Consider the following 72,089-nt stretch of genomic DNA (forward strand, 5'->3'; position numbering starts at 1 on the left):
CTCCAATATCTTGCTCCCCCATCGATTGCCCCTTTTCAAAGATTCTAACAACAAGAAAATCCTTCCTCCCAATATGTAGGAAGCTCTTCTCACCCTTCTGAACTGTGATGTCAGAATATTGGCTAAACTGTAGGCTTTATATCAGTCTGCTTCATATCCCTCAACTTGTTTATCCTAATTGCCGTACCATATTAGAGACATCCTGAGCTCCATGCAGTGTCTTTTTTAGGAAAGCTAAGAAGTGCAGACACCACACAGGCCTTCAATTCAATAACGTTGACCTTTCCTGTTTACTATTTTAGTAAGCATGGGTCTTCCAACTAATTCTGAGTGGGTTCTTCCAATGGTAACATTAACAGGTATCCTTCCAGATTCATGGAATGGAGCCATAGTGAAAGCCATTCATAAAAAGGGCAAAATGGACAAGCCTGCTAGCTATCATCTGATTTCCCTCCTCAATATTCACTCTATTCTTTTTTGTTCAAACATTCTTAAAATACCTAGCTGCCTGGACTTTTGACACTGGACTGATCCCTGTAGAGCAAGGAGGTTTCAAACCAAATCATTCAAATGATGGATCACTGTCTCACCCTATGGGGAGTCGCAAGAAAATCAATGGAGTCGGAAGGTTACCTTTGCTACTTCCAATCGGTATTTAATAGGGTCGAAAGAGGTACACTATAGTGAAAACTCCAGCAGTAGAATGTATCTGGAGCCCTACTAAGTCTTGTGATGAAGCTTCATAGTGACAATTTGGTCCACTTCGACCTGGATGGGCTTGGTAGACTGTCAAGTAAAATGCCAGCACCCATGCTGTTTAGTCTGTTCATTGCACACCTCCCTCAGAGTCTAAGCAGCATGCATTGTTACTCACCAAAGCTTGGGGGTAAGCATATCAGCTGCCTTATGTACACAAACAATTTGGTGGTGATGACTATAAGGCTCCAACGAAAAGCCTTACTTTTTTAAAAAGTCAATAAGGTCGATTAAGAGAGCCCCATGTGGATGATTTCCTGCTGAGGTTTTGCACTTTAAATCATTACCAAGCAGTATAGGTGCTGGAGTCTACGTTTCGACCCCGCTTGGTACAAGGGTTATTCTACACCTCATTCTAGGGTCTTCATCGGGACATTTGAAGTGTGAGAGCACTTCATTAGTGGCTGTCAAGTGACCGTCTGAGATGGACCATCAATGGTTCCACTGTTACTGCTCAACTGTGGTGATTTCAAGATACAACCGGGTATAAATCTCCAGGTTAGTATATGTAAAATACGATTCTTGGTGTGCAATTCGCGAAGTTGTGGTTCCTCCACGGCGTGTTGCTGAGACTGTCAGATCCCGCGGGTGGTTCTTAGATCCTTCACCCTGGCTGCTCGTGTCAGGACGGTCACTTGACGGCCACTAATGAAGTGCTCTCACACTTCAAATGTCCTGAAGAAGACCCTAGAATGAGGTGTAGAACAACCCTTGTACCAAGCGGGGTCGAAACGTAGACTACACGACCCTCTCACAACATAGGAGCAAATCAAATTGAGTAATTCTAGCCTATGTGGGTAGAGATCTAGGGAACTATGGATCTCACTAGACTGTAAAGGTCTTTACAAATTGCGTTGTGATTGTGCTATTGTCACACCACCTTTACCCAGTCCCCCGCTTCCCTCATCACTCCCATCTTACCCTAATACCCTTTTCCTACTCACTGAGAGTACGCTCACTTTTAATGTAATACAGATGACTTTGATTGATAAAAGTTATTGATTTATTTTGGTTTTTTCGAATTAAATGTTTTGAGCCATACGTCTGGGAACTACAAGATTTGTATTCAGTCTACCTCAACTTTATGATAATTAAATATGAACAGTGAATTATGTTGATGGTGAACACTCGAGTTTTTTTTAACCAAGCATTTGCATTTTGAAATAAGTAAACACTGACCCATATTTCACGTACCTAATCATTGACCCAGGTCAGATAGTTTTCAGGGTATACCCCGTTGAAACTCAACACGCTATGCATACAGCACTTTATAATGAGGTGCATGCTGCTGGTTCATTTAGCATTTCCTTTTTATATATATGTATATCTTGGATTTTGGCTGTTGACCTTCTATTGAGTTTTAGTGCTGTGTGGTAAATAAATAAATAATACCTCTATTTTTGACTGGATATATAATAACAGATAGCTCAATAAATAAGAGTCAAGATTCGAGGTAGTAGGAGTATGCAGGTTTAATACAGCATAAAGGACAGGAACAGGACAACCTGCACGGGAATAGGATGGCAGCGCTGCACGGGGCAGGGACAAAGGAATGGGGTGGCATGGCAACTTTTAATAACAGTGCACAAGTATATATACTTAAACAAAATACATGGTATTCAATACAATAGGCGTAACAGTAGGCAGGGCCTATAGCAGTCGCGAGAGATAAGGCAGAAAGTAGGTGTAACAAGAGGCGTGAACAGGGCGTATACATAGACATGTGATGTAAACGTAACGGAATATGTCACAAATGGGGCGGAAACATGGAGGGGGCTACCTAAGGAGCCGGGACCTCTAACCTAGTGGTGCGCGCAAGCTGGCAATGACGTGTTACTAGGGAGAAGCTGGGGGCTATGACTTCTGAGCTAGAAGGAGAGACGAAAGTCTGGAGAGTCAGAGCGACATGTACCTAAACACTATCTAGTATCTGATGTTTAGAGAACATGTTGATAGAATCCAAAAGTTATCAGGGCAAAGGCTAACAGACACTAAGACTGGTGCATGCATTATTCTACATGTAGTGTGTGTTGAGGAATATTAAATGACCATAAATACAGTATTTCTCTTACATGGAGACGTAAAGGCTAGACGATGACTGAAACTATTGATGCGATTCAGTAGCTTAGGAATGCAGAGAAGGAAAGCTGGACTGATAACTGGAATCATAACATACTCTTGGCAGACTGGCAGGCAGAGCCAGGCCGAGCCGGGCACTGTGAGGCAGGAAGTGAGTGAAGGGTCAGGGATACAGGTGGGGGCTGTATCGCTCCTCAACGAGGGTTCTGGAGACAGGAGCTGAATCTGAGTCCGGGCCCTTTTGAGGCCTAGAAACGGGGACTTTCAATGAAATAACGTGCACACTGAGAAACGTGGCAATGTAATTTTACATAGGCCTAATACTCGTAGCTTTCACGAGAACTGGAAACTGGCATACTAGAGATGGACACAACTGTAATGGCGTCTTTAATCGATCATGGGGAATACATATGCATATTAATCATGCACATATAGCATAAGATGGGGAACACGTAGGGACACAGAACATGGCAAAATTTACTTTTCCACATTCCCTCCTTGTCACTACGTTTCCATCAGGAAACATCAATATTCATGATACCATCTATCATTTCATACAGTATCATTTGCTCGTCTCGAAATTTCTTGGAACGGGATCTCGGACGGGACTTGGGACTAGGAATACAAGAGGTAGCACAAATGCCGCAAATCGCAGGGCCACATTGTATACAGAGGCAGCAACTGAATATGATCGCTACTGCAATACCTAGAAAGGACAATACTTTCCATCCCCAGGCAGAAATTATACTCCAGAACCAACCGGACCATGTCCAGGTGCCTGGATTCTGGTGTAACTGATGGGCAATTTTATGAAGTCTGGTTATAGCTGAATAAACAGACGGCGCGTTATTAGGAATGAAAATGCAGCAACTAGATCCGATGACTCTACATGCTCCTCCTCTATCGGCCAGTATGACGTCAAGAACGAGACGATTTTGGAGCACGACAAATCTCATAGCAGATTGCTCTTCGGTTAAGTTACCTAGAGCAGAGGCAGTCTCATTCACTACTGCTTCAAGGGTTCTGGTTAATCTACGGATTAACTTACTATTCTGGATAGGTCCTATAAAGAAAAAGAATCCTCTATTGAAATCTGTATACTGTTCTAGAGCAGTTTCAGTTTGATCGACAATCGGGGACTCGATCTCCCTTCTATGTCTAATGTGTACTAGATGTGTGTTTCTATGATAATCAGATGGGGCTAGGAAAACTGGTGGCAGTAGGAAGGCAATGTAACAGGTTCCATCCCAATCGAGGGGCAGACGAACATATGCGGTCTGACCACACACAAAATATGAATGACGTGAAGCTTTGAAAATAGATTTCCCACTGTCACTATACTCGACAATAGTAGTACAATCACTATGTCCTACATGTACGGAACCATTATTTCGGACACATAATTCGCCTTTGACTGGTAGTACTGAAATAGCAGGTAAGTCTGGAGTAGGATCAGACTGAACATTCAGAACCATGAAATTCGAAGAATAATTACCCAAATTATAAACTTCATTTTCTAGATCTAACCCTGTTCTGTGGGGAAGACCTTGCTTGTCTGGAAAACATGTACTGTTCAGAAGGGACATATCAGTTGAGGATGACGTTAACGTGGACCATGCTCCACATGAACCATTATGTGAAAACGGATAAGGAAAGAGTGGCAGAACTCCCTTCGGTGTCTGGAAAGGGGGGAGTCGACCACACACCCAACAATTAGTGGCATTGCTGGTCTGGTGTGAATAATGCAACATACGGATAAATGTGTTATTGCGCATAGCAAGACGATAGGATAGTTCGTGAGGAGGCAGATCAATAAATGTGTGCTCTACTGTAGCATTAGAAAACATATTTACATGAGAAATTGGAAAACATAAATGAAATGCATAACTCGTGCAGGTAACCATTAAGCTTAAAAACAATATAAAACTTAGAAAAACGATACATCGGATAGAGTTTTGACTAACTCTCTCACTATGGGGGTCTATCTCATACATGACAGATACCGGTCTAACCGTTTCACCTAGGGGAGGACTTAGACAATTAAACTGGCTGACTTATTTTACTAGACCGTAGCTTACTTTTATACTCCTGCTGCGGAGTTTTCTCTAACAGGGAGGGCTTGATATCAATGTCATTTGCGGGACAGTCCTTAAGAATAGTATCTTGGCAGTCTTTAAAATCTTGACAATCCTTGGAAATGTTCTTGGAAACAGTTTTTAGTCCGTGAAATTTCTTGACGTGTGACAGGTGCACCCACCCCTTCCTGCCTTCCAACTTGACGGCAGTACGGGTGGTTAGAAGGACTAACTTCGGCTCCTTCCAGCGAGGCTCCAGCGGACTTGAACGATCAAAATTGCGGACGAGGACCAGGGTGCCGGGAAGGATCTCGTGTGGCTTGACTTCAGTATTGTCGGGAAATGCGGCGGCAACCTGTGAACGACAAGAGTGTAGGGCAGACATCAAGGAAGCTAGGTAATCTGTCAGCATATTACTGGAAACATCGGTAATACTTCGGGGTCTAGGTGTACCCCACATATTCGGGGGGCGGCCGAATACGACCTCATAAGGGGACAGACCTGATCTGGAGTGTGCGACCATGCGCATATAAAACAAAGCGACTGGCAGAGCAACTAACCAGTCTACACCTTTTTCTTGACAGACTTTGGCAATACGTATTTTCAGGGTTTGATTATGTCTCTCTACGAGACCGGCTGCTTCTGGATGGCGTACACAATGGAACTTCCACTGGTACCCTAACAAAAGGGAAACGTGCTTCATTAGTTCAGATGAGAATGGCTGGCCGTTATCAGAATACACGACCCTAGGGAGTCCATAACGGGGGAAGAATTCACGAACCAACTGCTTGGCAGTGGTCGCGGCTGTGTAATCTGGGACTGGATATGCTTCTGTCCACCTGGACAAAGCGCATACAACTACAAGGACATACTTGAAACCTCGACATCGCTCCATCTGAATATAATCCATCTGGGGACTTCAAAAGGGTGGTCAGGAGGTTGGAATCCACCTTGTTCCACCGGGACACTTTTACCTGGATTGAACTGGCAACATATCATACAGGTACGGACTTTCTGCTTGGCTGCAGCTCGTAAATGCTTGTTAAACCAAATGTTCTGGATACTGTCTAACATGGCTTTTTCTCCTAAGTGTGCTGGACTATGTGCGGTATTGATAATGACTTGAACCATTGAGTCGGGGAGAAACCATGTGGCTTTTCCCTTCGTCAACCATCCCTGATCTGTCTGGACCCCTCCTTGTTCGGACCATTTCTTGATTTCCTCGGGAGTAGCATGTAACTGGATATCTATGACATCTTGAGTAGGGTCCTTAACTGTCATACAAGTAGTCTGTTCGAGAGTGGATGTCGGTGTCTTGTTAACTGGTATGTCTGGAGTCTGTGCTGTAAGCTTGGCTGTTCGATCTGCTAGATCATTACCTTGGGAAATAATGTCAGTAACTTTAGTATGTGCCTTGCACTTCATGATAGCGATAGATGTCGGTAAATGTATTGCATCTAACAGAGCTTGAATAAGGAGACCATGCTGAATCTTGGTTCCATGAGAAGTCATGAAACCTCTCTCCTGCCAGAGCACTCCGAAGTCGTGTACAACTCCGAATGCGTAGCGTGAATCTGTGTAAATATTAACTTTCAGGTTCTTGGCGTGTATGCAGGCTTGAGTCAGAGCAACTAGCTCTGCTGCTTGAGCAGACAGGGTGTCAATACGGTGTGTTTCAATAACTTCAGTGTCAGTAGTCACTGCATACGCGGCTACTAGTTCTCCTGTACTCGTTCTCATACATGAACCATCCACATAAAGTGTCAGGTCTGGATCTGGTAACGGAATATCTGTCAGGTCTTGTCTTGGCTTTGTCATAGTGTTAACTACTTCCACACAGTCATGTGTGGCAGGATTTGAAGTAACTGATGGTAACAGTGTAGCAGGATTTAGAATGTTGCAGCGTCTGATTTCTATGTGTGGCTGGAACAGTGTCAATTCATAACCTGTTAAACGTGCAATTGTCAAGTGCTGAGTCTGTGTTCGGTTTAAAAGAACTTCCACGGAGTGTGGAACTTGTACTGTCAAGGAATGTCCTAATACTATGGAATCACTTTGTCTAATAGCTAGTGCTGTGGCAGCAACTGACTTGAGGCACGCAGGCAGAGCCTGGGCTACTGGATCTAGTGTGCTCGAAAAATAAGCACAGGGCTTGTATTGTCCGGCTTGATCTTGTGTGAGAACAGATAATGCTGTACCATCGCGTTCTGTGACAAAAAGTGTAAAAGGCTTACTGTAGTTCGGTGTAGCTAGAACAGGAGCTTGGCATAAGGCTTTCTTTAATTCATTAAAACTAAGTGTATGTTCAGATGTCCAAGGGAGGACAGTCGATACGGCTGCCTCCTGTGTCGTTAACTGTATCAGTGGCTTGGCTAGAAATGCATACTGAGGAATCCATTGTCTGCAATAAGAAGTAAGGCCGATAAAAGCACGTACCTCCTTCTGTGTCTTGGGCTGAGGGAGACTCGGTATTAACTGGATACGGTCAGGTGTCAACTGCCTACCCCACTTGGACAGTAAGTGGCCTAAGTAGATCACTTGCTGGACACAGAATTGAAGTTTTGAAGGGGACACCTTGTGCCCCATCTCGGCTAGGAAATACAGAACTGTGAGTGACGCTCGCTCGCAAGCACGTTCAGAACGGGCTGTGATCAGTAGATCATCGACATATTGGAGCAGGGCAGTGTCAGTTGGCATGTGAATATTGTCTAGTTGTCTCTTAAGTGCTTGACTGTAAATACTAGGACTTTCTGTGAAACCTTGAGGAGCTCGTGTGAATTTATAGCTCCTTCCATTTAAACAGAATCCGAAAAGGTACTGGCTGTCTGGATGAATGGGGACACTGAAAAATGCATTCTTGAGGTCGATTACTGTAAAAAATATTGCCTCAGAATCAATGGCTGTCAATAGAGATGAGATATCTGGAACAACTGGGTACTGAGGAATGATACATTTATTGAGTTCTCGAAGGTCAATCACTAATCGATATACTGGGGGTGCATTTGGGTCAGTACGTTTCATGACTGGAATGATAGGAGAATTACATACATTGGAGTCAGTTTCTCCAACTACTCCTTGAGCCATAAGCTCGTCAATAATTTTGGATAAGGCTGCTACAGCCTCAGGTGGCAATCTGTACTGTCTGATTCGTGGTAACACTACTCCTTGCTTGAGAGTCACACGATGGGGTGTGATTCGCATGAAACCAACATCAGTTGGACCTTGCGCCCATAGATGCTGCGGGACATTTAACAATCTCGGATCAAAATCTCGTAATACATAGTGACCCTTAAAGTCACGTAAAAACAAACGTATTCCCTCTGGGGAACAGCAAATAACTGCACCTAATTCTTTCAGTGTCTTAATGCCTAACAAATTTTCTGGACATGACTTCGTAAGTAATAGATCAGTAGTTCGGGACAATGGACCTACTTCTAGAGTAACTGGCTTTGATATCTCGTTTACAATAGGCTTTCCTGAAAATCCAAGGGAAACATTTCTAGAGCCTGAGAGCGGAGCCCCTGGAACCTCGTCGGGACTAATGGTAGTCCTACTTGCCCCTGTATCAATCAGAAACTTTCTGTCTTTCCCTAATACTTGACTGTGAAAATAGGGACCTTCTTGATCTACAGGAATCTCGATGAGAGGCAAGCCTACCTCCCTCTCTAGGCTGTTTCATGAATACGCTTGATACTCTGGATACTCGGATTGTGCATACTGGTACATCTGCTGTGTAACATGCTGTGTTGCAGCTATAGGTTGCGGTGCTGGAACTGTCTGTTGTGCATTCTGTGGTGACTGAGAAGTCTGTGAAACTTGTTCTTGTCTAGGCGGACGTGGTCTTTCTTTAGTTTTACCAGTGGCTATATTGTGTTTCAGAACTGCACACTCGTTTATGAAATGACCTGGCTGTTTACAATAATTGCATGTCCCTTTAACGGGAGCTGCAGGATGACTGTCTGTCTATGTAAAACGGTTTACTTTCTGGAGGTGAGACATGAACAAAATGCGGATTTAGGAACGTTCTATATTTGTGGCGCTGTTCTAGAATGACACTAATTAAATCGGTGCCTAAACCTTTCCATCTATACTGGAGTAACTCGTTCAGGACATCATGTAACGGACCTGGATCAGAATGTTGACCCTCATACAGTGTAATGAGGTGCTGGATCATATACATACCCACCAGTCGCTGCTCGGCTGGGGGCAGTTTCAGAAACATTTGTGCCACTATTTCGTCTGGAAAAGTGGTAGAATCAGTAGTCCATCGGACTGCTGATCGGGCTAGTTCTTGTTCATGCATGGTACTTAACTCACTATAACCGATTCGTGATTTCAGAATGTGATCGGTAGCTTGAAATACTTGTTCTAGAGAACCTTGTTCTGGTGCTGGAAGAGGAACAGTTTTCTTGTGTTCTAGGCGTAAATGTCGGTCTGGAAATCTAGATTTACCTACATACGCTATTCTGGCGGTATTCTCGTCCTCTACCTCTTCAGTAGGAGAGTCATTTTCTTTCTCGCTTCCTAGAGCTTCTTTGCGTTGTTCGTGTAACCTTATTATTTCTTTACGTATTTTCTTGTACATACTCTCTATACTATTGAGTGTCTTGTGCTTACCCTCGGCTACATTATCACTCCACTTTGTCAGAATTTTCATTTCGGTCGGATCTTTAGTCGGGGAATCTTGTTCCCTAATTAAACAATTAATTAGGAACTTTAATAGCATGAACTGGATCTCAGATTTTCTGTGAGACATGACTTCACCAATACTTTCTGGATCTTGTCCTGTACGAATGAAACGATACATTCTGTCTAGATCTTCTTTCATATTCGGTAGGGTGTCCAAATACTCAGTCACCCGCCTTACACGTAATGAATATATAACCATACTATCATCACCTGGGACCGGATCATAACGGCATTCGGTAAGAACTCGTCTGATATCTGCAACAGACTGATGTTTGGGCGTGCGCTGTAACGCACGTTCATGTAACTCGACTGACGTTACACGTTTGTGTGGCGGCGGGGTTCCCGGAGGACCTCCTCCCGCGGCCCCTATACTGGAATCGTCGACTGATACTCTTCGTGCTGGCAGAGTGACCAGTGTAGCGGGTACTTGTAATGTAGGCTGGACCGGGGGTACCGTAACAGGTGCTGTAACAGGTGCCCTGTTGACTGGAGGAGCAGGATTTACATTATTTACAGGAGCTGGCAGAACAGGATTTGCATATTCTGGGACTGTGTCGTCCAAATAGGACGAGAGAAAAATATCAGCTGCGGTCGGTTTGTGACGTAGCTTGGTCGGAACTAAGGGTGGCGGAAAATTTCTGGATGCCTCCGGGGTTGCCTTTGGCAAGCCCTCGGCAAGAAGAGGATACATACCCTTAATGAGGGCATTCCTCTGTCTGTCTGACTGTTCGGTTTTAACTCGTTCACCTATTTCGATTAGTTCCCTTTCTTGGGCTCTTTCTAAGGATTCTCTACTTAATTCTGACTTTCTGATTTCTTTTTCGGTTCTTTTATGAGATTCTTTGCGCCATAACTCGATGGCATCTTTCTGTGACTGTCTGGCTTTCTTTTTCCATAATGCTTCTTCTACTCGCATGATGCACTCGGCATCCCATGTACCCGATACGGGCCATCTATACTTTTCTTCTAACTGTTTGGTGTACTCCACCCACAAATCTAGATATAATATGGCACTTATGCCATGCTTTTGATACATAAAATGACCTGGACTGTCCCTAGGCGGGACAGGAACTGCTTCTTCTAACAGACCTTTTCTAGTTCTTAACTGACGTAACTTTGAAAACAATGGCATGACTGGGCTGGAGTCTAGACACAATTACAATACACAATGAACACGATAATTACTGAAGGTACACCACTTTCATACCACGACATTGAAATACATGAATGACATTTAAAATAACAGTTCGGACAAAATACTACCTGGAATACTGGAAACAGAATACATGAATTTCTCGAGAACACAACGGACTAGAACAGAAACGAGATGCACTGCTAAAACAGTACGAAACTTACCGGTCTCATAAAGAGACACGTCAGGACCCGCATCCACCTAAGTGGACACTTCGTGTTGGATCTGTGTACCCAAACCCACGGACCAGAGACAATGCAATTGACCCTGTCTAGATACTACCCCAGCAACGGTACTCACCGGGCAGCAAGAACGGAAGGCCTCGGACTGGACTGGACTGCTACGACGACGGACGGACGAACTTCGGACTTCAGTTACAGGTGGGCCTCCGGATACCTCGGACCTTGGACTCTCGGCTTGGGCTCTGGTCGGGACTCGCCGCGTTCCTCCACCGCCTCGTCTGGACGCTGGACCGCAACCTCCGTCTCCTCCGTGGGCCTGAGGGATACTTGAAGCAGAAATATCTGCACGTGGCCGGTATGGTTCCGTCACGGCTGCAGAGGATCAGGGGGCTTGCGTGGCTTCACCGGCGCGTGGGGAAAGGGCAAGTCCCTGTTCGGGCGCCATTATGTGGTAAATAAATAAATAATACCTCTATTTTTGACTGGATATATAATAACAGATAGCTCAATAAATAAGAGTCAAGATTCGAGGTAGTAGGAGTATGCAGGTTTAATACAGCATAAAGGACAGGAACAGGACAACCTGCACGGGAATAGGATGGCAGCGCTGCACGGGGCAGGGACAAAGGAATGGGGTGGCATGGCAACTTTTAATAACAGTGCACAAGTATATATACTTAAACAAAATACATGGTATTCAATACAATAGGCGTAACAGTAGGCAGGGCCTATAGCAGTCGCGAGAGATAAGGCAGAAAGTAGGTGTAACAAGAGGCGTGAACAGGGCGTATACATAGACATGTGATGTAAACGTAACGGAATATGTCACAAATGGGGCGGAAACATGGAGGGGGCTACCTAAGGAGCCGGGACCTCTAACCTAGTGGTGCGCGCAAGCTGGCAATGACGTGTTACTAGGGAGAAGCTGGGGGCTATGACTTCTGAGCTAGAAGGAGAGACGAAAGTCTGGAGAGTCAGAGCGACATGTACCTAAACACTATCTAGTATCTGATGTTTAGAGAACATGTTGATAGAATCCAAAAGTTATCAGGGCAAAGGCTAACAGACACTAAGACTGGTGCATGCATTATTCTACATGTAGTATGTGTTGAGGAATATTAAATGACCATAAATACAGTATTTCTCTTACATGGAGACGTAAAGGCTAGACGATGACTGAAACTATTGATGCGATTCAGTAGCTTAGGAATGCAGAGAAGGAGAGCTGGACTGATAACTGGAATCATAACATACTCTTGGCAGACTGGCAGGCAGAGCCAGGCCGAGCCGGGCACTGTGAGGCAGGAAGTAAGTGAAGGGTCAGGGATACAGGTGGGGGCTGTATCGCTCCTCAACGAGGGTTCTGGAGACAGGAGCTGAATCTGAGTCCGGGCCCTTTTGAGGCCAAGAAACGGGGACTTTCAATGAAATAACGTGCACACTGAGAAACGTGGCAATGTAATTTTACATAGGCCTAATACTCGTAGCTTTCACGAGAACTGGAAACTGGCATACTAGAGATGGACACAACTGTAATGGCGTCTTTAATCGATCATGGGGAATACATATGCATATTAATCATGCACATATAGCATAAGATGGGGAACACGTAGGGACACAGAACATGGCAAAATTTACTTTTCCACAGCTGGAAAATGCTTATATTAATACAATCCAAAATAATGTGGTGGTTAAATTGATTCAAATGTGTGCTGTGCACTACGGTTTTTATGACACTTGTGATCATTTGTGTTAATGAATTGGGCATCGTGCAATATTTCTTAAGAATGTATTTCTTGGAAATAAAGTATTTTGACATGACAAAGGTAAGCATCAAGGATTCTCCTTATTCCCCATTTTATTTGTGCTGGTGCTTGAGCTTTTGGCAGTTAAACTGATTATGGCCTTCGACTTTTTGAAGGTTGTTGGTGTCCCTACAATACAGGCAGGATCACCCTCTATCTGTGCAGTTCACTGACAAGTTTTAATCCGATCCAGAGAGATTTCATAACTTTTGGAGGCTTTCCCCTGGAACAGAACACAGACCCCAAGAAATATCTCAGCCTTTGAGCCAACCGTGATTTTGACACTATTGAGGACAAACTACAGCAAAGCAATTTCCTAGTTTAAAAGCAAGATTGAGAGACGGATCAAGATCCCACTGTCAATGGCCTGTAGAACTGCAATCGGAAAGATGATCATACCAATTCTATATGAAGCTGAAGGTGTCACTAGGCATAACACATCAAGAGGAATAATGTAGTCATTTCTGATTTCGTCCCATGTGGATGATTTCCTGCTGAGGTTTTGCACTTTAAATCATTACCAAGCAGTATAGGTGGTGGACATTTCTACTGGCTGAAGGAACTATCTGATCTTCATCCAAATACCCTTCTCCAGAAGGTGCTCAAGAAGATTTTTCAGGAGGACAGTGTGCTCTGACATATGGGCAATGGATTCATTTGTCAGTCTAATTATGTGTGATTCCACCAATTAATCTTCTAATATCTTCAAGTGTGCTTCTGTCACCGCACCTTCCCAGGGTTACTCTAATAATACTGCATTTAGTGTTTTGGAATCTGAAAGGCTAGATTTACAACAGTTGGGTTGGGTTGTACAAGAGAAGTAGCAGAATGCATTCAACAGAGACGTAAGAAACTATATTTCTTAATATGGAAGGTATTGGAATCCATTTGTTAAATTGGTTTCAATGAAAGGTCTAAGATCAATTTCTTGTTATCCTTTTAAAATTCCAACTTTTCTAAGAGGTGGATTTTTAACGGGCAGCAATAAAAGCAATCAGGAAACAAGGTCAGTTGGTGTTCAAAATGGAAAACTTGGCATATAATCTTGTGAATAAACATATCCTTTCCTGCCTCAATAATCATTCACCTTTGTCTCATTTTAACTGATAGCACTGTAGGCTGACACTTATGTCTTATTTTCATGCTGGCCCATATGAAACTCTGTTACATCGACACTGGAGTCCCCTCCCCACCAAAACAATGGTCTGCCCACCCAATTTAAATTTGGGCAGACCATTGTTTGATGAAGTTGGAGACTACACCATTTCCGTTGTGGTCAGATTCCTCTATCAGCTCAACGGAGTAAGGCGTGCCAGACAATTTGGCTGTGTGTCCTCCTATCTAATTTAGCTGGGCAGACATCCTGCTGTTGTTCAATGCACATCACTGCCAGGAAAAACCTGGCAGAAAGGGGAGCAAAATCCCCCCACCTAGGGAGAAAACTCCCATGGATGGGAGACCATTAAAAAAAAAAATTATTTGCTTTGGGATTGTCTTTATTAAAATTACAAAATTTAGATTTGACATATGGCTCTGTCATGTTGACTGAGCCGTTCGTAAATTTACAATGCATAGGCATGAACTGCTGTGACAGCAGTGCCTGTCAATGCTTGAAATGTCTGCTGAGTCAGTGGACATTTCAAAGCTGGGCAGGCAGCAACTCTATCAGGACAAAGGAATAATTTACTATGTTGCCTTGGCAGAGGACGGGCCATCCGCCAACTGTTAAATCAGGCCCTTATTCTTTCTCTGCTCATGAACAGATTCTCTCCAAGATGAATGGCCACAAGAGTGTCAAAATAGAAAAATGGTTCCTTCTTACATCCCTGGTGTTACCGTATGTATGTATAAAAATTCATTTTATCTATACCGGTGTGACTCCCAGATTGGAAAATCTCATACCCAAACACACAGAAAGTGAAAAACATTCAATTCTGATGGATAATGCCACTGAAGAACTGGGAAATTACAACTGATTGTAAACAATATTTCTGGCTGCTCTACTGTCTCTTTATTAATTTAGGATTAGAAATGCCTTCCTATTTAATAGTTTCTAGAGATTGACTGGTTCTAATTCCAATGGATTGGATGCATAGAAGTGCTTCATTCATTAAATTCATGTGATTAAAGACACCTGTAAATGGCACTCTGATCTGCTTTGCTTTGATAACACTGGACATCTTCTCATTACAGGTACAACAAACACACCAATTGAGCCAGAGAATGGTAAATATGATTCAATTATGTTAGATGTGTGGGATGCACAATAGTTATCAGTGTTGTTTGTATAGAATTGATAGGAAAGCCCTAGATCTTTAGAGAAAAGAGGGGAAATGTTCAAGAGGAGAGGAGAGAATTCAGAGATGCAAAGTTTTTTGATATTATGCAGAATGGCTTTTGCTGACATCTTACTAGTATTGACAAAGGGGATATATAAATTAACAAAGTTCCAACATTTTGCATCTGGCTCAGCAATGACACTGAGCAAAAGTCACCTATAGTAAACACAGTGTAAAGAACTGTTTATTTTTTCTTGAGGAGGTAATATAATGGCAGAGAATTCGATTTGTATAAGCGGTAGTAATATCTTATAAAACTGGGTGTAATCATTACCTCATAAGCACTAGGACACTAGTAATTAGGTCCATAGTGTTTTCTTTCCTCCTCAGTCGCCTTCAACCCTCTTGATTAATCCAACCGCCTGTTCGTAACCTTACTGATTAAGCTCAGGAGTCTTTAGCATTCTTGTATAGACTCGGGCAACGGAACGTTTTATAGGTCGGGAGGGTGCCAGGGGCAGATGTTGGGTTTACTCCAACTAGGTCTATAACAAACCTAATGGACCATATCAATAGCCTTTGAGCCCAAAAAGCATAATCATATGACCCGGAAAAAAAAAACGGGCACTCTACTTCCATTGAATCAACAGGTCTCAATATGCTTTTTTTTTTTTTACTGCATGATCTAGCCATGTCCATCTTGGATACTTCATATAGCGAGATTAGCCATTATGAGTGGTTTGGTGAAGCTGGATCTATCCAATACTTGCGAATTTGTGTCCTGGCCATTAAAATTGCATAGAATAACAAAGATCTAGCAGGTCCTACGATGTTACCATTAAGGCCGAAGATTATCAGGAGCAGATCTATATGTATTGGTACTTTCAAAATGCTCTCAAGGGTCTTCCGCACATTTTCCCAAAAGAGCCAGATGGAGGGGCAATCCGTAAACATATGTATGTCTGATGCTTCAACCAACCCACATATATTACAAACTTTCCCTTTCAAAAATGTTGATAACCTAAGAGGGGATAAATACGGTCTATGAGCAGTGAACAGATGGTTCCGCTGCAACCAAGCAGGTTTAACTACTCTATAAAGGGTTTTAAATGAGTCCTGCAATCCGAGATCACACTTTATATCCATCTGCTCTCCCCATAACTCATCTGCAAGCTTGAAGACCCCATCCACTTCCTCCTCGATTGCTCAATACCACACTGAGACCTCTCTTTTCCCCAGGGGTCTCACAACAAGCTGTTCCTCCAGGTTACTACCCTTACCAAATTATGTATTACGGCTGCGCTGGGCTTGTACCCAGCTTTTTAGCTGGATATACCTAAATCTGAGACACGCTGGGATTACAGTGTAGGGAGATCTGTTGAATGAAGGCATTTTCATCTTTTGGCAAGATCTAAGAGAGAGAGTAGGGACAGGTCTCTCCACATTTTAGTATATCCAGGGACATAGTGTTGAAATTAGTATTGGGAACCAATATATAATATGGAAGCTTTTCAAATATTGCCGCACGCTATTGTGCAGACATATAAACAATCTTTGGAACTGTTAAACTTTGAAAAAAAGATTGCATGGAGACTACTTTAAATTTTTTAACATAATTTATGAAAAAGGTAAGTATAATCACAAGGAAATAAAAATGAATCAAGAATATGGAGCTGAGGAAATTCTGACAGCAAAGAAAATCATACTTCTTGTAGAAAGGACCATATTTTGTGTGGTTTACCACCAGATGTTTGCCTTTTCGGTATTTCGGGCTGTGTGCAAGTCCCCTCCTAAACAGTCACTCTGCTCCATATTATAGCATGGCTGAACTAGTATACTCAAAGATCATATGTAATTTGTGTTTAAGTCAGTCACAAAAGGTACACCATGGACCCAGTTCTGGAAGTGAAATCCCACGAGTTGATTGCACCACCTATTGTGCAATCGAGACCAATGGCAGTCCAAACATAACCTCAGACCTACCATTGTAGCTCAACTGTAACAGTATACAAACCCCTAATCAACATGTCAAAACAGAGAAACACTAGGAAGCAATATTAAACATCACAGCATTGCACAGCAGCATACAGGAGTTGCAAGTAGCAAAAATGCATGAAGACATTGTTGACAGACTCCCTTGTGGTTCATTTCTCCTTCCTAAAAACACTCCCACTTATAGAAAACACTTCAAAGGGAGTGCACTTGAGGGGAGCTTTACAGTATGATTACTACCTTCCATGCTGGGCTAAATCCCCCGCAGTGCCCAGCCCGTCATGCTGCACAGGGGAGCTGTGCTCATTACGAGTCTGAGCTCGTAACGACTCCGCTCACTCCCATGGAACACCCGCAGAGGAGGAGAATTAGCCCCGGGTGGGCGTTCCGCAGCATTTATGACAAGCTCAGCTCATCATGAGCCACAGCTCCACTGTGCCTCATGATGAGCTGAGCTCGTCATAAGGGCCGAAGGGATTAATTAACAATGGGAAGATTCCAATCACATTTTTGTCTCATGAATCAATTAACTACAGTAATAAGAAGAATCAAAATGAAATGTATGAACTTGTGGGCTCCCTTTTACTATTCTCAATGAAACAACTTTGAAAATGAAAGTGATATGCTACAATTCAGAAATGGATAGAGTCTCTCCTTGTTGATCCATTATTAACTGAGGATATCATTGATAAAAAGGAGTGGATTCTTTTGTGCTAGAGCAGAAGCAACAACACACTCTGTAAAGATTGTCAGCAGCAGCTTTCAGTCATACTTTTTCTGTCATTCAACATAATGATTGTTTTTATGAACCTTGCATGCTGATTGCAACTCTTCTCTGTGTACTTTACGTATGTGTAAAACAATATGAATTACATGTAATAACATACGGGTGTCTTTTCTCTTTTATTGTAACAAGATCATTATTTCCATACCATGACAATTCTCTTTTTATTGACTTTATCCCTCCAGAACAAACTACTGAAATGATGCCAACGGGACAGGAACAAATAAGTGAGTATTTTGGGACAGAGTAAACTAAATAGATGCCTCCAACACATAAGCCGACTGGAATTACAGCTATTGAGCCACGTGGAAACGGACCAGAAATGTGTTTCTGTTCTTCATTTAAAGCCAATACAAAACACCTCCTGGGAAGAATTAGAAAGAGATGATGTGGCAGACAGGAATATGAATGATTGCTAAAAAAACATGGCCTGACATATGAAACGTTGTTTAAATGAATGTCTAAATCCAATCTTTGTACCAAAGAGCCTGCCACAGAAAGTAAAGATTAGCATTAAATAGGAGAGACTAAATGGAGCACTCGTGCTGCAAAGAGAACTGAAATATTCAGAGAATATTGAAAGTAGGAACATAGTTGGACAGAAAATACAATAAATAATACATTTTTGCTCTTGCTTTTTATGTTTATCATGCTACTTCACACTCTTATAAACAGGTAGATAAGTTATGCTCACGTCTTAAATCATACTACTACAACAGCAGCAACAACAAATGGAACACTCTCAAAAGCCTGCACTGACATTTCATTTAATTTTGGCTTTCTTATGCCAAAAAGTATTTTATTCAACTTTTACTAACACACAATACCAGTAAACCTACTTACAAAAGAAAAGGCAACTGCGCTGGAACCACGTCAGTGCAGTCAGAGGCTCATATGTGAGCATTGGAACTGCACAGGCGTGGGACCACCGATAGACGTTCCTGCATGGTATGGGCTGTGCAGTCTATGCCATGCAGGAATAGTGGTGCATGCACACACGAAGGGCACTACATGTACCCCATGCACAAGGCAAGGGGGGGCCTGCAGGGACCCCTTTGTTTCCTCACCACTGGCAGTTTAATGGCATGAGAACTGACATGAGTCCTCTGGTGGTGAGGAAACTTGTAATATGCTTGGCCCCAGGTGTCCAATAAAAAAAAATACAGGTTTGCTAGGTTTACTTAGGTGCCAGCTGAGCTAGTGCCAAAAATCCTCAGGTAGCTGATTGCAAAAAAACTTTTTGTTTTCAGTTGGAAAATGTTATGTGTCCAGGCTGTGTTTTGAGGCCTTTCCTGTTGCGGGCACTATCTCTATCTACAGGTGCCATCTTTATCTGGACACTTCGGAAAATACAGGGTGGAAGGAAATTTGTGTCTTCCCACAGATTCCAGAAGATTTCTTCAGAGAAATATCAGAAACATTTGGATTTTTAAGTCAACGGTTGAGGTTTGCAAAGGTTTCTGCGTATAAAACCTAGTGGGAGTTTTAAAAAATGTACAGGTTTGCTAGGTTTCCATTGGTGCCTGCTGAGCTAGGGCACAAAATACACAGCTGCAGATACTGAAAAAAGGGATCGTTTTTAGTGTAAAAAATGTGCTGTGTCCATGATGTGTTTAGGGCCCTTTTCTTTTAAGAACTCTAGGCCTAACCGCACAAGTAGGATGCCAGATTTTCCAGGAGAAATGTCAAAATACAGAATAGTAGAACCTTTGTTATTACCAAATGTATTCCTTGGCAATTGTGCCTTTGAAATGTAAGGTAATGTGTAAGAAAGAAGACATTTTGATAAATGCCCTCTGAATCACATGGTAGTGGCACAAATTCAGAGATGTGTGAATAAACACTGCTCATTAACTCTGTATCTGGAGCCTATTTCAGAAATACATAGGTTTCTTTAAAGCCCATTTTTCACTCTTTTCATTTTACCATATAAGCTGCTCTATACCCGGTACACAATAAAATCCAATTGTAGGTTGTAGTTCAATAGTTGGCTCTGGGTACTTTGGTTTCTTGGGGAACCTGAAAACCCTATATAGCCCCACAACCAGAATGGTTAGTGGATGTAATGGTAAATTTGTTTTGTAAATCAGCCATTGTGATAAGAAGTTACAAATAAAATTTTTGTCACAAATGGCTGTTTTTTCGAACTCCTGTTAAATATTTTTTTATTTCATGGTGCACCAGCCCCCCATGTTAGCCTGATGAGAAGTGACCAGAGGGTGTCAAAAACCGAGCGCCCTGGGTTATAGGGTATATTGATAAATAAATATAGCAATTTAGGTAGTATAATCATTTTCATTAGGGCTACCCTTGCAGCCAGAGAAAATGGCATTGTGATCCAACAGGTCACCCAGTTAGTAATGGTGTCAATGGCAGTTCCATAGTTCACACAGAGCGTTTCTTCCTTAGTTCAGGTTATTGTCACGCCTAAATATTTTTTTTCGGTTTCGCACCATTTCAAAGGGAAATCGGGGGTGAACTGAACCTTGTTAGGCATGAGTGGAAACGTTTCCGTTTTGCTCCAGTTAATTCCTATCCCGGAGAATGCACCGAATCTGATGAACTCCCACAGAATCAGGCTAATGCCAGTCTGTGGCTCCCGTAAATAAAGAGTGACATCATCTGCGTACAGTGATATTAGTCTCTGCTGTGTGGGATATGGTATGGCATACTCTCTGTAGTGTTGTCATATTTTGGCCACGAGAGGTTCTATGGCAAGGGTGAATAGCAGCGGGGATAAAGGGCATCCTTGTTGTGTTGACCGCATAATGGGGATCGGAGGGGAGTATAGGCCATTAATCTGTATAATAGCTGCAGGTTGGGTGTATAGCAGCCAGGAAGGGCTGGGGGAGTCCCATCCTACCCAGAATTGCAAACATGTAATCCCATTCCAGGGAATCAAAAGCGTTTGTGGCATCCAGGAATATACCTGCTGCTCTGATCGCTGGATCTATGTCATGGAGTAAACGCAAATGTTGTGCGCAAGTTATGGGATGTGGCCCTGCCGGGGATGAAACCTGCCGGATCTGGGAGGACCAGTCCCTCCATCAGCAACTTCAACCTGTGTGTAACAACTTTGGCTAGGATCTTAGTGTCACAGTTGATGACCAATAGAGGCCTGTAGGACTCAAAGCTAGCTACTGGCCTCTTTGTTCGGCTTGAGTAAGGATATGATCATGCCTGTCTCATAGTTATAGGTAAAGTCCCACTATTTCTGGCTTCATCAAATAGCTGTTTAAGAAATAGATCTAATTCGACTATATAGCATTTATAAAAGTCCACTGGCAGACCATTTGGTCCCCGGGCTTTTCGGGATTGCAGAACCATTATTGCTGCTCGTATCTCGTCCTCTTCAAGTAGAGCAGATAGGAATTTTCTGCGTGAATCGCTGATCCACCCAAGGGCAATGTCTTCAAAATAGGCAGCTATGTCAGAAGGGTCTCTTTTACGTGTGTTATAGAGTTTTGCATAATAGGTAGAAAGATATCTGGGAAGCTCTGGCGCATTATCTAAGGGACCAACCAGTCTGAATCTATGTGCTCTAGACACTGATACCGGGTCTGGGCATGCAATATTGAACCCTTGCATCTGGAAGGAGGTACACAATAAGTGTAGTCACTACCTCTTGGCCTACATGACCTGCCTGATGATCCAACAGAGGATGCAATACGGCCTCATAGAATCACGTCCCAAACATAGTGAGGATCTGTGTTCCATCAACAAATATTTTATTTATTTATTTATAAAGTTTTATATAGGGCAAACCAGACCCAAGATCGTATCAGAACGCTTTACATTTAGGATCGCTGCGTTAAGAGTTACATCAGATACAAGAGCATAGTAAGATACAGTACACATAAACAATGACTCACGAATTCGTAGGAAGGAGGGGAGGAAGGAGTAATAGCCGGGAGACTACGAGGAACTTTGCCCAATGTCCGGCTGGGTAGGTGACAATCAAGGGGGAAACCAGGGCCAATCTCCTCATTAGCTGTCTAGCAGCTCCACCGGGTATCAGCCATGTTCCTCAGGTGTAAGCATTCAGGAAAACTAGATTTTAGTTTATTTGATTTGAGTTGAGAAGGTTATATAGCGCTGGCTAGACCCGGAGGTATCAGAGTGCAAAACCAGAGGATTGTTGCATTACAAGGTATATCTTAAAAGGTTTATATAGCGCTGGCTAGACCCGGAGGTATCAGCGCGCTATACAAGAGGAACATTGCATTACAAATTACATCATTTACAATAGCGTAGTATGGTACAGTCAACAAATACAAGGATGAGAGAAATTGTAGGAAAAGAGGGGAGGAAGGAGCCATAACAGGAAGATGAGGAAGAACTGTGTCCGATGTCCGGCTGGGTAGGTGACGGTCAAGGGGGAAACCAGGGCCAATCTCCTCATTAGCTGTCTAGGCAGCTCCACCGGGCATTAGCCATGTTGCTCAGGTCTCAGCATTCAGGAAAACCAGTTTTTAGTTTATTTGATTTGAGAAAGGTTATATAGCACTGACTAGACCCGGAGGTATCAGAGCGCAAAACCAGAGGATTGTTGCATTACAAGGTATATCTAAAAAGGTTTATATAGCGCTGGCTAGATACGGAGGTATCAGAGCGCTATACAAGAGTAACATTGCGTTACAAATTACATCACTTACGATAGCGTAGTAAGGTACAGTCAAGAAACAACGAGGATGAGAGAATTAGTAGGAAAGGAGTGAGGAAGGGGCCATAACAGGGAGACGAAGGACAACTGTGTCCGATGTCCAGCTGGGTAGGTGACGTTCGAGGGGTAAACCAGGGCCCATCTCCTCATTAGCTGTCTAGCAACTCCACCCGGCATCAGCCATGTTGCTCTGGTCTCAACGTTCCGGAAAACCAGTTTAGAATAGATACATAGGCTACAAGGATAGAGGTAACAGAAGGACGCCGGAGGGGTTGTAGTGCGCCAACAGCTCAGAATGGGAGGGCCCGGAGCCACAGGGGTCCCCCACGGCGGTGATTAAGACTGGCCCTGACTGGTCCCAGCCCCATCCTGACAGGGAAACGTGTACTCCTCTGGGTGTTAGTGTTGATCGTGCTTTGATTGCAGGAAGGTCCGCCATCTTAAGATGAAGCTCCTGGAACAGGCATACCAGAGGTTTGTGAGGTGAGAGGGCATGAATTGCATTAGGCAAGGGAAGGGCTAAAATGGTTCACTTTAAGTAACAATACAAAATACAGGTAGGACGGAGTTCTGTAGCGATGTGAAACACAGTGTGTGGGCCCCTCTCCCACTGATCAAAGTCTCTCTGTACCCATGTCGCGGGCACGCTAGTCTTCTGTTATGGCAGCCCTCCCCTACAGGGGGTTGAACGGCAGTGCTGCCCCTCGGGAAGAGAACATGGGAGGGGCTGGGGGGGCCTCTGTAGATTGTCTGAGAGGGGGTCAGCGATGTCATAGCCTCTGTCCCACATACTCGGATTGCAGCCCCAGCTCACTGCAGGCGCCATGCAGCTAGTGAGATTTGAAGTAGATACCAAATTTCAAGAGGACTATTTGAAATGTGTGAGCTACTTGTCCGGGATGTGTATATATATATCTATATATATCTATATATATATATATATCTATATATATATATATATATAGATATATATATATATACAGTTATACAGTATTGATGTGCATTAAATAAACTTGTTAAATAAAGTTATAAAAACACATATATATATATATATATATATATATAAATATATATATATATATATATATATCTTTCCACCAGTGCTGGTAAAAGAGTCACGCTGTCACGGGCGGTCTCGCTGTAGCCACCAGCAGGCTATCTAATTCACTCCACCACTCTTCCAAATTACGAAGAAAACGAGACACCCAGAGCTGCAAATCGAAGATTTATTTGGCAGATGAACAAATCTCCACGACGCGTTTCGCCATTACGGCTTGGTCACGCTCATCTCGTGGTGCTGACAGCCATTTTTAAAACCCAACACCCAGTGCACATAGGTTCCATCACGGAAAACTGGCAGACATCTTGTAACATGTTATTTCAACAGACAATTCATACTTTTTATACCTAGAATTGCCGTTTTATATTATCGTATAATAACACTACACAAATATATATGATTCTCATATTGTACCCTGATGTTAATCTACAAATGAGTCCAATGATTGTTTGGAAATTCTATATGCACAATTACATCATTTTGCGCAGATCATGCTCATCGTGGATTTTGGATACTAGATGTTACTGTATCACAAGGAATTCAAAGCAAATATCAAGCATCCCACTTTCTATGTAATAACGAACAAAAATGCATGCTATTGGTTGACTGCTTGGTAGCATAGCAACAAAAAAATAGCGTTTGTCCGATCTATGGTTTTCCATGTAATCGAACAAGGCACATACCATTACCATACCTTGACCTTTCAATACGGTCACTCTCAATGAACTATATAGCCCAAGTGGGCATACAACCATCAATTTATAAAGTATTACGGTACTGTGTTATCCCATGGTCCACCAAAGTTCATTCGTAAACTCATGTGCCCAAGTGGGCATATTCCTTCGTCAGCCAAAATAATGTCTTAGTGGGATAATAGATATATACATGTCAATGCATTATGGCAAATGACCAACATAACCCAATTATGTCCATTGTTCCACCATGCTGCATGTCTTTGCCGCATAGATAATCATGTTCTTCAGTTATCCCGTGATGTGTGAAATCTAAAAATAAAATTGTTATATTTTAAAATCAAGAAAGCCGCGGACAGATAGGATGATATTGCAGTAAACATTTAGATTTATGCTTCATTCATATAAATGTATTGACAGTTCTTCTGTGACGTTCAACCCTTTGGGTGTCAAACATGCAAAATCTACAATGTACTTCGACTCTAACTTTCTGAGTGACAATTCCCGATTGCCTCCTCTCAATCCCAGATCAACGCTATCGATCACTACCAACTGTACAAGTTTTTCATTCTGCATGTGCATTGCTGTGAAATGTCTGGCAACAGGGTATGATTTATTATTGTTATGTATGGCACGTAGGTGTTCCAACACTCTTTTCTTTGCAGGATGTTTTGTGCTGCCCACGTACCACTTGTTGCACGGACAGATTAGTATGTACACGCTGTAGGGGGTGTTGCATGACAATCGTTTACGAATAGTAAACTCTCTGTTGGTATTAGGAACTCTTAAGGATTTACAGTTTCTACTGAACTTACAAGCTTTACATTTGCGGCACCAAATAAAGCCCACATTTTCTTGATCTTTTGAAGACATTTTCGAACTTACATAGTTATGACTGAGTTCGTCTTTAAGTGATTTTCCTTTCCGGAATGTAATTTGGGGATTGTCATTTAGATATTTTTTGAGATGACTGTCTGTTTGTAAAACATGCCAGTGTTTTTTGAAAACCCTGCGTACCTCATGTGCCTGTCCAGAGAAGGTGGTTATAAATCTAACATTCTCTGTTTCCTCTTTTTCACTGCGAGGATTAAGTAATTCCTCTCTGTTTTTTGCAGCCACTCGTTCTCTCGCTGCATTGATTACTTTTTGACTGTAACCTCTGCATTGGAATCTCTCACACATAACCCTTTCTTCATCATGGTATGCTTCTTGTGTGCTGCAATTCCATTTGGCCCGCAGTAATTCCCCATATGGAATACTGCACACTAGGCTACGGGGGTGGCAACTGTTGGCATTTAAAATGCTATTGCCCGCTGTCTTTTTTCGAAATAGTCTGGTATTCAATTGATTATTACTCACTTCTACAATCACATCCAAAAATTCGATCATCTGATTATGAATATGCTCTGTCAGTTTCAAATTCAAATGGTTCCGGTTGAGTTTGTCAATAAATAGTTGCACAGATGCCTCATCTCCACACCAAATGAAAAAAATATCATCTATGTATCTAAGCCACAGGGCAACCTGATCGAATTCTGCCATTTCTCTGATGACCTGCTCCTCCCACCAGCCCATGAATAAATTCGCGTAGCTGGGGGCGAAGCAGGTCCCCATGGCTGTGCCCTTTGACTGTCGATACAAGATGTCATTAAACAAGAAAAAATTATTCTTAAGACAAAATTCAATCATATCAATGATCATCCCTGAATGTTGTAAGTAAGAAACTGACCGTGTCTTAAGAAAGTGTTTGACTGCCTCCAGGCCATGCTCATGTCGAATGCTGGTATACAAACTGCTTACATCTAGTGTAACCAGTATGTATTGTTGTTCCCAGTGAATTCCATTGACCACTGTGAGGAAATGCGCGGTATCTTAGATATAAGATGGAAGAGACATTACATATGTTCTAAGGTAATGATCTATATACTTGGAAGTATGCTCAAGCAGAGAGCCAATCAAGGATACGATCGGACGCCCTGGTGGATTTAAGGGGTCTTTGTGTAATTTCGGGAGAATATATAACACCGGTATTCTGGGATGTGCACAGTATAAGTATTTATATTCATTATTCTCCAATAACCCTTTATCATTCCACTCCAATAAAAGATCTCCGAAATTGTTGTTGGATCTAAGTAATTCGTCACAAATTGTCACACAATAATAGTTTACATCACTTAGTTGGCGTTGGCCCTCTTCCAAACAGCCGGCAGAAAGATCGATTTTGGTTTAAAGGTAGATCCTGGATTTACCCCCACATTTGCACCAAAGTCATCCCCATCTGTTGTGACTGTATTTGTGGGATCAGAGTCAAGGACATGCATTAATTCTATATCATATATGTCAAGGTTACTGATAGTAGTAGAAGTACTCACACTTTCCCCAGATTTTGGTTTCGTCGCGTCAGCTTTAGTTTTCTTGAAAACAAAAATAGATCAATCCGGGTTTCAACAAAATTCATATTGCTAGAAGGACAGAACGACTACCCAAGAGCCAAAGTATTTTCTTCATCCTTGGTAAGCGTCCTTGGTGATAGGTTTACAACTGTCATATTCATTTTTGCTTCTTGCTCCGGGTTGCCATTCCCATTGGAGCTTTGTTTTCGCCGGCACCTCCTCTTTTTTGCTTGTTTGTTGCGGTGGTTCCGCCTCTGTTGCCTCGTCCTCGGCCTCTCTGTGGTCCCCCAGACTGATACATCTCTGTCCGATTCTTGCTGATCATTTGGAACTGTATTAAAAAATTGGGATTTTTTTGTCGAATCCACAGGTGCGTCTTGGTTAGCTTCTAAGTTAGAGACATCTGACACGTTATCATCCGATATGTCGGGTTGGGTTTTAAAAAGGGCTGTCAGCACCACGAGATGAGCGTGACCAAGCCGTAATGGCGAAACGCGTCGTGGAGGTTTGTTCATCTGCCAAATAAATCTTCGATTTGCAGCTCTGGGTGTCTCGTTTTCTTCGTAATTTGGAAGAGTGGTGGAGTGAAATATATATATATATATATATATATATATATATATATATATATATATACATATGTATATATCAAAATATATATATATATTCTTTTTATTTCAACAGTTAGTTTGTTTGGGGAAAAAACCTTGGGGGATCTACAGAAATGAGCCTCTGCTAAAGTTAGGAATTTTACTTTTCAGACACATAACTTATCCTGATCACCCATGGGTTTTTACACTGGATTCTATCACAAACTGGAAGTGGGTTGAAGGGTCAAAAAATATGAAAAATGGGGTACCTCTTTGGAAAATGTCAGAACTGTGGTAAATGTTTTATTTATTTATTTATCTCTGCATTTTCAAGATAATATGGAAAATGCAAAATGGTGATTTTAACACAAGCAACCTTTCTTTTAGGAAAAAAACGAAATATTTATGTTAGGCACTTGTTACCCATTTTTCCCCAAACCCCCAAAATGTTGATATATTTTGGTTATTTTCAGAGTCACCTCCATACGAATCCACAAATTCTGGGTACCTTTGAGATTCCCAGGATGATGCAAAAAAAGGACACAAACTTGACAGACATACCTTATGTGAAAAAACGTTATAGAGGCCTAAGCACGAACGACCCCAAATAACAAAAAAAAAAGGGTTCAACATGGGTGGGGGGCTAAATAAAAAGATTTAAATAAACAACCAGAGTTCATCAGCATGCTTGAAAAGCATTTCTATGTGGTAACTATAGTACATCCACATGTAGTTAATAGAGTAATGAAAGTCTGATGCAGTAAACATTGACTTTGCACATCTCAGAAAAGCAAAATAAATGTTTTCCAGTTTTAATTAACTATAAAATCTAGTCATGTCAGTTTAGTACAGCATGTCAAGGAGCATAAATACCTTTGGATTAGGTATCATAAGCTTCATCTGATAAATCAAAACATTCAGATTTACCTTACACGCCTCAGGGGGATTTAAAATGAGGATTATGCATGCATGTCATCAACAACTTTTCCTTTAAGGCATATTTATTTATCATATTGAGAAAATATATGCTCACAAGCTGCCTTTGAAAAACAACTTTGAGATGTGACAGGACATTACACATCAATGTTAAAGTACCAAATAAGAATTAAAGCTGTAAACATACTGAAGCAGAGAATGGGATCATACACACATTAGGTCACAACTTAATTTCATGTAGTTATCTTCAGAAGCAATACTTGGTTCTACAGTGTGGGTAATGTTATTGTAGTAAAAATTATCATCCCAAAGCTTGGCAAAAGGCTGATATTAGAAGTCAGCTGTAAACTCCGCTCCACTGGCAGAGTTCGCACAGCTTTTCCCCACTCCGTGGTCTGCTTAGAACGCGGATTTCAGCAAAAACATTGTCAACTGCGGCGTGGCGGAGTTTACCCCCCCTTAAAACCTTATGAAATCAGATTGTAGCAATGAGTAGAAGCAGTGATACCAGGCTGTGGCCTACTGGTGGGTTCCATCAAGTGGCTATTGGGTCACTGCCTTGGGTGGTTTGCCATGAATGGTGATTTAATCTGAAGGCAGCATCACCACCCACCTGGGCCTGCTCATTCCATCCTCTGCCAGTGAGTTATGGCATTATGCCAAGCCTCAGAGAGCCATTGAGCTAGCCCTCATTCAGGAACCAGTGCTAGTGAGGATCCCCATTGCTTACTGTGACAGTACACAGGTGAGCACAGCAGCAGGTGGTAGGACGGAGCTTAGGCATCCCCCCAGAGACGCGGTAAGAAGAACTGAAGGAGAGTTGCATTTGTTAGGTAGAAATAATTCAATTGGCCGGGTTCAGCGGAGCGCAATTACCAAGCCATCATTCTGCTCAGCAAGCGTTAACAACTAATCTGGTCTACCAGCTTCAGTGTGCATCTTGTGTGATACTAGACACACTGATTGACTGCCCCATTCCTTATTTTTCAAATATGCTTAAAATGGTGAAGGCCTAGAATGAGGTGAATACTGATATTTTACGATCCATAAATAGCCGGAAGTTTGCATTTAGAATGATGAGGAGAATAAACACTGTGTGCTCAAGCCCAGGTGTTGAGTGAGTAGAGCGCAGTTCCACAAACTGGCAGTCTTAATTATTCATCCTCATGTGTATTGTACGTGGCCCCCACAGGGCGATCACAATTGGGTACTGCTCGGCTCCCTCGTCTCATGAACTTTAGCCTGGAATTCCTTGGCGTTGGGTTATGCCATTCTCTTGTTGATGACTAGGTGCTTACTTTTGTGGAGTCTCGGGCTGATTGTATTCGGTAATTAGTTGCTAACATCACCGTAAAGTGCTCTTGATGGATAGCCAGGCTATTAGCGTTCACTGCTGCAGTTCACATCTCCAGCGAGTCAGAGGCCTGGTGCGAGGAACGTTATGTTATGTTATGTTATGTTAATAACTTTTATTCGGCGCACAGCTGCCCCAGCGAAGGGGCGTCCTGGCGCCTGTCCAAATGCCACAACACAACAGATCAGAGCCGGAAAGAGAAGAGATCAATTGCCAGAAGCGAACAGGTGGGTTTTAATAGCGCGCCTGAAAAGAGTAAGACTATCCAGGGCACGGATGTGTACAGGGAGAGAATTCCATAGGTCAGCTGCCAGGACACGAAAGGAGCGCCCTCCCATCCTACTCAGTCTGAACCTAGGCTTAATCGCCAGATGGTGAGATTCAGACCTAAGGGACCGTGTGGGCAAATACGAAGCAATGAGGCCCGCAAGGGCAGGAGGGGAGGAAAGCTTCAGAATCTTAAATGTCAGACAGAGAGCCTTAAATTTGATTCTCTGTCTGACCGGAAGCCAATGAAGGGAGGTCAAAACAGTGGAAACAGAGCACCGTCTCGGGAGGCCCACGATGGCACGCGCAGCAGCATTCTGCACAATCTGAAGCCTAGAAGCCTCAGCCTGGTTCACTCCAAGTAGCAAGGCACTCCCATAGTCCAATCGCGACAAGATGGAAGCCTGAACCACCAGTTGCCGCGTGGGGGGGTCGAAGAACTTAAGGACAGGTCTCAGTCCTCGCAGAATACCAAAACAGGTAGCTGCTACCTTCTTCGTATGGCTGGCAAAAGAAAGATGGGAATCCAGCCAAACCCCCAGATTTTTAACTTCGACCGCTGGAGTGGGAGAAACCCCCAGTTCGGGAGGCCACCACTGGTCTCCCCAAAGTTCCGTCTGCCTCCCTAAGATCAGGACCTCGGTTTTTTTAGCGTTAAGCTGTAAGCAGTTGCAACGCATCCACTCAGCCACAGCTATAAGTCCAGCTCGAAATCTGGGCGCATTCACCTCAGGGTCCCCGCTAAGTGTTACCACCAGCTGCGTGTCGTCGGCGTACGATGTCATGGTAAGGCCACATTCCCTGACGACAGCAGCCAGCGGTTTCACATATAGATTAAACAGTAGATAGAAGTAGATACCAAATTTCAAGAGGACTATTTGAAATGTGTGAGCTACTTGTCCGGGATGTGTATATATATATCTATATATATCTATATATATATATATATATCTATATATATATATATATATAGATATATATATATATACAGTTATACAGTATTGATGTGCATTAAATAAACTTGTTAAATAAAGTTATAAAAACACATATATATATATATATATATATATATATAAATATATATATATATATATATATATATCTTTCCACCAGTGCTGGTAAAAGAGTCACGCTGTCACGGGCGGTCTCGCTGTAGCCACCAGCAGGCTATCTAATTCACTCCACCACTCTTCCAAATTACGAAGAAAACGAGACACCCAGAGCTGCAAATCGAAGATTTATTTGGCAGATGAACAAATCTCCACGACGCGTTTCGCCATTACGGCTTGGTAATGGCGAAACGCGTCGTGGAGCGTCGTGGAGCGTTTGTCCGATCTATGGTTTTCCATGTAATCGAACAAGGCACATACTTTTTATACCTAGAATTGCCGTTTTATATTATCGTATAATAACACTACACAAATATATATGATTCTCATATTGTACCCTGATGTTAATCTACAAATGAGTCCAATGATTGTTTGGAAATTCTATATGCACAATTACATCATTTTGCGCAGATCATGCTCATCGTGGATTTTGGATACTAGATGTTACTGTATCACAAGGAATTCAAAGCAAATATCAAGCATCCCACTTTCTATGTAATAACGAACAAAAATGCATGCTATTGGTTGACTGCTTGGTAGCATAGCAACAAAAAAATAGCGTTTGTCCGATCTATGGTTTTCCATGTAATCGAACAAGGCACATACCATTACCATACCTTGACCTTTCAATACGGTCACTCTCAATGAACTATATAGCCCAAGTGGGCATACAACCATCAATTTATAAAGTATTACGGTACTGTGTTATCCCATGGTCCACCAAAGTTCATTCGTAAACTCATGTGCCCAAGTGGGCATATTCCTTCGTCAGCCAAAATAATGTCTTAGTGGGATAATAGATATATACATGTCAATGCATTATGGCAAATGACCAACATAACCCAATTATGTCCATTGTTCCACCATGCTGCATGTCTTTGCCGCATAGATAATCATGTTCTTCAGTTATCCCGTGATGTGTGAAATCTAAAAATAAAATTGTTATATTTTAAAATCAAGAAAGCCGCGGACAGATAGGATGATATTGCAGTAAACATTTAGATTTATGCTTCATTCATATAAATGTATTGACAGTTCTTCTGTGACGTTCAACCCTTTGGGTGTCAAACATGCAAAATCTACAATGTACTTCGACTCTAACTTTCTGAGTGACAATTCCCGATTGCCTCCTCTCAATCCCAGATCAACGCTATCGATCACTACCAACTGTACAAGTTTTTCATTCTGCATGTGCATTGCTGTGAAATGTCTGGCAACAGGGTATGATTTATTATTGTTATGTATGGCACGTAGGTGTTCCAACACTCTTTTCTTTGCAGGATGTTTTGTGCTGCCCACGTACCACTTGTTGCACGGACAGATTAGTATGTACACGCTGTAGGGGGTGTTGCATGACAATCGTTTACGAATAGTAAACTCTCTGTTGGTATTAGGAACTCTTAAGGATTTACAGTTTCTACTGAACTTACAAGCTTTACATTTGCGGCACCAAATAAAGCCCACATTTTCTTGATCTTTTGAAGACATTTTCGAACTTACATAGTTATGACTGAGTTCGTCTTTAAGTGATTTTCCTTTCCGGAATGTAATTTGGGGATTGTCATTTAGATATTTTTTGAGATGACTGTCTGTTTGTAAAACATGCCAGTGTTTTTTGAAAACCCTGCGTACCTCATGTGCCTGTCCAGAGAAGGTGGTTATAAATCTAACATTCTCTGTTTCCTCTTTTTCACTGCGAGGATTAAGTAATTCCTCTCTGTTTTTTGCAGCCACTCGTTCTCTCGCTGCATTGATTACTTTTTGACTGTAACCTCTGCATTGGAATCTCTCACACATAACCCTTTCTTCATCATGGTATGCTTCTTGTGTGCTGCAATTCCATTTGGCCCGCAGTAATTCCCCATATGGAATACTGCACACTAGGCTACGGGGGTGGCAACTGTTGGCATTTAAAATGCTATTGCCCGCTGTCTTTTTTCGAAATAGTCTGGTATTCAATTGATTATTACTCACTTCTACAATCACATCCAAAAATTCGATCATCTGATTATGAATATGCTCTGTCAGTTTCAAATTCAAATGGTTCCGGTTGAGTTTGTCAATAAATAGTTGCACAGATGCCTCATCTCCACACCAAATGAAAAAAATATCATCTATGTATCTAAGCCACAGGGCAACCTGATCGAATTCTGCCATTTCTCTGATGACCTGCTCCTCCCACCAGCCCATGAATAAATTTGCGTAGCTGGGGGCGAAGCAGGTCCCCATGGCTGTGCCCTTTGACTGTCGATACAAGATGTCATTAAACAAGAAAAAATTATTCTTAAGACAAAATTCAATCATATCAATGATCATCCCTGAATGTTGTAAGTAAGAAACTGACCGTGTCTTAAGAAAGTGTTTGACTGCCTCCAGGCCATGCTCATGTCGAATGCTGGTATACAAACTGCTTACATCTAGTGTAACCAGTATGTATTGTTGTTCCCAGTGAATTCCATTGACCACTGTGAGGAAATGCGCGGTATCTTTGATATAAGATGGAAGAGACATTACATATGTTCTAAGGTAATGATCTATATACTTGGAAGTATGCTCAAGCAGAGAGCCAATCAAGGATACGATCGGACGCCCTGGTGGATTTAAGGGGTCTTTGTGTAATTTCGGGAGAATATATAACACCGGTATTCTGGGATGTGCACAGTATAAGTATTTATATTCATTATTCTCCAATAACCCTTTATCATTCCACTCCAATAAAAGATCTCCGAAATTGTTGTTGGATCTAAGTAATTCGTCACAAATTGTCACACAATAATAGTTTACATCACTTAGTTGGCGTTGGCCCTCTTCCAAACAGCCGGCAGAAAGATCGATTTTGGTTTAAAGGTAGATCCTGGATTTACCCCCACATTTGCACCAAAGTCATCCCCATCTGTTGTGACTGTATTTGTGGGATCAGAGTCAAGGACATGCATTAATTCTATATCATATATGTCAAGGTTACTGATAGTAGTAGAAGTACTCACACTTTCCCCAGATTTTGGTTTCGTCGCGTCAGCTTTAGTTTTCTTGAAAACAAAAATAGATCAATCCGGGTTTCAACAAAATTTATATTGCTAGAAGGACAGAACGACTACCCAAGAGCCAAAGTATTTTCTTCATCCTTGGTAAGCGTCCTTGGTGATAGGTTTACAACTGTCATATTCATTTTTGCTTCTTGCTCCGGGTTGCCATTCCCATTGGAGCTTTGTTTTCGCCGGCACCTCCTCTTTTTTGCTTGTTTGTTGCGGTGGTTCCGCCTCTGTTGCCTCGTCCTCGGCCTCTCTGTGGTCCCCCAGACTGATACATCTCTGTCCGATTCTTGCTGATCATTTGGAACTGTATTAAAAAATTGGGATTTTTTTGTCGAATCCACAGGTGCGTCTTGGTTAGCTTCTAAGTTAGAGACATCTGACACGTTATCATCCGATATGTCGGGTTGGGTTTTAAAAAGGGCTGTCAGCACCACGAGATGAGCGTGACCAAGCCGTAATGGCGAAACGCGTCGTGGAGGTTTGTTCATCTGCCAAATAAATCTTCGATTTGCAGCTCTGGGTGTCTCGTTTTCTTCGTAATTTGGAAGAGTGGTGGAGTGAAATATATATATATATATATATATATATATATATATATATATATATATATATATATACATATGTATATATCAAAATATATATATATATTCTTTTTATTTCAACAGTTAGTTTGTTTGGGGAAAAAACCTTGGGGGATCTACAGAAATGAGCCTCTGCTAAAGTTAGGAATTTTACTTTTCAGACACATAACTTATCCTGATCACCCATGGGTTTTTACACTGGATTCTATCACAAACTGGAAGTGGGTTGAAGGGTCAAAAAATATGAAAAATGGGGTACCTCTTTGGAAAATGTCAGAACTGTGGTAAATGTTTTATTTATTTATTTATCTCTGCATTTTCAAGATAATATGGAAAATGCAAAATGGTGATTTTAACACAAGCAACCTTTCTTTTAGGAAAAAAACGAAATATTTATGTTAGGCACTTGTTACCCATTTTTCCCCAAACCCCCAAAATGTTGATATATTTTGGTTATTTTCAGAGTCACCTCCATACGAATCCACAAATTCTGGGTACCTTTGAGATTCCCAGGATGATGCAAAAAAAGGACACAAACTTGACAGACATACCTTATGTGAAAAAACGTTATAGAGGCCTAAGCACGAACGACCCCAAATAACAAAAAAAAAAGGGTTCAACATGGGTGGGGGGCTAAATAAAAAGATTTAAATAAACAACCAGAGTTCATCAGCATGCTTGAAAAGCATTTCTATGTGGTAACTATAGTACATCCACATGTAGTTAATAGAGTAATGAAAGTCTGATGCAGTAAACATTGACTTTGCACATCTCAGAAAAGCAAAATAAATGTTTTCCAGTTTTAATTAACTATAAAATCTAGTCATGTCAGTTTAGTACAGCATGTCAAGGAGCATAAATACCTTTGGATTAGGTATCATAAGCTTCATCTGATAAATCAAAACATTCAGATTTACCTTACACGCCTCAGGGGGATTTAAAATGAGGATTATGCATGCATGTCATCAACAACTTTTCCTTTAAGGCATATTTATTTATCATATTGAGAAAATATATGCTCACAAGCTGCCTTTGAAAAACAACTTTGAGATGTGACAGGACATTACACATCAATGTTAAAGTACCAAATAAGAATTAAAGCTGTAAACATACTGAAGCAGAGAATGGGATCATACACACATTAGGTCACAACTTAATTTCATGTAGTTATCTTCAGAAGCAATACTTGGTTCTACAGTGTGGGTAATGTTATTGTAGTAAAAATTATCATCCCAAAGCTTGGCAAAAGGCTGATATTAGAAGTCAGCTGTAAACTCCGCTCCACTGGCAGAGTTCGCACAGCTTTTCCCCACTCCGTGGTCTGCTTAGAACGCGGATTTCAGCAAAAACATTGTCAACTGCGGCGTGGCGGAGTTTACCCCCCCTTAAAACCTTATGAAATCAGATTGTAGCAATGAGTAGAAGCAGTGATACCAGGCTGTGGCCTACTGGTGGGTTCCATCAAGTGGCTATTGGGTCACTGCCTTGGGTGGTTTGCCATGAATGGTGATTTAATCTGAAGGCAGCATCACCACCCACCTGGGCCTGCTCATTCCATCCTCTGCCAGTGAGTTATGGCATTATGCCAAGCCTCAGAGAGCCATTGAGCTAGCCCTCATTCAGGAACCAGTGCTAGTGAGGATCCCCATTGCTTACTGTGACAGTACACAGGTGAGCACAGCAGCAGGTGGTAGGACGGAGCTTAGGCATCCCCCCAGAGACGCGGTAAGAAGAACTGAAGGAGAGTTGCATTTGTTAGGTAGAAATAATTCAATTGGCCGGGTTCAGCGGAGCGCAATTACCAAGCCATCATTCTGCTCAGCAAGCGTTAACAACTAATCTGGTCTACCAGCTTCAGTGTGCATCTTGTGTGATACTAGACACACTGATTGACTGCCCCATTCCTTATTTTTCAAATATGCTTAAAATGGTGAAGGCCTAGAATGAGGTGAATACTGATATTTTACGATCCATAAATAGCCGGAAGTTTGCATTTAGAATGATGAGGAGAATAAACACTGTGTGCTCAAGCCCAGGTGTTGAGTGAGTAGAGCGCAGTTCCACAAACTGGCAGTCTTAATTATTCATCCTCATGTGTATTGTACGTGGCCCCCACAGGGCGATCACAATTGGGTACTGCTCGGCTCCCTCGTCTCATGAACTTTAGCCTGGAATTCCTTGGCGTTGGGTTATGCCATTCTCTTGTTGATGACTAGGTGCTTACTTTTGTGGAGTCTCGGGCTGATTGTATTCGGTAATTAGTTGCTAACATCACCGTAAAGTGCTCTTGATGGATAGCCAGGCTATTAGCGTTCACTGCTGCAGTTCACATCTCCAGCGAGTCAGAGGCCTGGTGCGAGGAACGTTATGTTATGTTATGTTATGTTAATAACTTTTATTCGGCGCACAGCTGCCCCAGCGAAGGGGCGTCCTGGCGCCTGTCCAAATGCCACAACACAACAGATCAGAGCCGGAAAGAGAAGAGATCAATTGCCAGAAGCGAACAGGTGGGTTTTAATAGCGCGCCTGAAAAGAGTAAGACTATCCAGGGCACGGATGTGTACAGGGAGAGAATTCCATAGGTCAGCTGCCAGGACACGAAAGGAGCGCCCTCCCATCCTACTCAGTCTGAACCTAGGCTTAATCGCCAGATGGTGAGATTCAGACCTAAGGGACCGTGTGGGCAAATACGAAGCAATGAGGCCCGCAAGGGCAGGAGGGGAGGAAAGCTTCAGAATCTTAAATGTCAGACAGAGAGCCTTAAATTTGATTCTCTGTCTGACCGGAAGCCAATGAAGGGAGGTCAAAACAGTGGAAACAGAGCACCGTCTCGGGAGGCCCACGATGGCACGCGCAGCAGCATTCTGCACAATCTGAAGCCTAGAAGCCTCAGCCTGGTTCACTCCAAGTAGCAAGGCACTCCCATAGTCCAATCGCGACAAGATGGAAGCCTGAACCACCAGTTGCCGCGTGGGGGGGTCGAAGAACTTAAGGACAGGTCTCAGTCCTCGCAGAATACCAAAACAGGTAGCTGCTACCTTCTTCGTATGGCTGGCAAAAGAAAGATGGGAATCCAGCCAAACCCCCAGATTTTTAACTTCGACCGCTGGAGTGGGAGAAACCCCCAGTTCGGGAGGCCACCACTGGTCTCCCCAAAGTTCCGTCTGCCTCCCTAAGATCAGGACCTCGGTTTTTTTAGCGTTAAGCTGTAAGCAGTTGCAACGCATCCACTCAGCCACAGCTATAAGTCCAGCTCGAAATCTGGGCGCATTCACCTCAGGGTCCCCGCTAAGTGTTACCGCCAGCTGCGTGTCGTCGGCGTACGATGTCATGGTAAGGCCACATTCCCTGACGACAGCAGCCAGCGGTTTCACATATAGATTAAACAGTGTAGGACTTAAGGCGGAGCCCTGGGGAACTCCCAGACCGAGAGGATGGAACGAGGACTGGCCCGGTGGAATGGCCACTTTAAAACACCGGTCCGAAAGGAAGGAGCGGAACCACTCAAGAGCTTTCCCGCCGATACCCACTTCCTCCAAGCGCCGCAATAAGATGTCATGAGACACCGTGTCAAATGCGGCGCTCAGGTCTAACAGCAGGAGCGCCGCTGTCTGCCCCGCATCAAGCACTGACCGCAAGTGCTCGGTCATGAAGAGCAGGGCCGTTTCAGTGCTGTGTTGAGTGCGGAACCCATTTTGACTCTCGTCAAGAATGTTATTACGAGAGAGATGGGTAGACAGAATGGTGTTCACGTGTGCCTCAGTGACCTTTGCGGTCCAAGGCAGGAGGGAGATGGGCCGGTAGTTTTCCGGGAGCAAGGGGTCAAGATTAGGTTTCTTCAAAATAGGGCTGACCACAGCTTGCTTCCAGGATGGAGGAACCACGCCCTCAGTAAGGGAAAGATTGATGAGATCCAGGATGGGCTCACGACACAGCGGCGGAAGAAGAGTAAAGAACTCCGGCTTCAATGGGTCTAAGGGAGAGCCAGATTTAATTTTGAGGCTTAGAGTGTCAAATACCTCAACAGACATAGCCGGCAAGGAGGACAAGGTCTCCACAACCAAAGTCTTCGCAGTACTCGGAGCTTCCGCGGGGACGGAAGATGTAAAACCTCGGTAGATTGCCTGCACCTTCTCCACGAAGAAGGATGCCAGGCTCTCACAGTGTGAATCCGTGCAAATTTCTATCGAGGTGGTCCGTTTCCCCATTAGATCCTTAAGTACCTTGAAGATAAGCTTGGAAGGATTGGAACTATTGGAGAACTCAGTTGCATAATAAGCTGCCCGAGTTTGACAGATGGCTCTGTGATAGTTTTTGAGCTGGGCAAAGTACAGTGATTTTAACATGGGGTCAAAGGACTTCCTCCAGACCCTCTCAGCTTGCCGGCACGTTCTTTTAAGCTCGGCAAGGTTCTCATTGTACCAAGGACTGCGGGTCTTAGCATGACATTTAGACCAGCGCAGAGGTATGAGAGAGTCGAGGGCCATGAGAACCCAGTTACAGAACTGTTCATAGCCCTGTTCCACATTCTGCAGTTTGCCTAAGGGCTGTGCCTCCAGTATCCCAACAAACTCCTCCAACTTGAGTTTCCGCCAGCTACGCTTGAGGATCTGTTTATCCACAGGTTTCAATTGTGGATTATCTAAGGGACACGCCACTTTAACCAACATGTGGTCCGTCCAACCCACCGCCAACGGGACAGATGATTTTGCCCGGATTAAGGTGGTAAAGAAGGGATCAAGTATGTGTCCTCCTATGTGGGTGGGGGAGGTAACTAGTTGGTTAAATTGCATCGCTTCAAGATCCGCTAGCAGAGAGCTAATAGGGGAAGATGACATCAGGTCGAAATGAATGTTTAAGTCCCCTATGATGTTAAAATTAGCACAGCTAGAAACTAGCGAACTGACCACATCTACCAGTGCGGACTTGAAGACGGTGTCGTTCCCAGGTGGGCGATAGATAAGGATGCCACTAAAGGTGAAGTGATGGCTTATCCTTACCTTAAAGGAGGCACTTTCACACATAGGAAGGTTCTGAGCCTTCCATTCAGCCGATAAGCAAGATTTAATCGCCATGGCGATACCACCTCCCCTAGTTGTACGGTTCAGTGTAAACACCGTATAGGTGGAGGGGAAGGCCAGATTTATAATGGCGGTGTCAGCATCTTGTAGCCAAGTTTCGGTCAAAAAGATGATATCTGGCAAATCCGTATCTATCATATCCCGAAGGAATTGATAGTGCTTAACCAAAGATCTGACATTCAAGCTCCACACGTTTAGAACTTGCTCAGTGCGATCTGTATGAGTGTCATAAGCAATCCCTGGCCCAGAACGCACCCCCGTGGGTGCGTCCAAAGAAAACCAGCCACAGGGACAGACATAAGGTCCCGAAAGAGGGGATAATGGGACATGCTTACATGTTGGAAGAGTATCTCGTACAACGAGAATACTAGCACGATCGTACCTAAGCGGAACTATATTACACATCATGCTACCATGGCAGGAGGCCAGAGTCCATAGCCCGCGCCCGCTACCTCGACGCGGACGAGCGCAGACGGGCAGGACTCTGGCACGACTCCGGCTAAGCGACGGCGTCCCTCTGCGCGTTTCCGCTGCGCGGAAGAGGACGACTTTAAATAGGCGTCTCCCAAACCACCTCGAGCGTCAGGACGCTCCAAGATGGCGCCCGCACAAGCACACACTCACCCCAAACAAAGATGGCGCCCACCAGTCTCCAGCCCCGGGACCCGGACCCGCCAAATGGCGGTGTAGTTTCCACAATTATGTGCAAGTAAAGGGACACAGGCCCAGCAAAGCGAAGGGTAAAATCAGGGGATAATAAAAGGAAAAGCAACCAAAATAGGCTAAAGGTAGATTAAAATAACAGCCAGCCGGCAGCGCGACCTGCACTGATGCAGTGGTGAACAGAACGAGTGGCAAAGCGAGTCCGCCTTAAATAGGCGTCTCCCAAACCACCTCGAGCGTCAGGACGCTCCAAGATGGCGCCCGCACAAGCACACACTCACCCCAAACAAAGATGGCGCCCACCAGTCTCCAGCCCCGGGACCCGGACCCGCCAAATGGCGGTGTAGTTTCCACAATTATGTGCAAGTAAAGGGACACAGGCCCAGCAAAGCGAAGGGTAAAATCAGGGGATAATAAAAGGAAAAGCAACCAAAATAGGCTAAAGGTAGATTAAAATAACAGCCAGCCGGCAGCGCGACCTGCACTGATGCAGTGGTGAACAGAACGAGTGGCAAAGCGAGTCCGCCTTAAATAGGCGTCTCCCAAACCACCTCGAGCGTCAGGACGCTCCAAGATGGCGCCCGCACAAGCACACACTCACCCCAAACAAAGATGGCGCCCACCAGTCTCCAGCCCCGGGACCCGGACCCGCCAAATGGCGGTGTAGTTTCCACAATTATGTGCAAGTAAAGGGACACAGGCCCAGCAAAGTGAAGGGTAAAATCAGGGGATAATAAAAGGAAAAGCAACCAAAATAGGCTAAAGGTAGATTAAAATAACAGCCAGCCGGCAGCGCGACCTGCACTGATGCAGTGGTGAACAGAACGAGTGGCAAAGCGAGTCCGCCTTAAATAGGCGTCTCCCAAACCACCTCGAGCGTCAGGACGCTCCAAGATGGCGCCCGCACAAGCACACACTCACCCCAAACAAAGATGGCGCCCACCAGTCTCCAGCCCCGGGACCCGGACCCGCCAAATGGCGGTGTAGTTTCCACAATTATGTGCAAGTAAAGGGACACAGGCCCAGCAAAGCGAAGGGTAAAATCAGGGGATAATAAAAGGAAAAGCAACCAAAATAGGCTAAAGGTAGATTAAAATAACAGCCAGCCGGCAGCGCGACCTGCACTGATGCAGTGGTGAACAGAACGAGTGGCAAAGCGAGTCCGCCTTAAATAGGCGTCTCCCAAACCACCTCGAGCGTCAGGACGCTCCAAGATGGCGCCCGCACAAGCACACACTCACCCCAAACAAAGATGGCGCCCACCAGTCTCCAGCCCCGGGACCCGGACCCGCCAAATGGCGGTGTAGTTTCCACAATTATGTGCAAGTAAAGGGACACAGGCCCAGCAAAGCGAAGGGTAAAATCAGGGGATAATAAAAGGAAAAGCAACCAAAATAGGCTAAAGGTAGATTAAAATAACAGCCAGCCGGCAGCGCGACCTGCACTGATGCAGTGGTGAGCTGTACATTTAGAGATTGGTGGGCAAACACTGTGGAATCTTGCTGAGTTTCTTTGTAACTCCACGGAATTTCCCTATTTGTCCTCTCCTATACCGGTTTGAAGCTGAACCAGCCAAGCATCCCATTCCATTAAGATGTAGTGCTTGGGTATTGCTCTTGATTCCTCGCTGCTAATTGCCATACTTTAAGCTTTCATCCATCTCGCTAGCATGCAGAGCCAGGATGGATCCAGAGAGGGTAATTGTGTGTGCCTCTGTAATGTGAGTGTCCTCTTTGATAGCACTAGAGCAAGATTAGCAAAACGGGCTGTCACTCCATTTCAGTTGGAAAGCATCTACATGCCAAGAGCTACAGCCTGCCACGAATCTCATCCATCATAGATGGTCATATATTTATTGTTTTTAGGGACCATTCAACAGGAGCAATTCAGTGAGAGACAGTCCCAGAGGGTGTCATGCAGGTCCACGTCTTCCCAGTGACAGCGAGGGCAGGAAAGATGAGCTGTCGGGTAAATTCTGTTCAGTCTAACACGGGTAAGGTAAGCCTCATAAAGGATAGAGAACTGGACATTTTTTGAAACAAGCTTTTCTGAACAACAAATGAGAATATTACAGGGCCAAAGACCCATCTGACTCAAATAGGGCCTTCCCAATGTCAATCCTCCCAGACTTTTCATATTTTTGTGAGGTAAGTGGGGGTGTGCTTCTCAGGAAGTTGCATAACCAGGTAACTAGGTAGCATCTTGTACCCAGCACATGGCATGTACTTTCTGTAGGTTTTAATTATTTAACCGATAATTAATTATTGCTATTGTGTAGTACATTGATTTTTTAAGATACGTTTTAGGTTTGGGTTGTGGGGTTTGTGAGGTCACAGAGTGGGAATTGATTAAGAAATAATTTATTGATGATTAATTATTACTTTATAATTAATTAACTAATTGATAATTATGTTAATTGTGAACTTATATTTGTTAAGTTATATTTGAGGTGTGTGTTGTTTGTTTAGTCTGTAGAGTAAAGGGGGGAGGTATTTAAGTAACCATAATAAAAAAAATATTAATTGATTCAAAAAGGTATTATTTCATCATTTAAACTCTGTTGATTTCTATTACATTTTAATTGATGGTTCTATGTTTATAGGACTATAGTGTGGTATTTTAATAATAATAATATTTGTGGTAATTGATAATAATTATTACAATTTGTAATATTTATGTTATTTATTTGTGGCTGTTATTTTTGTGTGAATATAGTGTGGTCTTTTAATAATAATAATAATAATATTTGTGTTGATTGATAAAGATTATTACAATGTGTAATATTTATGTCATTAAAAAAAAACATTTCATTTTTGTATAGAATTTTATATTTTTGGGTTTTTAATAGGGTTGTTAAAATATGGAGACTCTCACCAGACGCTTTAAAGGACAATGTGCTCTGTCCAAAGACAGGAAATTAGGGAACACTTTCAAACTAATAACTGGTCAAAATCTGAGATTGGCACAGTATGGGAGGCCTTCATGCAGAGCTGCTAGTCCTTTATAGTGCTGAACAGGGAGGGTTTCCAAATCAAAATGCTCCCTCGAATGTGAAATCAAAGAGCTAGAAAATGGTAGGTCCCAATCGCAGGAGTCTATGACTCTGGTAAAGATTCAGTTAACTATTAATGAAGTGACTTTCAGAGAAGTAGAATATCTAGGAATATATGCAGTGGCATGGAAATATGGAAAAGAATGTTGCAGCAGAACACTAACTAATATGTTGAGAAAAAGGTGGGCTAGTAATGACATTACATGTATTATTGATTAATCAGGCACTTCTACTGGAAAGCGGATGACATTACATAAGGATCCTGATCCTTTTGTTCAACTCTTTGTGCCTCACAATTAAATCAGCCCACCACCTGGCTTACTGATTACTTACATGACACAGCTATTGCTTGTCTGAGTGATTGAAGACCTGAACCAACCATTCTCGGTTGAGGATATACAATTAGTGATCAGCTGTCTCCCTGATGTAAAGGCTCCTGGAATGCATGGCCTGCCTGCAGAATTTTACAAGGAATACTCCAATATCTTGCTCCCCCATCGATTGCCCCTTTTCAAAGAATCTAACAACAAGAAAATCCTTCCTCCCACTATGTAGGAAGCTCTTCTCACCCTTCTGAACTGTGATGTCAAAATATTGGCTACACTGCAGGCTTTATATCAGGCTGCTTCATATCCCTCAACTTGTTTATCCTAATTGCCATTACCATATTAGAGCTACAAGGGATTTTATTTGTTCACTAAGTACACTTAATTTTGTTTATGTCAGTCATGCAGTCATCACTTAATTAGACCCTTTTGTATCCATAGGATGACTAGTACATTCAAAATGTAGTTCAAAAAGTACATTCAATGAATCATAAGGTGAGGAGAATGGAAAAGAGCACACAGCAAATCAGTTATATCATGAAAAAATTATATTTGAAAGAATCAAAAGATCTGAATCATGGGGATAAACTTGAATTAATCATACAATAAAAGGTCATGAAGAGCAGTACATATACATTGACATATCAATTCACAACATGTCATCAACTCCAATCATGGTTAAAGAAGACCCAATTCAGAAATGTAAAAAGGTTTCTTTCAATGCACAAATGCTGTGGAGATGATGTATTTGTCTACCCCGTTGAAACTCAACACGATATGCATACAGCACTTTATAATGAGGTGCATGCTGCTGGTTCATTTAGCATTTCCTTTTTTTTATATATATGTATATCTTTTTATGACACTTGTGATCGTTTGTGTTAATGAATTGGGCACCGTGCAATATTTCTTAAGAATTTATTTCTTGGAAATAAAGGGGTATATTACCAACGTTAAGCGATATTTATCGCTAACAATGCTTAGCAACGAATTTTTTAACGCTAAGCATCGTCAGAAATTATCGCAGATAAGCCTTGCTATTATCAAGGTTTATCGCAAATGCGATAAAAAACGGCCGCAATGCATGAATATCGCTGAAAAGTCAGCGATATTCATGCATTACCGAGCTAATGCTCTTAGCCATGTTATCCACCTCCCATTGGATAACATGGCTAAGAACTGCTCAGGGCAGGTGTTAGTTTTTGGAGATATCCGCGCTTAGCGCGAATATCTCCAAAAGTTGGTAATAGGGGATAGCGATGTTAGCGACTGTTTCCAGTCGCTAACATCTTGGCACGCCCACTTTGCATGTCATTAGTGATAAATATCACTGACATGCAAAGTGGGGCCCAAGATGGTCGCTATCTCCTACTAGCTGTCGCTAACTGGTGTTAGCGACAGCTAGGTAATAGGGAGATAATTTTATCTCTGCTTTTTTGGCTTTTAAAGCCAAAAAAGCGGAGATAAACCCCCTTGATAATATGCCCCAAAGTATTTTGACATGACAAAGGTAAGCATCAAGGATTCTACTTATCCCCCATTTTATTTGTGCTGGTGCTTGAGCTTTTGGCAGTTAAACTCAAACAACACTATGCTGATTATGGCCTTCGACTTTTTGAAGGTTGTTGGTGTCCCTATATACAGGCAGTATCACCCTCTATCTGTGCAGTTCACTGACAAGCTTTAATACGATCCAGAGAGAGTTCATTACTTTTGGAGGCTTTCCCCTGGAACAGAACACAGACCCCAAGAAATATCTCAGCCTTTGAGCCAACCGTGATTTTGACACTATTGAGGACAAACTACAGCAAAGCAATTTCCTAGTTCAAAAGCAAGATTGAGAGACGGATCAAGATCCCACTGTCAATGGCCTGTAGAACTGCAATCGGAAAGATGATCATACAAATTCTATATGAAGCTGAAGGTGTCACTAGGCATAACACATCAAGAGGAATAATGTAGTCATTTCTGATTTCGTCCCATGTGGATGATTTCCTGCTGAGGTTTTGCACTTTAAATCATTACCAAGCAGTATAGGTGGTGGACACTTCTACTGGCTGAAGGAACTATCTGATCTTCATCCAAATACCCTCCTCCAGAAGGTGCTCAAGAAGATTTTACAGGAGGACAGTGTGCTCTGATATATGGGCAATGGATTAATTTGTCAGTCTAATTATGTGTGATTCCACCAATTAATCTTCTAATATCTTCAAGTGTGCTTCTGTCACCGCACCTTCCCAGGGTTACTCTAATAATACTGCATTTAGTGTTTTGGAATCTGAAAGGCTAGATTTTCAACAGTTGGGTTGGGTTGTACAAGAGAAGTAGCAGAATGCATTCAACAGAGACGTAAGAAACTACATTTCTTAAAATGAAAGGTATTGGAATCCATTTGTTAAATGGGTTTCAATGAAAGGTCTAAGAGCAATTTTTTGTTATCCTTTTAAAATTCCAGCTTTTCTAAGAGGTGGATTTTTAACGGGCAGCAATAAAAGCAATCAGGAAACAAGGTCAGTTGGTGTTCAAAATGGAAAACTTGGCATATAATCTTGTGAATAAACATATCCTTTCCTGCCTCAATAATCATTCACCTTTGTCTCATTTTAACTGATAGCACTCTAGGCTGACACTTATGTCTTATTTTCATGCTGGCCCATAAGAAACTCTGTTACATCGACACTGGAGTCCCCTCCCCACCAAAACAATGGTCTGCCCACCCAATTTAAATTTGGGCAGACCATTGTTTGATGAAGTTGGAGACTACACCATTTCCGTTGTGGTCAGATTCCTCTATCAGCTCAACGGAGTAAGGCGTGCCAGAAAATTTGGCTGTGTGTCCTCCCATCTAATTTAGACGGGCAGACATACTGCTGTTTTTCAATGCACGTCACTGCCAGGAAAAACCTGACAGAAAGGAGAGCACAATTCCCCCACCTAGGGAGAAAACTCCCATGGATAGGAGACCATTTAAAAAAAAAAATGTATTTGCTTTGGGATTTTCTTTATTAAAATTAAAAAATTTAGATTTGACATAGGGCTCTGTCATGTTGACTGAGCTGTCCGTAAATTTACAATGCATAGGCATGAACTGCTGTGACAGCAGTGCCTGTCAATGCTTGAAATGTCTGCTGAGCCACTGGACATTTCAAAGCTGGGCAGGCAGCAACTCTATCAGGAAAAAGGAATAATTTACTATGTTGCCTTGGCAGAGGACGGGCCATCCGCCAACTGTTAAATCAGGCCCTTATTCTTTCTCTGCTCATGAACAGATTCTCTCCAAGATGAATGGCCCCAAGAGTGTCAAAATAGAAAAATGGTTCCTTCTTACATCCCTAGTGTTACCGTATGTATGTATAAAAATTCATTTTATCTATACCGGTGTGACTCCCAGATTGGAAAATCTCATACCCAAACACACAGAAAGTGAAAAACATTCAATTCTGATGGCTAATGCCACTGAAGAACTGGGAAATTACAACTGACTGTAAACAATATTTCTGGCTGCTCTACTGTCTCTTAATTAATTTAGGATTAGAAATGCCTTTCCTATTTAATAGTTTCTAGAGATTGACTGGTTCTAATTCCAATGGATTGGATGCATAGAAGTGCTTCATTCATTAAATTCATGTGATTAAAGACACCTGTAAATGGCACTCTGATCTGCTTTGCTTTGATAACACTGGACATCTTCTCATTACAGGTACAACAAACACACCAATTGAGCCAGAGAATGGTAAATATGATTCAATTATGTTAGATGTGTGGGATGCAGTTATCAGTGTTGTTTGTATAGAATTGATAGGAAAGCCCTAGATCTTTAGCGAAAAGAGGGGAAATGTTCAAGAGGAGAGGAGAGAATTCAGAGATGCAAAGTTTTTTGATATTATGCAGAATTGCTTTTGCTGACATCTTACTAGTATTGACAAAGGGGATATATAAATTAACAAAGTTCCAACATTTTGCATCTGGCTTAGCAATGACACTGAGCAAAAGTCACATATAGTAAACACGGTGTAAAGAACCGTTTATTTTTTCTTGAGGGGGTAATATTATGGCCGAGAATTCGATTTGTATAAGCGGTAGTAGCGAATTCATAATTTCCAAAACAAGATAATATTTCTGCTCATTAAAGCTTAACTTTTGAGAAATTAGAGCAGCCAAATTGGAAATATAGGAGTAGAAACATATGGTTTCAAAAGATTTGTAAGATCCAGGTATGACCAGCATGCCTTACGGTTAATGTATAGTAACTTTGGTTTTATTAATCATGTAATCTAGCAGCATTGTTGCCTTTAGGTATCATAAATGGCAGACAAGTTATTGGTACACAGTTTATTGATTTTGAAAGAATGAAATACTGAACAGTCAATGCTTAATTAACTCAGCGATCTTGTCAGCATACTGAAGATTAAAGCAAGGGTTTCTGCAATTATTAGAAACCTATGTGGGTTCCCTGTGTTATGGTGCACTAGTCTTGGTGGATCCGTTGTCATGAGATGTAGGACAATTGCTCCTGACACCAGAAAAAGAAATAGCATCTTGCCCTGCATAAAGTGGCCTCATATGAGGATGTCCAGGTGAACTGGCTGGGTGGCCTTTAAGAGAATTCCTGCAGTCTGTCCAGATGGAGGAATGCCTCTGGCCTACTGTAAATGTAGTGAAGTAGTTATGAACCTATCATTGGATACAGTCCTCATCATCGGTTCATGCACTACTCATTGCCCTCTAACTATACCAACCGCCGATTTGCCATCTGCTGAAATGTCATTGCTGTCCAAGTCTCTCCAGGCTACAAAGCAAGGGTACTCCCTAGATAAGAGGCCCTACACCTACATTTACCCGAGTTTGAGGCAGCCAAGTGAACAATCTTTGGACCAAATTCTTTTATCTTAACCATTCTATTGAAGGTTGCCAAAAATTAGTTCTCTTTTTGCTGGGGCAAGCCGGATCCTGTGGGCTAAATCTCATAACCATATTAACTATCTATTCTACAAACATGTGCACATCATCTGCTCTTGGCATTGTGTTATTGGATATTGTCTCCTTCCGTGTTGCGTTGGATCCCGATGCAGATGCTACTGCACTGCAAGACATTTTCTAGGTTCTTCCATTTCTCCTGTTTTGCTCTTTAAGGGTTTTGAGATTCCCTAAGAGTTGTTCCTGCTTCTTTTGTCCATTCTTCACTGATCTCCGCATTATACTGTGGGGCTCCTGGAAAGCGGTTACACTGACTAGCACTCGTAATTTTATTGCAAATGGTTTCAATTTGTTTTAATTCCGTCTGTTTGCTCATTTGCACTCACCGATTTCACCTTATTGGCGTAGTTGCTGCCACGTGGGGATTAGTGCTGCCTCTTTGTTCTTCCACAAGTGCTTTTGGCTCGATTGTTTGTGCAAGGAAGGCAGACGCCATTGGGTGGGCTTAACTCACTTCCGCTTGCTAAGTTGGGAGGAGTTTGGGGGTCAGCTTGCGGTCTAGTGTTTTGGCTAGTACCGCTTTAAATGTGCATGTCAACGTGGATGCGACGCAGGCATGCCGAAGGCACACCTACGGCGAGTCCGTCTGCGTCCCTCTGCGCCTGTCTGCGTCTGGACTGCACCCGGCACCCGGCATGCTGACTGTTGTGACATGATTAGTCTTAAAGCCATCACATATTCTGCAAATACTTTGCTAGAAAGTCGAAAGACTGTGATCCATAATCAATGAACATGCGTTTTATTTCCATCAGAGAGTAGACAGGATTATCCTAGTTAAGCTTGCATGATATGTAACTACTCCTTCTGCCCCCAAACAAACACTGTGGCTGCCCATGGAAAGGAAAATTATATAACTCCATTGGTTACTACCCCAGATAATATAGAGGATTCCAAGGGGCTACTGCTTAATGCACACTCTCTCATCAAACACAGAATCGAGTTTGTGACGCTAATTGAGGGCTAGGAACCTGACTGGGTCTTCATAACTGAAACTTGGGCAAACGCTGCCTCAGGACCCGACCTAACTCACGCTATCCCGGATAACTATTCTATCCAAAGGGTAGATAGGGTGGACCGAATAGGAGGGGGATTAGCTATTGTTTCCAAATCCCAATATAAATATATTATCGAGTCGAACCAGAATATACATACGTGTGATGCTGCTAATTTTAAACTCATTCTCTCAGTGCCTTTGGAGGACTATTGATTTATAGACCTCTAGGACCGAGGATGCCTTTTTTTAAGCAGATTAAGCAGCTTCTAGAGTCAGTTTTAGTGGCGAATTCGCAAATAGTCCTAGGGGACTTTAATTTTTATCTAGAAGAGAGGGACAACTCAGATTCTAACACTTGATAGCATGGGGCCCGATTAACAGAACTAACATAAGACAAAATCCTAAACTTACTACCATTTCGGTATTCACAGGTGGCACTTAGGGAGAGGTGTGGCACCGCGCCAAGGGCGACTTACGCTGGAATCTGGGGATCATGGTTCAATCCCTGGCGCCGCGGCAGATTAGCCCAGCACCATGTGACTCTGGGCAATAGCTTGCTTAATCTTCCCGACGGCCCCCAGCACTTAGAGATCCTTACGGGTGATTGTTTGCGCTTTACAAATGTGTATTATTATTATTATTATTATTATTATTATTACTTATTCATTTTGGTATTCACAGAAGGCACTTACTCATTGTGGTATTCACAGAAGTTAGGAGCCCTAACTTCAGGACTCCTTAATGCTTTCTGTGAATACCGAAAGTCTTAAAGTTAGGATTTTTCTCAGTTTAGGAGTAGTAAAGTTAGGAGTGCAAAGCTTCAAAGAGTTTTTAAAGAACTCCAATACCCTAATCCGCCGAGACAATTTATCAGCTGTCTTCTATATAGATCACCTGGGGGGCGCGAGATCCAAGAATCTTTAGGATATAGCCAAATAGATCTGGTATTTTTGTTGGTGTCAAAACATTTCTCTCAGGGAGAGTTTGAGGGCAGACTGGAATTCTCATTATCTCTATGATTCCAGCAATTGAAAATTGAATCCCGAGATTCATTCTCTGATTCAGGACTTATGGGGTCCAGTTCAAATAGACCTGCTCACCAGCAGACTAACTCCCCAGGTTCAGAGCTACTTCAGCTGGAGACCAGACCCGGGTACGCCAGGGATCGATGCTTTTCTCCAATCTTGGGGGGTAATCAAGGGTGATGCCTATCCCCCCTTCTCAGTGATTCAGAGATTGCTGTGGAAAGTGAGACTCGAGTCCTGCTCCATCATCCTTGTAACACCCTTCTGGAAATCCCGGGTTTGGTTCCCCGGGGTAATGGAGTTAGCAGTGGACCTTTCGCGGTTGATCCCTTCATCCTTAGGCCTCCTCCAGGGTCCGGACAGAGAAGAACATTCTTTGGTTCTAGAAGAGAGGTGAACCTTCTTGTCTGGAGGATCTCAGGAGTTCAGGCAGATATTCTGCTAAGAGCCTTTTGGGAGATTCATGGGCACCAGGAACCAGGAAGAGGTACACGGGTGTTTGGAGAAAGAGGTCTTGTTGGTGCCTGGAAAGGGATCTGGATCCCATACAGGACTCTCCACAACAAGTAGCCAACTACCTTGCCTATCTTTTTGAGTCAGGTCTTTCTTATAGAACTATCAAGTGTTACAGATCAGCAATTTCTTCAGGCCATGCTTTGATTAATAACCTTGCTATTGATAGTAACCCCTTAATTAAAAGCGTTATGAAGGGTATTAGACTAAGGAGACCTCCCAAGGCTCATTAGGAATCCCTTTGGGATGTTAACCTTATCTTTAATCTCTTCTTTTCCTGGACCTCTATGAAACTGGCAACTCTTTTATGTCTGATTTCTTTTAGAAGGATCTCAGACATTAAGGCCTTGGAACTTTCTAATAGGTTTTATTCTTCGGATGGTGTTCATTTTGATATCTGGAGCAGAACTAAAACAATTTCTGAATATGTTTTCTATCCCTTTTTTCACAAGTGTGAAAAACTATGTGTTGTGAATTGTATGAAGTGCTATGAAAGCAACATTTCTAGTTTTAGGCCTGTTGACACTGATCAATTTCTTATGTTAGACCTTTCAGACCTCTCTCTTCAGCCACATTAGCTAGACGGTCCACCTGAATATGCATGAAGCTGGTGTGGATCTCTCTAGATTGGGAGCTCACTCTTCTGGAGGAGCAATGGCAAGCAAAGTATTTTGGGCCGGCCGTTCCCTGCCCGAAATACTTAAAGCTGCAGATAGGTCTAATGCTGATACCTTCTCAAAGTTCTATATGAGACCAGTAGAGCATGTTAGTAGTGTAGCTCTATATGGCTTTAAACATGCATAGTGGTAGCCTCCGGTCTTGTAATGAAATGATGATTCTCCAATTTTATGCAGAGAGAATCTTGATTTTTTTAAAGACATACAGAGGCTAACATTATCCCACCCTCCTCTCCTTGAGAGGTTTGGGTACGATATTCTTAAGATTTAAAATAGTCATATTATATTTTTATTAATGTTAATGTATTGTGCATTGGTATAATTTTCTATTCAATTTTAGCCTGTCCTCATCTCTTTGACTATACAGTGTTTTTTGATTTTTTTCTCAGATAACACTGTTTAACAGTAGCCGGAATATCACTTTGTGCATCTGTGTCATCGCAGCCCAAGAGGAAGATGAGAGTGTTCACTGTCTCCCTGCTATGTTGCTAATGTTCTATTTATTGTGATGTAAAGATTCTTTAAAGGGCTGCATGTTCGGGCAGCAAATAAAAGTATGTGCATAATGCTAGCCTCCATATGTCTTTAAGGAAATCAAGATTCTCTCTGCATAAAATTAGAGAATCGTCATTCTCACCCCGAAACACCCAATCTAACTCCGGCACTCAGTAGCCCTATCATAGAAGCCCCTCTGCTGTCAGACGGCGATAATAGAGGCCTCTCTAAATTCTCTGACCTCACACCACCTCTTCTCATACAATGTCTTATGAGAATGCACTCAGGCTCTCCAATGGAGGCATGTCCACCTGCAATCCTCCACATGGTGGCTGGCACTATAGCAGAACCCCTCTGTAAATTCATGAATAACATCATTCGATCCGGAATTCATCCCCAAATCTGGAAACAGGCTATTATCAGACCTCTTTTGAAAAAACCCAATCTTGATCCTAGGGATACTAAAACTGTCCTATCTCCCTGCTTCCTGCTCCTGTAAAGATCCTGGAACTGCACCTTACTAGGCTGCTCATGGAAACTGCAGAACATCAATCATGGTTAAATGATTTGCAGTTTGGATTTAAGAGGCATCATGGAACAGAAACAGCTTTAATATCAGCCACTGTTCACATCAGGCGCACAGTGGATGAAGGACAGGGCAAGGTGCTAATCCTCCTGGATCTGTCAGCAGCATTTGACACCATCTCTCCTACCTTGCTCCTGGACAGACTACAGAGTCTTGGCATCTCACATCAAGCACTAGCCCTCCTGTCCTCATTTCTGACAGTGAGATCCCAAAGGGTGAATTTAAAATCCTTTCACCCGGAATCCTATGTTCTATGCTGTGGAGTTCCGCAGGATCCTCTCTGAGCCTGATGCTCTTTCCAGTCTGTATGTGGCAACCCTTTGCAACTGTGATCCATTGTTTTGGACTGGAGGTGGTGTCATATACGGCTGATACAAAGATTATGGTTACTATCCCTAAAGGGCCTTGCTCACTGTCGGAAAATGTTTCTAGATGCATGACCAGAGTGGCAGACTGGATGTGCTAACTTTTTGAAACTTAATGGGGAAAAAACCGAAGTGATGATATTTGGACCTGGGACATCCAAGTGGAACAGTAACTGCTGGCCTCAATCCCTGGGATGCTGTCCTGTCCCTTGTGAAAAGGCTAAGAATCTTGATGTGTTGATGGATACTGAACTTGACTTCAGTATCCAAGTGAATCGCACCATCTCTACATGCTCCTGGCTCATAAGGATGTTAAAAAAATCTTTTCTTTTATCCAACGACCAGCTCGGATACAGGTAGCACTTGCCTTGGTAATGTCCAGACTTGATAACTGTAATGCCTTGTACCTGGCTGCTAATAAAAGCCTGCAGCCCAAACTGCAGGCTTTTATTCCCAGAAGACAATCGGCAGGAAGGGGCTAGAGCGCCTGCACTGGTTCCCCATTGAACAGAGCACTGTTTTTAAATCTCTTTGCATGGTTCATAAATCGATGGATGCTTTCTACCCCTCAAGGTTGAAGACTATGCTCAATTGGCATTCCTCTAGCAGATCAATACGTTCTACGCTTCAATTGCAGTTGGCTGTACCAAGAACCAAAAGGAGAAAGTGGGGGGAAAGGGCATTCTCTGTGGCAGGAAGCAAACTTTGGAATTCTCTTTCCCTTGCTCTCAGATCTATTCCCCTTCTTCTTCCCTTCAGGAAGACCCTTAAAACGTGGTTATTTACAGTCTACCTGCTAGCTGGAGTTCTCATCTTTTTTCCACTTGCTTTGGTAGTTGTGGCTGGTGTCTAGCGCCTTGATGCCTTTGGGTGACTGTTGAGCTTTATAAATATCAAATCAAATCAAATCTCCCAAAGTAACTCTACTCCCTGCAAGCACATAAATGTCACCTCTCAATACTTCCATTCATGTTTAAAGTCTGTTTGAATTACATTGGCATCTTATGTTTTTCAAGACATGCCTATGAACACATTGGTTGCTTTTGCATGCAACACTCCACCTTCATTATCTTTGTCAGGAAGTTGCATGGGATGTTTGAGTACTGCACCGGGAGTCTGCATGTAAATCCATTGGAAATCTATTGAAACAATGATTTACCTCGCCATCTACAATCACCACAATGATAAAGAGGTCTGTAACTACTCAGAACAGATCCATCTCTGTAACTATGAGGAATCTGTTCCACGCAGATCAGCCTACTGTATGTCATCTATGATGGTGATCTGCTGCACTGCGATGGTGCAGCAGGCTCAAGTGGCGGAGCCTTTCTACTTTTCAGCTGCTATTCACTCCTTACTGTTCCCCGCAGTTCCAGGCAGGGGTTCTACTAACCCTTGTGACTACAGATTTGTTGGTTCTCTCCCTGTTTTTTTGCCCTAAAAATTGCTGACTTTCCCCTTTTCTGGCAGTACTCTGCACATGGACGTACATTCCGGTGTCAACCCTCTCCAGAGTAACCCAATGCCATTTCACTGCTAGCCTGTGCTACAGATAGTGCTCTTCGAGCATAACACCTTGTCAGGAGGGATAGAGACTGAGCATGCCCTATTGACCCCCTTTCCTAGGATACCTGCAAACCATGATGCAAATCCTTTAGGATTATACTGAGGTAAAGTCCCACCTTGCAGCCTCATGCCCTTTCTCATTACACCAAGGCGGATGTTTCAGAAGTAATATCCGTTATCACTTTTGCCTTGGATGTCAGCTGATTTTTTTATTTCAACTTGCTCTAACAGATTGGAAATAGCACACTCATGCAAATTAAAGTTACTTTGCGTGTAGGATTATGTTTTATAGAGTATGTGAAAATAACTATTTTTGGTACAGATGTTCTTTCATCCTCTTGAAGAGTTTATACACTTTGCGACAATACTCTAAACAGAGACCCTCATATCTAAAGCAGAACCAGACTGTCAGGAAAGGTCCTCTACAGAAGGGACTCAATTAAACCCAGGCACTTTTATGCCTTGTTCGCCTCTGCTGAGAAGACAGCTTGAAACCTATAGTAAAATGAACATGGGGCACATATGGGCATACCCGTCACACTTAGGGTGTCTCCCTTAGCAAGAAAAAAAAGAGATGGGTGAAATCATTAAACTAATCATCTCAGTCAGTGACTATAATGTGTGGATTCTTTTATTTCACAATTTTCCCTCTATGTAATATAGCAGTGACCAACCATATCTAAATCAGTCATGGTACTGTCCCTATAGAAACAGTACAGCCCAAACTGCTAAAGTCGGTCCCCTCATGAGGAACACACGCAACCCTAGACCACTTCCAGCCTTTTTGAGCCTCCTCATTGATTTACACTTTGAATCCAATGGCACAGTTAGCACAGACCCACCTACGTGCATACCCATCATACTTACATATTCTAATTTCAAAAGTGAGATGGGTACATGCTTGCATTTATTTCAGCCACTGACATTCCAATCAATCACTGTTTTTGCTCATTTTTCCACCACTGACAGAGACCAGCTTATGTAAAATTAACCAATTATAGGCCCTACATCTCAGAGGGGGCTGGAATACGTCGGAGCAGCCATGGGACACTGAATGGCTGGATCTTTGCCCACATTCCATATCCCACTCCATGTCAAGTTAACCCTGCTCTGCATTTCAATGCCAAGTATTGCAAATGTTTGCTTGTTTACCAGTGTCTTATGGCCTGATTGCAAGTATATGTGCTATTTAGTGCACCTGATAAATAATGATAAATAACAATACCATGGTGAATTATTATACCATGGGTGCGTTCTTTATCGGGTGTGATAAACAGTACCTATTTCGAGCTAGAATAATATATGGGTTTTGGTGTTTAATGGACCAAATTCTTCACTGTACGGTACATACTGTACCCATTTCATCTTATAAAATTTCAGCAGGTTAGACCTGCCAAAATGTACCAAAGTTTGAGTTATTTAAAGCATTTGATAATTATCAGATGTGTTAAATTCCTTCTGACTCATAACTGTGACCCAAATGTGAAAAGATGTTCCCTTGCAGGAGGCAGACATTCTTGGAATAGCCAGTAAACCCAGCAGTAAGTAATCTCACCTCGATCACTGGGCTTCCCAGTCTAGTCTGGCTTCAGATCAATGCTCTCGCTCTTCTAGCCTCTCACAAATACAATACAATCAATGTTTCCACGCTGATAAAGTGGAAACTGCAGCTAGCGAAGCGGCTCCGTCCTCATAGGACAGTGGGGCATATTACCAAGCAATAGAGTTAATTATCGCTATTGCTTGGTTAGAGAGAAAATTTTACCGCTAAGCTGCGGCAATTTTTACCGCAGATAAACCTTGGTATTACCAAGGTTTATCGCAAATGCGATAAAAAACGGCCGCAATGCATGAATATCGCTGAAAAGTCAGAGATATTAATGCATTACAGAGCTAATGCTCTTAGCCATGTTATCCACCTCCCATTGGATAACATAGCTAAGAACTGCTCAGGGGCAGGTGTTAGCTTTTGGAGATATTCGCGCTTAGCGCGAATATCTCCAAAAGTTGGTAATAGGAGATAGCGATGTTAGCGACTGTTTCCAGTCGCTAACATCTTGGCACGCCCACTTTGCATGTTATTAGTGATAAATATCACTGACATGCAAAGTGGGGCCCAAGATGGTCGCTATCTCCTACTAGCTTTCGCTAACTGGTGTTAGCGACAGCTAGGTAATAGGGAGATACTTTTATCTCCGCTTTCTTGGCTTTTAAAGCCAAAAAAGCGGAGATAAACCCCCTTGATAATATGCCCCAGTGTTTTTTAAACTTTTAATGCTGTGTCCCCTGAATGAAAAAAAAAAAAACACAACGCCCTTCAAACATTTTTACAATTATTTTATTAACCTGACAATTTTTAAATGTGCTAGACTTATTTAAGCCTGGGATTCGAACAAAGTTTATTGTTGCAATAAAAACATCAAGCAATAGCTACAAGGATATGTTACAAAAATGAATAAAGCACTGCAGTAGCACATAATAAATAGATTTAAAAATGTCAAGCAAGCAAGTACAAATAATAAATAGGTTAAAAATGACAAGCAAGCAAGTACAGTCCGACTGCAAAACATGTTAAAATGTACCCTTAGACCACTACAGCTTCCAACTAGCAAACTACAACAACTATCCCCCCACCCACAGTTATCCCTTGCCAAGCTGTCATATAGAGTGTACCACAAAGGCCAGCAGCATCAAAGTTCATCACAGTAGTTCCAAATCCCACCCAATATGACAGATGCAAGGTCAGTTATTTCCACCCACTAGATCCTTCTGAGTAATGAGGGAGCTATTTGGCATATCCATGTCAACATCTGGGGCCAACAAACAATTCACAAGGTATTCCCATGCTCTAGCCTTTCCAATCATTCCCCACCCTGTCTTCAACTCCTGAAATAACACAACGTTCTCCAAACGTGCATATTTAACCAGTTATTGTCACCATCTAGTCATTCGAGGACCACACACAGATTTCCCGTGCATTGTCACTTTTCGATTTGTCAGAATCAATGCCACGTTGGTAAGTCCAGAGCTGTTTTTCGTCTTTTTGGCACTAGGATATCCCCCAAGGAGGCAGACCAAGGGTGTACAAGTGATCGCTCATAAATGGATTTCATTAATACAGTCCATTACTACCTTCCAGAAACCCGCTAAAGATGAGCAGGACCATACTACATGAACCATTTTTGCCCCACAAATCTTGGACATTTCACAGCAGCAGTCACATAGAACCTATTGATTGTGCCAGGTGTTTGGTAAGCTCTGTGCAGAATATAAAAATTAATACATTTTAACCTGGCATTTTGAGAGACAGTGAATATGCAAACATCTTCCCCCAGTACATATCAGCAATTTGGAGTCTCATGTTCGTCTCCCAATTCACTTTCAGATCAGCAAGGAAAGTAAGAACGTTATCACAAATTGGATAATATAGGCACATGAGTGCTTTTTCACGACCGCCCCATTGTACAGAGCAGTTGACACTCTTGGTGTGTGACATGCTCAGTGATTGCTAATTGTTGTGACCAATGCCCTGTGCAACAAGAATTGGCCACCAGGAGTTCCAAATTCTTCAGTAAGGTCCTGAAACATGAATTATACTTTAAGCTGGTACAAATCCCGCCACTATATTCATCCACTTTAGTGGCAGATCGGGTGAAAAGGGCACGTGGACACAGCTTTAAATTCGTCAGTACTGCTGTATCACTAGGAGCTCCTGAGAGGCCTCAGATAGTCTCCATTGGCGAACCAAGAGGACCTGAAATAAGTCCCGCATGTCAGGCGGTGAGCTGATGACACCCTCTTCTGGATTCATCCTACAGTAAACCCACGTGTTTAACCACTGCAGCTTAGCAGCCAAGTAATAAGAGTCAAGATGAGGAGCAGACAGCCCAAACTCCACCACAATATGCTGCAATTTTGTAAGTGCCACCCTACGCCCACCTGTCCCCATATCAGTTCTACCGCAAGGATTCCAGATCCTGGAACAGCCGGGATTTCTGCCAATTAATGTGTGAGGCCAGAGACTGCAGCAAAACACTCCAATAAGTCCTTTGCTCCGGTAAGTCATCTCGGACAACCCCAAGAAAGTATAGCATATCAACAGCATATGATGCCTCAAAATGGGATTGCCATCAGACCTCCAGCCCACAATAAAACCTCCCAGTGCAAGCATAATTGCTCATAGGCTCCATTAGGATGGGAAATAATAAGAGGAAATTGGACACTCTTTTCTAGCCCCATGTCCCACATCGTAAGGTTCATATACGGTTCTGCTGAAATGAACCCCCGCCGTGGTACCCATGCAGAGAAGCGTGATCCAGATAATAAACCTAGGACTCAGCCCCATTCGAGCCATTACTTGATACAAGAAGTTCCATCTTAGACTAGCAAAGGCCTTCTCAATGTCTATTGCCATAACAGCTGCCATTCATTTAATCCAAGAAATCATCATTCAGAAGTGAAATGAGTCTCCTGATATTAAGCGCTGTATTACGCCCTGAAATAAAACCTGCTTGGTCTATATGAATCAAAGAGGGCATGTGGGGCAGAAGTCAGGTCACTAGAATTCAACAAACAACTTTATAGTCCACATTAAGCTTGGACAATGGCCGGTAGGCTCTGGCATTCAAGGGTGGGCTCACAGGCTTCAGGAGAGGGATGTAGACACAGGTAGATGTCCTGGCTTCCAGCCTGCAGAGTTAAGGTCTATTAGTTGTGGAGTTAAGTTGTCTTCAAATCCAATAAAGAACTCCACAAACAGGCTATCTGCTCCAGGAACCTTACTGTGCACCATGTTTTGCATGGCAGCGCTAGCTTCATGTATAGTTATATGTCCTCCCAAATCATCTACATCCTCCAGTGAAAGAACCCACAGGGGGCCCAGGGCAGAACATTTTCAATAGCCTGAGTTGGTGTCTTGGTTGCTGGGGTATAGAGGGATGTAAAGTACTCTCTGAATCTATTGTTGATGGTGGCTTGGCTATATAAAGGTTCACCTGCATCTGAGTCTAACTCCAAGATTAAGGAGCCCCTGGCATTCGTATTCATACGCCATGCCAAAAGGAAACCTGTTTATCACACTCTTTATGAGCATGAGTCAGCTGTTTCTTGTCATCAAAGCATTGAAGTCTCTCAACTTGGGCTGCCAGTAATTCCTTTGCCTCAGGCAATAGATACTCAAGAGCTGAATTACCTGGTTTCCATTGTTCAAGGTCCCAAAGTACCTTTTCCTGAGTCTCTACCTTGCCTACCTTTGTTCTCTGCACCCCAATCACTTTTGCAATACAGAAGCCTCTGATCACAGTTTTAAAAGCATCCCACTCAGTCAAAGGAGATATAGCTGTCCCTACCTTGTCAGCAAAATAAGCACTTATAGCCTCTCCAATATTATTTTTAAACACCAGATCATCCAGTGCCTCCACCAACAAATGCCAAACCAGAATGCAGGGACGCTCGCGCTCTGAATTCAGAGCGACCAACACTGGTTTGGGATATGAAACTGTTTTGTACAAATATTCAACATCGTGAACCACACCATAGACAGTCGGGATGCATAAAAAAGTATCAAACGGATCAGAAAGTTCATGCAAGCCTAAATTAAACTAGTAGTCTCATGCGACAGGGTGAAATCACCATCAAGAGTCTACCAGTCCCCAGTGCTGTTGCCATGCAGAGAAAATACGAGTCATCCAGGTCACTGGAGAATCTCCCAGGGGTTGATGTGAATGAAAAGGTGCAGGATCTGCAATTTAGTTAAAATCCCCGCCCAATAAAATGATCTGATTCAGGTAAGTTGCCAAGGCCCTGGACAGATCATCAAGAAACCCCACTGGTTTGTATTTGAAGCATAGATTCTGACAATAGCAAGGTTGCATCATGCCATCCTCCCAGAGATGACCACGTACCTACCCTCTGGTTCTACAAGTCCAGAAGCAAACAACACCCATGTAAACCAGTTGGATACCATCTAACTTATGAGCATGCATAACAAGCCCAACAACAACACGGGGAAGGCACTAATTGAGGCACTTTTCAGTCTTACAGCACACCATCTGCAACTTACGAACAGGATACCCACCTTAAATCTGAGCCCTACACAACAAATAGCCACACATTACATCAATCTCATCAATATTCTACTAGTCTCTCACCTGCTGTGCCTGGAGTAATCTCTGAGACAGGGAGACACTCCTGGCAGAGGGGACAGTGAAGGAACAGGATGAACTTGCTCCAAGGCATAATAAGGAGAGAGGCCCTCTGGGGCTACCTTTTCTTTAATCCATGCCTCTAGGAAATTGATCATATTCGCAGCATTGCTCTCAATACACTCTGCAAGATGAATGATTCTGATATTATTATGGAGAACACTATTCTGGGCGACTACTGCTCTGGATTCTAAAGTTTAAAACTTTTTATGATAATAGATACCCTGGATTACATTGAGGCCATTTCAGGCATGAGGTTATCAGTGCAGTCGTATTACTCTCCTGAATGATACTCATTGTAATTTAATTTTCTGCAAAATGATAACATGCCACGTCTATATACTCTCTGCAGCAAGTACTCTATTTAGAAGGCCTTCCACCTTCTTAAAGGGAATATATCCGTTTATTTAATCACAGTGCTCTTTCTTGACACTGAGATTAAGTTTCCATGTTCCAAGTGTATAAATAGATACTCTTGTTGGTTTCAGAAAAACATCTATTTTTATTTTTTATTTTATTTATTTATTTAATGCATTTTTATAAATTGCGGACTTTACCCGAAGGTGTCAGAGCATTGTACAATAGAACCAGTTACGTTACATGAGAGAACTGTTGCAGGAATAGAACAAACAAAAATAGTATGCCATAGAGTCGAAGCAACGCAGGCAAAAGGCACACAATCTCAAGCATAGCATGAACAGACTGTACAAGCAAAAGTAAGAATAAATATGACAAATTTTACAATGACTAAAGAACTTCCTGGCGAACAATAGCAGGCCATAGAATCAAAACAATGCAGGCAAAAGGAACACAATTTCAAACACAGCAAGCACAGGATGTACAAACAAAAATATAAATATATGTGACAAATTTACAATGACTAAAGAACTTCCTGGCGGGGTCTTAGAAGGAGGGAATTAGTTCTGAAAGTGTCTTTGGAATAAAAGAGATTTGATGTCCGCTTTGAAGATCTGGATAGAGGTGATGGAGCGGAGAGAAGGAGGAAGCGAGTTCCAGGTTCTCACCGCACTACCTGAGAACGATTGTGCCAACAATTTTTCTCTTTTGAAGGAGGGGGGTTCAAGAAGGAACTTTCCCGCATTCTGAGAAGGTCTTGAGCCTCCAGACAGTTTGAGTTTATTCGCCACATAGCGAGGGGAGGAAGAGTGCAAAGCTTTGTGGGTGATGCACGCTGTTTTGTAGATAGGTCTAGCATCGATGGAAAGCCATTGGAGAGAAGACAGGATAGGAGTGATTTGGTCACTTCATTTGGACCCTGAAATGAAGCGAGCTGCTGAATGGAGGATGGATTTGAGGGGGGAGAGGTGAGATTTGGGAAGGCCAGTCAGAAGAGAATTACAATAGTCAAGTCTAGAGAGAACTAGCGATTGGACCAAGGTTTTTAGGTCATTCTCGGGAAGAACCGACGAATCCCCCAGTTGATAACATGCGCTCTTGGCATTGGAGTTGATGTGTGAGATTAGGTTGAGTCTTTTGTCGAGAATGACACTTAAGGATTTAGCGCAGTCCACAATGATGGGTTTACTGTTGAGTAGATTTGATTGCTCCATCCAGGCTTGAACAGGAGGCGGAGAGAGAGAGCTAGATATGAGGAGGAATTCCGTTTTGGAGGCATTGAGAATGAGTTGGTGAACTAGGGGGGTAACCTGTCCTGTTTTGAGGACAATTGGGAGGGATCCTTGACTGAGGAAGAGATTGACTAGCCTGGTCCAGTGGGAGAGAGTCTTACTATAGAAATCAATGGTGATGCCACTGGGAATGGGGTCAGAGGAATGGTTGGAGGGTTTGGTTTTGCGGATGCATTTGAGGAGATCAACCTCTGAGATGGCGGCAAAGTTCTGCCAAGTGACTAAGGATTTTCGTTCCTCGATGGTGGTGGGGTGGGTGACCTGTTCCACCAGAGATTTTACCTTTTGATCGAAGAATATAGCAAACTCAGTTGCTTTCTTTGATGCATCCTCAGGCTTGATGGTTTGGGGAGTACAATTTGGGTTTTTGATGAGGTCGAAAAGTTTTTGGGGTCTGTTTTTAGCTGAATCGAGGAGGGATCTGAAATGTGATGTTTTTTCCTGGAAGATGTGTTTGTGGTATATGGATCTGGCTGAACGTAAAAGAGAGAGGTTTGGGGTGGATGGAGATTGTCTCCAGTGCTTCTCCAAGATTCTAAGGTTTTCCTTTCGTCATAGAGAGCTTTGTTGAACCAAGGAGCTGATGGGCTGTTATTTCAGAGCAGACTGGAGTGCGGGTGATGTTGAGCTCAGAACAGGCCTCCGTGTCTGGATCAGGCAGCCTTTTTGGGTGACATAGGGCGAGCACAGTCAGGTCTACCGCTGGCCGCCTTTTTCTCCCAGCTGGACAGAGGTGTTGTCGCTGAGAGGCGGTGCGCTCTGCGGCAGTCACGTCTCAGTGTTCCGGGGTCCCGGCTGGCCTTGGCACTGTGTTATGAATGCCTGATGTGGGGACGATGACACGTTCCTCCTCCTACCTTCCACCTAGCTGACCGATTAACAGTGGGGACCAGGGGCTTTCATCTGGCCTCTCTCTGTGTTGGTGCTCGCTCTCCAGTGTGGAACTGTAGTCAGGGGTGCATCGGCAGATCCATACTTTAGCGATCCATTGTGCTCCTTAATGTGCCTCCCACTTTCGTTCAATTGTGTGATTGCCCATGTACATTCTCTTGTCCTATTGCCTCGTCTGTTTGAACCTCGGACCATACCCCTCCCTTCCACTCACTTACAGCACTGTTTTCTCTGGAAGGTCTGCTCAAACTTGCTATGGTGTGGCCGCCATTACTGGTTTTACAATTTCTCGCTGAGCACCAAAAATGTTCTCAATGATTACGTAACAATAGCTGTATGGTATTCCACTCAATTCTTCTGCAAAGTTCATCTCATGAAAGGTTATGCCGGAGTTGAGTCCACTCGTAATAAGTAACGTAGAATAGAGACACCGGGGCTGAAAGTCCAATTATAGGTTGGCTACAAGGGAAAGAAAAAATACCAGGGAAAGAAATACCTGTCTAGGTTCGGAGCGCGTGCTCGCCTCGAATCTGAAAAAATGAAACTGAAACTGGAGCGGTGCCCAAACAGCACACCAGTAATGGCAATAAACTAAAGGTAACCAGGTATAAATTCAGGCGCACAGCTTACATATAGGCTAGTAAATCTTGCAGGTATCTGTGAGTGCTGCTAAGCAAGAAGGGAAAGGTCACCCCACTTTCACACACACCCAAAGCGAACTCTGAGTAAACCTATAATACAATTTCTCGCTGAGCACCAAAAATGTTCTCAATGATTGCGTAACAATAGCTGTATAGTATTCCACTCAATTCTTCTGCAAAGTTCATCTCATGAAAGGTTATGCTGGAGTTGAGTCCACTCGTAATAAGTAACGTAGAATAGAGACACTGAGGAAGTCATTGAGGCATGACATTAATGCTTGACGAAACACGTGTTGGCTGCGACGAATAAACATGATTGATTTGATGGGAGAATTGTAAATAAAAATTGGAACAACCAATAATTGGACTTTCAGCCGCGGTGTCTCTATTCTACGTTACTTATTATGAGTGGACTCAACTCCGGCATTAACCTTTCATGGGATGAACTTTGCAGAAGAATTGAGTGGAATACTATACAGCTATTGTTACGCAATCATTGAGTACATTTTTGGTGCTCAGCGAGAAATTGTATTATTGGTTTACTCAGAGTTCGCTTTGGGTGTGTGGGAAAGTGAGGTGACCTTTCCCTTCTTGCTTAGCAGCACTCACAGATACCTGCAAGATTTACTAGCCTATATGTAAGCTGTGCGCCTGAATTTATACCTGGTTACCTTTAGTTTATTATTGTTGTTTCAGGTTCGGGCAGCCGCTTTGGCCATTTAACAGTTTGATTATCATGAATCGTGAACAAGAAGCACTTGATTTATTTAAGAACCTTAGTTCTGGTTCTTCTATTAATGTGGCTGTCACTTCAATGTCCAAACCTAAAAATGAGGGACTTCGAGCCAAATTTATTAGATTAGAGAGACTCAAAAGATCCGAACTTAACAAGTGGTGGGACGCGGTAACTTTAAAGCAATATTTATCTTTGAATCGTATTCCCCGAGGTCTCAGATCTCAAATTGTTCCTACTTACGAGGACTTAGAACCCGACCTCCTTGATATGTGAGAAAAAGAACTGACTAACAGTTCTTGTAACCTGATTAGGATCTTAATTGACAATGCAGAGAGAAAAATTGCTAAACTGCTTATTGAGATACAATCATGTGAAGAGGAAATAAAACAACTTAATTTACCTGAAGCGACGGTGAAAAACAACACCATGCTTGATGAAATCTAATCTAATTTACAAGCAGATATTAAATGCAGGAAAGCCCGTAAACTTAATTGGGATGAACATGACTATAATACTGGTCGTGTTTTTACTTTTGCCCGCAGGTTTGACCACCTGATCAATAAGGAACAAACTACTAAAAAGGGCATGACCCCATCTAGTTCTGAGACTAACACATCCTCTAGTAATATCTCAACGAGTGAGAATGAGGATATGATTGACCCAAGCTCAGTTCCCACACCAGATAGAACCTCTTTTTTACAGGAGGTCCGTCGTATCAGAATGGGGAATCGAGAAACAGGGGGGATATTCGGAAACAGTGGAGGAGAAAGACAAGAAGAGGGAGCAGAGGCAAAGGCAACAGAAGTAAGACCAGGGATGAGACTGCGATCCTGGAAAAAATGAATGATGAGACTAATGAGATAGAAATTATTAACCTTTCATCTATTGAACTGTCAGAAAGTATGATATCAGTATTAAAGAAAGGTTTGGGCTTCTGTCCGACTGCGTGTATTGATTGGCATCTGCCCAAAATTGATTTATATAAATGTGCACGGATACTCAAACTCAAAAAACATTTCTTCAAACAGGAAACTAGCAAGAAGATTATAGCAAGGACACCATTATTTAGTAATTTAACTACACAAGAAATATATGATACTAAATTGCTCTTGTCCTTGGCAGAAAATGAGGAAGACCCAGTTACCTTGAGCTCACTTCTGGGGGACCTGGAAATTAGCCAAAGTCAGGCATCAGCTAGTGGACTCAAGATCAAATCAAAATAGACTCCTCAACTATCAGCTGGGAATGTTGTGGATGCATTTTACAAATCGGTTATTGCAGATATTGATAAACTGATAAAGAGGGAGAGATGTAGCAAAAAAAACACTACCCAAAGGTAATCTCAATTATAATGAAAGGTTAGCTCTTAAGACATTAACAACACATTCTGATCTCATTATACGTATGGCTGGCAAAGGTGGCAACATCGTTGTTATGAATAGGAAAGACTATAATGATGAGATTTTATCTCAACTTCATGATTCAAGATATTATGAGAAGGTTGTTACGAACCCTTTACCGGCCACTACTGTGATGATTAATACCAAACTTAAGGAGTGGTATGACTGCTCTTTACTTGATTATGATGAATATTTATATCTTCGAGTTGAGTTCCCTAGGGCCCCATGTTTGTACAGTTTACCTAAAATACATAAGAATTGCCAGAAACCTCCTGATAGGCCCATTATATTGGGCATAAGTGGACCTACTGAGAAATTATCTCAATTTGTAGACCTGTATCTTAGACCTTTTGTTCAAAATCTTCCATCACATATAGAAGATACTAAACATGTATTGAATATTATGAATGGTGTTACATGGGAACCAGATATGATCCTAGCTACATTAGATGTTGTTTCTTTGTATTTCAATATTGATCACAACCTAGGAATGCAGGCGATGGAGAGTTTTTTGAACCAAAGACCAGTTGAGTATCTTGAACACACTACTATGATTATGGAAATAACAAAGAATGTCTTACAAAACAACTTTTTCTTGTTTGAAGATATATGGTATAGACAAGAACTTGGGACTGCGATGGGTTCCAGATTCGCTCCATCCTTTGCGAGCCTCTTTATGGGGTGCTTTGAGGCGGAGTGTATCTGGGGCCCAAAGGGCAGGCACTGGATGATCATATTTATTATTGGGGCCGCTACATTGATGATTGTTTGTTAATTTGGAGGGGGACCCCAGATGAACTCACAACCTTTTTTGACTATTTAAATACAAATGAATTGAATATGTCATTTACTACCCATTTTGATACTAAACATCTCACTTTCCTTGACATAGAACTATTTGTAGAGAACAACATGTTATGTAGTCGTATGTTTCAGAAAGAAACAAGTTGTAATGCGCTGTTACGAGCAGATAGTTGCCACCCTAAGAGCCAAATTAATTCAATTCCTTTTGGAGAGATGTTGAGAGCCAGGAGGAATTGTTCAAATGAATTTGACTTTAATGCAAATTTACAGGATATGACTAGCAGATTTAGGAGTAGAGGCTATGAAGAAGGAATTATTGGTAAGGCATTTAAAAGAGCCTTCGAGTTAAAGAGAGAAGATACCCTTAGACCAAAGATGAAGAATATAACAGCGAAGAATTTACAGAAAGTCAGAGTAGTTACCAATTTTGGTACCGGCAGTCATAAACTTTTTGCAATTTTAAATAAACACTGGCACCTATTACAAACTGATAGTGATATTACCCCATTTTTACCAGACCGGCCTAGTTTAAAATTCAGGAAGGGTATTACAATAGCTAATATTGTGAGTCCCAGTTACCCTAAACCTCTCCAGAAGAGGAACTGGCTGAGCACACGTCCATCTGGGTTTTATTACTGTGGTAATTGTAGCTCCTGTCGGTGGGCTACCAAGAAAACCAATCCTTTGAGTACAACAATACAGGTGTCTTTAAAATTAATATGTTCATTAATTGTGAGACGACAGTTGTTATTTATATAATTGCCTGTACATGTGGCAAAATTTATGTCGGAAGTACTGTTAGACGATTAAAAGATCGTATGGTTGAACATTTCCGTGCTCTTAAAAATGGAGATACCAGGTACCCCATCTCTTCTCACGCAATCCAAAATGGTAATGATTCTGTGAACCATAGATTTACTTATCATGGGATAGAACATGTAACTATGGACCGTAGAGGTGGTAATACAAAGCTTAACCTACGACGCAGAGAGGCGAGATAGATTATGGTCTTACGTGCAGTTGAGGATGGTTTGAATTTAGATCCAGAACTACAATATTTCTTGGGAGATTGATAAGAATTTTGTTTTTCAAAGGTTTGAGATATATTTCTTTTGATGTACTTAGAAATGAAAATGTATGTAACTTATATTGTATATAGATGTGAGCATTAGTAACATGTTCTCAAATTCATAGTCTCCTTAGTATTAGGACTGGTGAATGGTCTAGATAACAGAATGTATACATGACTTCATGCCTTTCCCTCTTGCTTTCCTCTTTTTCCTTGCCCCCCCCTGCTTATTAATAATATTCAATTTACTGTAAAATAGAATAATGCTGAAATGTATGGAGGCCGTCCGCTTTTTCTGTTCCAATATGGCATATTGATTTTCAGGATATAGGGTGCCGTTTGCTCAAACAGGACTATTAATGGATGAAGTTGAATGGATTAATACGTGTGTCCGATAAGAAGAAATACTGCAGGTGGTATGATACACTAAAATCAACGATTGGTAGGGCGCTGGTTCGGGACTCACAATTTTCTGTCTAGCGTGTGAGTCTCGTCATTTTTATAATTTACTTTAATTTGGGGCATTATACTTGTTTCATGTAACTTATCGTTATTTGTGAAATTAGGCCATTACAAGATGGAGGACATTCTTACGCCCTGTACTTACTTGATTAAAAGGGTGTTTAAGAAGTCATGATAGAAACTGCATTCATTGGTGTATTATTTTAATGTTATATTTGGTGGATTGGCCATTATCGTGGCCTCAGTATTTACGATTTTTTATATTATAATCTATTAACTAAGTAAATCGTGGAGTATTCAGCCATTCTAATATGGCGGCTGATTTTTGTCCCGCGTACGGCACCATTACTTAAGAAACATGGCGCCTGTGTTGCACGCCAGATGCTGCATTGATACAGGAGCAGGTGTACACACTAATGGTAAGCGGAGTGAAGTGTAGTCGATATGTTGCCTTTATGTTTTCTTAATGCACGAGTGTATTAATGATTCTGATACGTAATTTTCTGATGACGGGTTCTCTTATTTGGTTGGTGGATACGTACTCGTGCAGTCATGATGTATAAGGAGAGTGAAGTATAGCCAGTAGGCTACCATAGTGTGTGTGTTTTTCAATGTACGAGTTTATTAATGACTTTCAAACGTAATTACTGATGACGGGCTTTTTTATTTGATAGGTTAAACACGTACTCGTGCTATCATGATGTAATGGTGAATGCCCAGTTTTGCATGTTAAGGATTTATGATAATTTGGACAGGATTGGTGCACTCTAACACAGACATCTCTACTAACAATAAGAGGTGAGTGGTGATATTGGTAGTGACATACTATGGATTTGCAAGGGAGGTTTCGATAATATATGAGTCGGAATCTTACTCTTTTCATTTTCAGATAAACCAGCAAAGACGTTCTATATTTGCTTATCATTTGACGTTTTCAACTTCTAATTGGAAATTAAGGATTACTGGTAATCGTTACGATTACGATTTTGGAAACAAAGGAAACTTATTGATTAGACTTGATCAAGTGAGTAAAAGACACAAGCTATTTACTACAAGACCACATAATTATGGTAATTATCTAGAAACCCATCAGGGGACAGAATTGAGGACAGTGTTTCTTCCATTTCAGAATTTTGGTTACAATTATTGAATAGAGGACCATATTATTATATGGCTCAAGGACAATTAATTTAGGTAAACTTCTTTACCTATTTATTCTTCTATTTCCTTTGGGCTCTGTGGTCCCCTATATACATCGTGGGCTGCACGTTAAACCTTGGTGTACATTTTTTATAATATCCCGTCACTTTGGGACTATTACCTTGCTTTCACATGGGTGTGTATTATTCTCCCTTGTTCCACTTGACAATTGGAACTATATTGTTAATATTATCTTCTTCTTGGGTTGCAGCCCTGAGGAAGTCATTGAGGCATGACATTAATGCTTGATAAAACACGTGTTGGCTGCGACGAATAAACATGATTGATTTGATGGGAGAATTGTAAATAAAAATTGGAACAACCTATAATTGGACTTTCAGCCCCGGTGTCTCTATTCTACGTTACTTATTACGAGTGGACTCAACTCCAGCATAACCTTTCATGAGATGAACTTTGCAGAAGAATTGAGTGGAATACTATACAGCTATTGTTACGCAATCATTGAGAACATTTTTGGTGCTCAGCGAGAAATTGTATTATAGGTTTACTCAGAGTTCGCTTTGGGTGTGTGTGAAAGTGGGTTGACCTTTCCCTTCTTGCTTAGCAGCACTCACAGATACCTGCAAGATTTACTAGCCTATATGTAAGCTGTGCGCCTGAATTTATACCTGGTTACCTTTAGTTTATTGCCATTACTGGTGTGCTGTTTGGGCACCGCTCCAGTTTCAGTTTCATTTTTTCAGATTCGAGGCGAGCACGCGCTCCGAACCTAGACAGGTATTTCTTTCCCTGGTATTTTTTCTTTCCCTTTTAGCCGGTCTGCCCGCACTTTCACCGACTCCCGTATCTTTGGTGTGCAGACTTGCGGGGGATTATATGTGGCCCGCATTCAGTGAGCTCTGCAGTCTGATTAGTCGCCGGTTCGCGCTCACCTTGTGTCTTGTGCCTTTTCGCTTACTAGCCGAGTGTTAGACAGAGTTGGGCAGGCAGCTGTCTGCTGTCAGTGTATGTGGAGGGGGTCCGATCCTGTCTCATCGCATCTCCCCTCGAATTGGTTTCGATTTCGTTGTCGCCATCTTTCCTTCACTTGCACCAGTCTCGCTTCACCGTTAAAAGTTTGTTAATCTCCTTCCTGAAGGCGTCTAGCATCTCGACGAGGGCAGCATCCCTAAATCCGATGGTTCCGACGCCTGGATCTTCTATTGAAGCTGTTTATCCTCGCTCGTTGTTAGAGCAATCAGTTTCACCATCGCCAGTCATCTTAGAAAGTGCACATTGAATACATGCAACGTTCCTAAGAAGTTGTATAATACATACTTAAGGCCAGTGTGCAATGAAAACACTATATAATTCTAGAAATACTGTTAGGTATTGTGAGACAAAAAATAGCAGCAACCACATCAAGAGTGTGGAACAACCGTACTCAGTAAAAATGCAAAATAGAGTAAAGAGGAAAGGGAGGTGAGCAACATTTCAGTTTGCCAATGTTTTTTTTTAGAGTTTTATATAGCGTAAACTACACCCGAAGATATCGGGTATCAGAGCGCTTTACATGGCACCAGTTTCATTACAAAAGAGCACATTCGTATTTGTTAGGCAAGGGGAGATTAAGTGATTTCCCTAGAATCACAGGATGTTGAGTGTCGTTGCCGAGACTCAAACTCGGTTCCCCAGCTTCGAAGTCAACAGCTCTATCCGTAAGGCTACATCCTCTCCCCTCAAATCACATACCACTCCCTCTGTTTCACTAAAACTACAAGATATCGTGACAACATTGTGGTTGATGCCTTATGCACGTTATGGATGCTATTAAAAAGCATAGTTGTTAATTTATCCTTCACTTCACCATTCCACCTACCATTACTTTTTAAACACAAGCAGATATCCGAAAAGCAAATATGGAATATTTTTGACTTTACATAACAACACATACTATATGCAAGCAAGTAGCTACAGATGTGGTTATGTCAGTGTGTAAGAGGCTGTTTAAGTGTCTGATTATGGGTGTATAAATGGGTATGTGAGTAGTTGTATGGATGGGTGACTGGGTGTGTGAGTGGTTGAGTGGATATGTGCATGAGTGTATGAGTTCCTCAGATGCAAGTAGCTGTATGGATTGATAACTGGCTGTGTTAGTGGGTGTTTAGGTATGTAACTGTGTGTGCCAGTTGCTCTGTTAGTGGTGGATATGTAAGTGCTCTGTGGGTGTGTGGGTGTGTGAGCAGATGTATAAATGCTGC

The 72,089-nt window shown here is 42.4% G+C and overlaps 1 long non-coding RNA gene across 1 annotated transcript; it reads left to right on the plus strand.

Moving 5' to 3' along the window:
- Nucleotides 1-18,017: 18,017 nt before the first annotated feature.
- LOC144755242 (uncharacterized) lies at nt 18,018-52,699 on the plus strand. Its single transcript, XR_013594861.1, has 3 exons — nt 18,018-18,060; nt 47,336-47,368; nt 52,211-52,699. It is a non-coding gene; the product is annotated as an uncharacterized LOC144755242 (long non-coding RNA).
- Nucleotides 52,700-72,089: the final 19,390 nt, after the last annotated feature.

Source organism: Lissotriton helveticus, chromosome 5_1 (genome assembly GCF_964261635.1).
Source record: "Lissotriton helveticus chromosome 5_1, aLisHel1.1, whole genome shotgun sequence".
In the NCBI taxonomy this organism is placed as follows: domain Eukaryota; kingdom Metazoa; phylum Chordata; class Amphibia; order Caudata; family Salamandridae; genus Lissotriton; species Lissotriton helveticus.